This window comes from Microcaecilia unicolor, chromosome 8, assembly GCF_901765095.1.
Source record: "Microcaecilia unicolor chromosome 8, aMicUni1.1, whole genome shotgun sequence".
In the NCBI taxonomy this organism is placed as follows: Eukaryota; Metazoa; Chordata; class Amphibia; order Gymnophiona; family Siphonopidae; genus Microcaecilia; species Microcaecilia unicolor.
The window spans coordinates 35,304,588-35,376,676 of record NC_044038.1 but is presented as its reverse complement, the minus strand read 5'-3'; positions in this window follow the sequence as shown (position 1 = coordinate 35,376,676).

Sequence of the window (72,089 nt, the reverse complement as noted above, 5' to 3'; positions counted from 1 at the left end):
TATCATATCCCCTCTCTCCTGCCTTTCTTCTAACTTATACACATTGAGGTTCATAAGCCTGTCTCTAGGTTTTATGACAGAGACTGCTGACCAATTTAGTAGCCACCCTCTGGACAGACTCCATCCTGTTTATATCTTTCCATAGGTGTGGTCTCCAGAATTGCACACAGTATTCTAAATGGGGCCTCACCAGAGACTTGTACAAGGGCACTATCACCTCTTTTTTTTCCTGCTGGTCATCCCTCTCCTTATGCACCCGAGCATTCTTCTGGCTTGGAGCGTTGCCTTTTCTACCTGTTTGGCTACCTTATGTTCATCAGATACAATCATCCCCCAAGTCCTGCTCTTCTTTCGTACACAGAAAGGGAAATGGGACTTGATATACCGCCTTTCTGTGGTATTTTGCAACTATATTCAAAGCGGTTTACATATATACAGGTACTTATTTTGTACCTGGGGCAATGGAGGGTTAAGTGACTTGCCCACAGTCACAAGGAGCTGCAGTGGTAATCGAACCCAGTTCCCCATGATCAAAGTCCACTGCACTAACCATTAGGCTACTCCTCCACTCATTCCACCAATAAGAGCCAACCTCATCAGTGATGTCACAATGGCTTGATTGCCCAATACTTGGCTCACTTCTGATATTGTGATGTCATAAGGGAAAGGGGGAAAGGGAAATGGGACTTGATATACCACCTTTTCCATGGACAGGATCTTCTAGCCACACCCCTTGAATATACGCCACGATGACGTGCGTGACCCGGCCATCCAATAGCAACGCTTTAAAAAGAAAGCAAAGAATTAGCGGATTCCCGCCCATACATATGGTATAAATACCCTTGACAGCTCAGACCAGTCAGTTTTATTTTTTCCGCGATTGACAGCGACCCGGTTTTTACTATTTACTCAGTTAGTCAGTCAATTAATTTAAATTTATCACGTTATGTCTCAAAAGAAAACGGGGTTTAAGGCTTGCGCTACATGCCCCCGTAAATTATCTCTCACAGATACACATTTTAGATGTTTGAGGTGTTTAGGTGAACATCACGATACCAAGTCCTGTTTTGCTTGTAAAAATATGTCTCAGAAATCTTTGGACATTAGGGCGTTTAAATTACATCAGTATCTAACAGCGCCTCAGTCTGACACTCGATCTGTCAGCTCCTCTGACAAAGCTTCACCACATATGGCGGCCACAACAGCAGCAGCTTCAACGCTTCAGGATGTGGCCATTCTCCCTGCTCTCCCCCTTGCCTTAGTGCCCGGGGATCAGGAGGCGTCCATTCCTGCTCTCCCCCTTGCCTCAGTGCCCGGGGATCAGGTTGTTTCAATACAAAATGGACAGCAGACTTCGAGGAGAGAAGTCACTGACATCGAAGTCAGTTCTCGAGATCGACGTCGGCATCATAGATCTTCGAGATCAGCTGATGCTCGACGTCGTCATGACAACCCTCGACGTCGTAAAAGGTCAGCCAGCTCGACTTCGAGCAATGGATCCATGATCGATGCCAGGCAGGTTAGTGCACGGCACCATCGACATTCCTCAAGATATGAGTGTTTTCCTCGAGGCAGAAGCACTGTCCAATCCAGTTCTTCTTCTTCTTCATCTGCTTCTCCTCAGAAAAAGCAATGCAGAAGGCAGGCTCGATCACCCTCCCGCTCTGTTAGATGCAGGGGATCGACTCGGTCTATTTCTCATGCCTCCTCTAGAGGGCGTTCTTCCACTTCTTCCACTACACAATTGAAAATAGTGGATTTGCTAACGAAGTTGTTAGAAAACCAGCAAAAAATACAGCAGCCTGCAGTTCATTCTGACTCAATTTCTCTACCTCATTCACCTCAGAGACAGCAATTATGTGCCTTTTCTCCTTCACCTTTGGTGCAAGACGAATTGTCAGTGAAGTCATTAGTAAATTCACCACCTCCTTCAGTGGATTCTTCGCATCATTCACACAAGACTACCACAGGACAAGATTTACCTGTGCTTCCACCTATTCCTTCCACGTCTCAGGAAGAGACTCTTCCTGTTCAAGATGAGTCTTATACAAAATTTTTACACAAATTAGTGACTACTTTGCATATACCCCTTACATCTCAAGGGGAGATTTCTGAAGGTAAAAGATCTGTCACTAAATATTTAAATTTAGTCAAGCAATCAATAGCCTTGCCTATACCGCAGGTGCTTCAAGATCATCAAAAATTAGTTTGGTCCACACCTTATTCAATTAGACCTACACAAAGGTCGTTAGATAATAAATATAAGGTTCAGGATTCTCTGGGTCATGAAAAGTTGCAACTTCCTCATGCATCTTTGGTAGTCAAATCAGCCATGAGACGAAGTAAGTTACAGAAAGATATCACCAACCATCCACCACCAAAAGATTTGAAATTTATGGACATTCTAGCACGGAAAACTTTTCAGTCTTCCATGTTGTCAGCACGTATTGCGATTCACATGTTCCATCAGATTGAATACCTTTATACCATCATGGAAGACTTATCTAAATTACAATCATTGATTCAGCAACAGAACATGCCACTTTTTCAGCAAATTCTGCTGAATTTAGAAGACAGTTCTAAACAAATGATCCGAACTATTCATGATCAGTTTGACACTTCGGTCAGAACTGCGGCTACTTCTATTGCATCCAGACGTTTGTCATGGCTAAGAGCGTCGGCATTAGGAGAAGATGTTCATGACAAGGTAGCTGATGCTCCTTGTCTTGGGGATTCTTTGTTTGGAGATAAAGTAAAACAGTTAATTGAGGGTCTTAAAGAGGATTGTACAACGTTAGATACGTTAGAGCAGGATAAACAACAGCCTTCAAAATCAAACTATAAACGCTTGCCTTATTTTAATACTAAGAATAGATTTTTTCAAAGGAAATCTTTTCCTCCTCAACGGTCAACTTCTCATTTTAAATCTCAGTATCACCGATACAATTTTCATCCTAGACCGGTTAGAGAAAGGCGTTCTCAGAAGCCTATTCAACCACATCAGACGCAAAAGCTTACACCATCTTTTTGACCCTTCCCAGACCCAACATCCGGTGGGGGGCAGGATTCAACATTTTTTCCCTGCTTGGAGATCAATAACAACAGACAAGTGGATTCTGGAGATTGTTCAACATGGTTATTGTCTGGTATTTTCACAAACCCCACCTTTTCGATCATCTACACATCTCCATGTCCCCAGTTCTCAACTGTTTCAATTACGTCAAGAAGTATGCAGACTTCTTCAACTCAATGCTATAGAGATTGTACCTGCTCACGACATAAACAAGGGCTTTTACTCCCGATTTTTTCTCATTCCCAAAAAAGATGGAGGTCAAAGAGCGATACTAGATCTCTGGCATCTCAACAAGTTTCTCCCAAAACAACGATTTCGAATGACATCGTTACAAGTCATTCTCCCTCTATTGAATCAGGGAGCATGGTTTTCAGCCATAGACCTACAGGATGCTTACCTACATATTCCTGTTCATCCCTCTTCAAGACGATTTCTTCGGTTTGTCTGTCAAGGGCAACATTACCAGTACAAAGTTCTGCCCTTTGGTCTAACATCAGCTCCAAGGGTGTTCTCGAAGTGTGTCATAGCACCAGTGGCTCAATTACATCGACAAGGAATTGTCCTTTTCCCATATCTCGACGATTGGCTGAATTTAGCACAGTCTTCTCAGCAGAATCTTCAAGATTTACAAACTACCATTGTGCTTCTCGAAAAGTTAGGTTTAGTGATCAATTACAAAAAATCACATTTGATCCCAACACAAAGATTGACTTTCATCGGAGCGGATCTGGTGTCATACGAGTCTCTAGCGAAGTTACCGCTCCTTCGAGCTCAATTGCTTATCCAATTAGTTCACTATCTTCAATCACTGAAAATCATAATAGCTCGGGTTCTTCTCATTCTGTTAGGTCATATGGCATCAACAGTTGCAGTACTTCCACTAGCACGTCTGCACATGAGACCTTTACAGTGGTACTTAAAGAACAGGTGGATTCAGTACCAAGATCCACTTACTTCAAGGATTCTTCTATCCTCCCGAATCAAACGTCAGCTCTCTTGGTGGACACATCAACACAATCTCTTGGTAGGAGCGTCTTTCCAGTCACCTCTTCCAACAAAAGTTCTTACCACAGACGCATCCAAAGTGGGATGGTGAGCGCATATCGACCACTTCTCGACACAAGGCTGCTGGACCACTCAAGAGAAGAGTTATTCCATCAATCTTCTAGAATTGAGGGCGGTCAGATTAGCTATTCAAACTTTTCACCATCTTCTTCGATCCCAAGTGATACAAGTTCGTATAGACAATCAAGTAGCAATGTTTTACATCAACAAGCAAGGAGGTATGGGTTCTCTTCATCTATGTCAAGAAGCTGTCACACTCTGGAACCTAGTTCTCTCCCTCAATTCGGTGATTCAAGCAATTTATCTACCAGGTCGGGAGAATCAGATTGCAGATGTGTTAAGCAGGAGTCTTCAACCTCACGAATGGTCACTGAAGACCATAATTATTCACGATCTGTTCCAGATGTGGGGCTGGCCTCTAGTAGATCTTTTTGCCTCCCCACAGAACAACAAATGTCAGAGATTTTGTTCAAGGTGGCCTGCAAAGAACAGAATAGCAGAGGACGCATTTGCTATCAGTTGGACAAATTCTCTGTTTTATGCATTCCCTCCAATCCCTCTTATTCCAAGAGTGTTGCAGAAAGTTCTCCAAGACAAATCATCACTCATTCTAATAGCGCCGTATTGGCCGAGACAGGTGTGGTTTCCTGTGCTAACCCAGTTAACTATCCGACCACCACAATTTCTGCCTCTAGTTCCAGACCTTCTTTCACAGAACAATGGTCAGCTTCTACACCCAAATCTCAACCACCTCCAGCTCACTGCGTGGTATCTTCAAATCAATCATTAGTTTTTTCTCAACCAGTTCTTGCAGTCTTGTTGGCTTCCAGGAAGCACTCGACTCGAATGGTTTATGCCTCAAAATGGAGAAGATTTTGTCATTGGTGTACAGCACATCAACTTGACCCAGTGTCCTGTTCAATTTCTTCCTTATTGGAATATTTCCTTTCTTTATCTAATTCACAACTAGCTGCATCTTCAGTAAAGGTACATGTTGCGGCGATTTCTGTTTTTCATGATTCAATTGATGGTTGCACTGTCATGTCACATCCCATCACTAAACGATTTTTGAAAGGGTTATTTAACCTTAAACCTCCGATTCAATTACCTCCAGTAGTTTGGGATTTGAATTTAGTTTTAGAAAAACTTATGGAACCTCCTTTTGAACCTCTTCAAGAAACAACCCTTCAATATCTTACTTGGAAAACCCTGTTTCTTATAGCTATTACTTCAGCTCGAAGAATTGGGGAATTACATGCACTGGTATATTACAGTCCTTATACTCAAGTATTACATGATAAAGCGATACTACGTCCTCATCCGAAGTTTCTGCCAAAGGTAGTTTCTTCTTTTCATATAAATCAATCTATTGTTTTACCAGTGTTTTTTCCTCCTCCACATCAATCTGTTCAACACAGTAGGTTGCACACATTGGATTGTACCAGAGCATTATCCATTTATTTGCAACGTACATCAAATAGTCATAGACCTTCACAGCTTTTTTTATCATACAATAGTAAGGCTCAACAGCCAATATCAAAACGAACTTTATCATCATATGTGACTCAGTGTATAAATTTTTGTTATAAACAGCATTCATCACATCCTCATGTTACTGCTCATAAATTACGTTCAATGGCGGCCTCTACTGCATTTCTACATAGAGCACCTCTTATTGATATCTGTAAAGCAGCTACATGGTCCTCTCTGCATACGTTTTCAAAGCACTACTGTTTGGATGCAGATTCATTGTTTGGACTGTCAATACTGCGGGAGGCTATGTAACCGACAACTGTCCTCCTCCTCCTATCACAGGTAACAGATCTCCAACATGGGATTTACTTTATACTTCATGTTAATGATTGCATGTTTTGGTTACCTGTGTTGGCTTGGGAGTCTTCAAGGGGTGTGGCTAGAAGATCCTGTCCATGGAAAAATCTTAGTTTCTTACCTGTAACGGTAGTTTTCCGTGGACAAAGGATCTTCTAGCCACACCATCCCTCCCTACCCTCCCTGGTTGTCGTAGCTATATTATTAAACTGACTGGTCTGAGCTGTCAAGGGTATTTATACCATATGTATGGGCGGGAATCCGCTAATTCTTTGCTTTCTTTTTAAAGCGTTGCTATTGGATGGCCGGGTCACGCACGTCATCGTGGCGTATATTCAAGGGGTGTGGCTAGAAGATCCTTTGTCCACGGAAAACTACTGTTACAGGTAAGAAACTAAGATTTTCTGAGGTTTTTGCAACTACATTCAAAGCGGTTTACATATATTCAGGTACTTGTTTTGTACCTGGGGCAATGGAGGGTTAAGTGACTTGCCCACAGTCACACGGCGCTGCAGTGGTAATCGAACCCAGTTCCCCAGGATCAAAGTCCGCTGCACTAACCACTTGGCTACTCCTCCACTTCACCCCCTATGCTGTACCATTCCTTTGGGTTTTTGTGACCCAAGTGCATGACCCTGCATTCTTCAAACTCTTTCTATTACTTGCTAACCTGTATTAGTACGACTTTTCTGGCCAATGCTTGACTGATATTTGCTTTTAATTTTCAGACCTGGTGACACTGTTTACTACTAATTAGGTAAAATCATGGATGGAGCATTCTATAAAGCTTGTGCAACCGAGCTGGCCAATAATGATTGATTGGTTGGTATCATACATAAGTGAATTTTCTGTACAGGCTTCAGAATGTCATTCAAGGGAAATCATGTCATGGGAAATCATTCTTCCTGCATGTCACCTGTACCAGTGTGACCTTAAATTATATACTACATTTTTGCTATAAATCTATTTGAAGCCTAATGGGTATTTGGATCTATTGTTTATAGAATAAGAGGCAACAGGCTAAAAATAATCCCCCCCCCCCCCCCCCAATATTCCAAACACTTTAACTGGCCAGCAATACCTCCTGGCCGGTTAAATAGTGTTCAAGCGCCTAATTGAGGATATTCAGCAGGAGATAACCAGTTATCTCCCACTGAACATGCTGGTTAGCAGCTAGCCACTAACTGGTTATATCATGTAACATAGCCAGTTAGGCACCGATATTCAGCACCAAACCGGCTATGTGGAGCGGCCAAAATAGGCCACTTAAATAGCAGGGCTATCTTTGATCACTAAAACGTTAACCAGTTATAGCTGGTTCAATTTTTTAGTGCCCAAAATAAACCTGGATATTCAACGCAGGTGGCAGAAAACAAACGCACTGCCCACTGCTGGCTGGTATCCCCAGGGGTCACTGACCTCCTCCCACCCCCCCAAAGATGTAAGAGAAACAGTACATACCAGGTTCTATGATAGCAAATTTGCTATCATAGAGCCTGATATGTACTGTTTCTTTTACATCTTTGGGAGGTGGGAAGGGGTCAGTGACCACTGGGGGAGTAAGTGGGGTTATATCTTAATTCAGTGGTTCCCCAGCCTTCTCCTGGAGGCACCCCAGCCAGGAGGGGGTCAATGACCACTGGGGGAGTAAGTGGGGTTATACATTAATTCAGAGGTTCCCAAGCCTGATACTGGAGGCACCCCAGCCAGTCAAGTTTTCAGGATACCCACAGTGAACACTCATAAGATAGATTTGCATGCAGTGGAGGCAGTGCATGCAAATCTCTTTCATGAATATTCATTGTGGATATTCTGAAAACTAGACTGGCTAGAGTACCTCAAGGATCAGGCTTGGGAGCCACTGAATTAAGGTAGATTTGCCTTGAAACAGATCTAACCAAAAACATCTTCTTCTTGTCTCCAAAATTAGGAATAAACTTCCTGAGCCCCTACGTCTTGCCCCATCCTTGGCCACCTTTAAATCTAGACTGAAAGCCCACCTCTTTAACATTGCTTTTGACTCGTAACCACTCGCCTCCACCTACCCTCCTCTCCTCCTTCCTGTACACATTAATTGATTTGATTACTTTATTTTTTTGTCTATTAGATTGTAAGCTCTTTGAGCAGGGACTGTCTTTCTTCTATGTTTGTGCAGCGCTGCATACACCTTGTAGCACTATAGAAATGCTATATAGTAGTAGTCAGTGCAGTGTGCTATAGCAAAGGGAACCCAGGCCCATATACCAGTTCAACTGTTACACTTGTGGTGGAAAGTGTGAGCTCTCCAAACCCCACCAAAAACTTACTGTGCCTACTGTGATCTCAGAGTGGCCACAAGAGGAAGCCCTGCATACTTCTGTCCCAGGTCAACCATTCCCCCTTTTTGCAGACAGACACGAGACCTGTCAGGGAGAGGTCACTGCCTTTTTAAGAAAGGGGTGGAGGCCAGCGTACCTACAGGTGGGGAATTAAGTAGAGGGAATGGTTCAGATCCTGGAGACCTTTAAAAGCACTCCCTAGAATGAAGCAGACCAGAAGAAGGGGGTCCTGAAGTTCTATCAGTAACCACAGAGAATGGCTACAATGGACAGACAATTCCAGGAAGAAGACTCCTATGAAGAAGAAGTACTTAACTTAATGGATTACTGTGGTGAAACGTTGCAACTCTGGGTTGCACTCTAATTATGGAGCAATGACTTTGTCATGTGGGCCTAAGACTAACAGCTAGTGGTGGAGGACAGGAGTATAAGAAGATGGTGAAGTATTGTCTTGTCCAAGAGGTGGAGGCTGTCTGACTTCCTAGTACTCCAGAGGAAGGGCTCATTTTAACATTGGTATGTTAAAGAAAACTGTGTTGAAGGAGAATTACCTGCACAGATTGGTTGGAGCAGGCTACACCCAGGGTAGACTTGCATAAGGCTAGGTCAGGAAGAGAACCTAATTTGCATATTGTCAAAAGCCTGCCAACCAAGTATGGTTATATGGGAAGAGCCTGAATGCTTTGGGATGTACCAGAGTTAGTGCTTTCTCAAGGCATCCCCTTTTGCTGGAGTGGATGACAAGTCCCGCCATCCGAAGACATCTCCTGTACGGATCTTCAAATGATCTTCAAAGAGTAGGCACAATTTTACAATTACTTTTTACATGTGTAAAGCCATGCACAAATTTATAACAGCCAGTTTCCATCTGTAAAATATGCTTTACAGGCAAAAAATAGAATTACCTCCTTACTGAACCTGGTGATGCAGATTAATCCCTTCACTGATACTCATCCTACTTTATACAACACTGCCAACACCATTTAAAATAAAGGTTTAATGAAAATAATACAAACACCCAATTTTATTTCCTTAGCATTACAAGAAGTTGTCACTTTTGCAGGTTTGCAGTTTGGCTCTTATACTAATCTGTTTCATTTTTTTTAATATAGCTATTTCATGTACTACTGGAATAAGAATGGTCTACATTAAAAAAAATCTACTAGTTATTAAACTGAAATCAGTTGACAATAATTAAACTTGTTAGTTGATCTATTTTAATTGCATGACAAGATAAAGATTTCCATGCAAAGCTCAAAAGTTAATAAGCGTATTGCAATCATGGATATAGTCTAAAGCGTTATTTGATTTGACTTCTTGCCTGTAATATATAATAATTCTCACATAAGCTTGACATTTCCAGGCAAATTAGGAGACTTTTGAATCTCATATTTTTATATACACTACTATATTTGATTCAGTACCAAAATAGAATCTAGCACTGGTAATAACTGACTTGGGAAACAACTGCACTGCGAAGTTTGTGTCCAGTACGCTGTCTAAGTTGATCCCTCTTGCTAATTAGCACTGCCTATAATTTCAAACTTGCAAATGAAAAAAACGGAGAGAGAAAAAAAAAGTGAATATCAGAAATGTGTGTTCTTTTGCGAAGCTGAACAGGCTGTGTTAGGAATGCTGAAATGAAATGAGTTGTGCAAACAAATTGGAGAAACGTTTTCTTCACCCAACGCATAATTAAACTCTGGAATTCGTTGCCGGAGAACCTAGTGAAGGCGGTTAGCTTGGCAGAGTTTAAAAAGGGGTTGGACGGTTTCTTAAAGGACAAGTCCATAGACCACTACTAAATGGGCTTGGGAAAAATCCACAATTTTGGGAATAACATGTATAAAATGTTTGTACATTTGGGTAGCTTGCCAGGTGCCCTTGACCTGGATTGGCCGCTGTCGGGGACAGGATGCTGGGCTCGATGGACCTTTGGTCTTTTCCCAGTATGGCATTACTTATGTACTAAGGTTTATTAAAATCTTGGTGCATGCATGAACCAGCCTCCTAATGAATGTGATGGAGGGGCAAAAGTGACCCTGGAATTCAAAAAAGCAGGAGTCAGTCACAAAATGTGGTGATTTTAGAAGCTCTATTTGCAATCTGTGCATGCAGATACCAGCATTAACATGTATATGTTACGAACAAGTAGAAAACCTGGTTTTAGAAAGCTGGAATGGCAATGAGTTGAACTGGCAGCATCACAGAAGGAGTTAAGGCAGTATTGAGTCCCCTGAGGAAGCAGCACGGTGAAACGGGTTCCCGTAGGGACATTTCTTATACTGCCCTGCACTGCTACATAAAAGCTAAGTTTGACTTTTTTCATTATTTGTCACATTTTGAAAATGTTTTTGTTGCACTAATGAAAATAAATAATTGGGGTTTTTTTTTAACAACCAATGATAGAAGCCAGCACTGTGACTGAGACGCTGGTGTTGAATACCGTAACAGTGCAGGAGATGTCACAGGCGTCTGAGGTCTTGTCCCCCAATTTTTCTATATAGTGTTAGTCCCAGAGAACACATTTCTCACTTTATTTTTTTTTTATTGTGTTTATCATTTGTGAGTGAGTTTCCAGCGGGTTTTGATTCTTCCTACAGCAACAATAATTCATTTTTTGAATAGAAAACTTATTAATGATGATAAAGTATTATTCACGCACTTATCTTTTTAACAGGGCCTAAGCCGACATGGGCCATGTTTCGCATTCGCTGCATCAGGGCTTAGTCCTGAAAACTATTGCTGAAGCTTTTGTATTCCTGCTTCATTTCAAAGAATCATAAGTATTAGCATATGACAAGGGGGTGTGATCTAGTCATGTTTTAGATAGAACTAGCGAAGGACAAAAAAAAAATACAATAGGAATACATATCTATGAACACCATATAAACTCCCAGGCGTGTCTAAATTTAATAAAGGTGCTTGCTTAGGGCAATGCTCTACTGAAGGGAAAGGGAAATGGGACTTGATATACCGTCTTTCTGAGGTTTTTTGCAACTACAGCCAAAGTGGTTTACGTACATTCAAGTACTTATTTTGTACCAGGGGCAATGGAGGGTTAAGTGACTTGCCCAGAGTCACAAGGAGCTGCAGTGGGAATCAAACTCAGTTCCCCAGGATCAAAGTCCACTGCACTAACCACTAGGCTACTCCTCCACTCATTCCACCAATAAGAGCCAACCTCATCAGTGATGTCACAATGGCTTGATTGCCCGATACTTGGCTCACTTCTGATATTGTGATGTCATAAGGGAAAGGGGGAAAGGGAAATGGGACTTGATATACTGCCTTTCTGAGGTGTTTGCAACTACATTCAAAGCGGTTTACATATATGCAGGTACTTATTTTGTACTAGGGACAATGGAGGGTTAAGTGACTTGCCCAGAGTCACAAGGAGGTGCAGTGGGAATCGAGCCCAGTTCCCCAGAATCAGAGTCTGCTGCACTAACCATTAGGCTATTCCTCCTTTGCTAAAGTGAACAGCGTCCACCCCATACTGCAGGAACAACACAGAAAAATAGCCCTCCAATGCTCAAAACGAATGGCATTTAAATTATATTTGTGCTGTGAGATCAAAGATAAGGGGGAGGAACGTGCCTGGGGCATGGGCACAAGAGTTTTGCAGTGAGCACAGCTCTTGTGCACATTACCAGGCAAACCTTGAAGTGAAGCATCTTTAGTACATATAAGCTTTTAAAATGTTTTTCCACTTGGAAGGTTTATATTAAAGTGTAGAAAACAGTTACCAATGTGTGCTTTCACTTTCAGGTTTGCTTAGACTACCAATGCAAATGCAATTTGCACTAGCTTTGGCATTGTAACAGACTCCCTGCAAACTAAGAAAAAGGACTAATAGACACTCTCTGGATCATTCTCTCTTACCTATACCTACAAAGAAAGAGAGAGAGAGAAAAAATCTGCCCTGAAAACTGTAGCTAAAATTTTTTTTTTCTTTGCTCACACAGTCTAGCTTAGCAGTCCCCTTTTCCTTTAGGGTGAGTGGATCTCAGTCAATCCTTTGAACTCCTTTTCTCAACAGGGATAACAGGACAATTGCCTTGTTAATTGTTTCTTTCCTTTTGCCTTGTTAATTGTTCCTTTCCTTTTTATTCTTGGAGAAGGAAGAGCAACTGTCTCAATGTCCATGAAAGAGGAAAGCTGTATGCAAATTAGTTCCAAATGAATCAATGACTTCTAAACCTTCCTCTTCCCTTCCCCCACCGGGCTCAGCCCTAATTTATGACAGCTGGTTCCAAGCAGTATTAGCAAAGTCCTTCAGCAGTTCATCAAAGAAAACTCTTATGATGGTTTATCTTTCTCTTCAACACAGTCATGCATTTCAGGAAACCAAAAGAAAACACTTCAACAAAATGCTTTCCCTCTCCCTTTTAGATTTGATCCCACTTTCTCAGCAAGCCTAGGGCTCAATAGCTAGCAGACCCAACCCTTCTCTCACACTACAGAAGGTTTAGACTGTAATGTGACCCACCCCACTTCTGCCAGTAACAGGGACTTCACACAAGAAGAAAGGTATCCTATTTCTGCATAGGTTTTTTTATTTGTTTGTTACATTTGTACCCTGTGCTTTCCCACTCATGGCAGGCTCAATGCGGCTTACACGGGGCAATGGAGGGTTAAGTGACTTGCCCAGAGTCACAAGGAGCTGCCTGTGCCTGAAGTGGGAATCAAACTCAGTTCCTCAGGACCACAGTCCACCACCCTAACCACTAGGCCACTCCTCCACAAGTTAATCATTGTCTTCCTATTTAGAGACACTGTTGACTGCTACCTTTCACCAGTTGTTAAAGGTACTGAACCTCCATCTCTTCCCCGAGATTTCTAGGGATGGATACCTCTTCGTCTTAAGCTCTGGTTTCCTTAGTCCAGGGATACTTCTCCACCTCCATGGGATCCTCTAAGTCTAATTTACTGAGAGATTTTAATACCATCTAGCAACTCCCTTGGGAACCTCTCTATTTTGAACCAGTCCCAGACAGTTCTCTCTATATCTCCCCTCCTCCTCCTCCTGTAATCTACATCCTCCCTCATCTTAAGTGCATCCCAGTGCCCTCTACTGGGAAAGTCCTTCATTACATTGAATTTCTCCCTTTTGTTTTTCTGCCTTGAAATAAATGGGAAAACTGGTGGCGCTATGGGGATTTCTTCTTTAGTTCCAGGTCCCTTCTTACAACGTAGATGCTGTTTGCTGCGCTAAAGCCCTTTGAGCATTCTGCACAGATTAACGCCAGTGCTAGTCCAGTGCTAATTGGCTCTACTACCGGCGTCACATTCTGAGCATCAGCCCCTGGGTTTGTACAGACATGTAGGTTTCCAAAATGATAGATATACATGATTCTGTCAGCATTTACATGTCTATATTCTGAAATACCAGCATATGTGTGATAGTGTTGTCATTTAGACTTGAATGTTGATGCATTGATGCAGACCTGCCAAGTCTCCCGCATTCAGCGGGAGACTCCCGCTTTGGCGGGTCATCTCCTGCACTCCCGCCAAAGCGGGAAAGTCTCCCGCTGAAACATGCAGTACTAGCTCCCTCTTCCATTTTTGGCCACTGCTGCTTCTCCTGTTGGGCAGTAGCGGCTGCTACAAAAAAAAAAAGAGCTAACAAAAACATTTTTTAAAAAGCAAGTGCGGCACCTCAGGCAGCCTTCAGGCATTGGCTTTCGAATCTGCAGCTGCTCCTCTCTCCTCTCACATCACTGCCCCTGGAGCAGGAAGTTGAGATCGACTTTCTGCTATGCTGCGCTCCTCCGGGCACAGAGAGGGGAGCAGCTGCAGAGCCGACAGCCAATGCCTGAAGACTGCCTGCAGTGCCGCGCTTGCTTTTTAAAAAAGTTTTTTGTTTGTTAGCTCTTTTTTTTTTGTCGCGGCTGCTGCTGCTCAACAGGAGAAGCAGCAGTGGCCAGGAAATGAAGATCGGGTGGAAGGAGGAGCGGGAGGCAGGAGGTAAAATAGAGAGAGTGGGGAGAGAAGGAGGGGAGATGGAGAAGGGCTGGAGAAAGAGAGAAGCTGATGATGATAAGGATGGCGAGAAAGGGGGAGATCCTGGCAGAGATCAGAAAGAGGGAAGACACTGGAAGGAAGGGTAGAGAGAGAAACAGAAGAGACATTGAAGGATGAGGGGAAAGAGGGGGAAATGATGAATGTAAAAGGGTAGAGAGAGAGAGAGACACTGGATGGATCAGGAGAGGGGTAGATGGATGGAAGGATGGGGAGAGAAAGAGGGAAGATGGATGGAAGGATGGGGAGAGAAAGAGGGAAAACGGATGGAAGGATGGGGAGAGAAAGAGGGAAAACGGATGGAAGGATGGGGAGAGAAAGAGGGAAAACGGATGGAAGGATGGGGAGAGAAAGGCGCTTAGAGTGAGGCTTGGAGAACAGGGAAACAGGCAGCAGAGGCATCAGTGTAGGAGGAACGTAGTGCCAGGGAGGCAGTCTGGAGAAGCCACAGACCCCAACCAACAGAAGGAAAGGTAAGTCGGGATGCAGGAGCACGGCCACAGCCGTGACACCCTTAATCATTTTGATCACCCTTCTTTGAACCTTTTCAAATTCTGCTATATCTTTTTAAAAATATGGTGACCAGAATTGCACACAATACTCAAGGTGTGGTCACACTATGGAGCGATACAGAGGCATTATAATATTATTTGTCTTATTTTCTATCCATTTCCTAATAATTCCTAGTATTCTGTTTGCTTTTTTGGCCATTGCCACATACTGGGCAGAAGATTTCAGCATATTGTCCGCAATGACACCTAAATCTTTTTCTTGGGTGCTGACTCCTGGGGTAGAACTTAGCATCAAATAACTATGATTTGGATTATTCTTCCCAATGTGCATCACTTTGTATTTGTCCACATTAAATCTCATCTGCCATTTGGATGCCCAGTCTTCCAATTTCCCCAATGTCTTCCTGCAATTTTTCACAATCTGCATGCGTTTTAACTACTTTGAATAGCTTGTGTTGTTTGCAAATGTAATCCCTCTGTTTTCTATCCATCAACCATTTCCTAATCCACAACAGAATATTGCCTTCTATCCCATGGGTTTTTAATTTTCTCAGAAGTCTATCATGAGGGACTTTGTCAAATGCTTTCTGAAGATCTTAATACAGTACATCAAGTGGCTCACCTTTATCCACATGTTTATTCACACATTCAAAGAAATGAAGCAAATTGATGAGGCAAGATTTCCCTTGGCTGATTCCATGTTGACTCTGTCCCATTAAAAAAACATGTTTGTCTATATGTTCTGTGATTTTATTCTTTATAATAGTTTCCACTAGGGCTGTACCAAATATTCATATTCAATTTGATTTGGCTTTGAATACATTATTCATATTTGGCTGATTTAAATTCGAATATGAATAATCCCGAGCTGTATTGTGCTACATCCTTCTGAAATAAACACTTGATCTCTGATTTCATGTTGCTTCTTTTATTTGTTATGTTAAAGCTCAATGCCCATTTTTTGAATTTGGTATACAGTTGGCTGAATAATAATTTTTTATTATTTGTATTTGAACAAATAGTAAACTATGCTATTCAGTACAGTCCTATTTTCCCCTATTTTGCCAGCACTGACATCAGGCTTACTGGTCTGTAAATTCCCAAATCAACCCTGGATCCCTTTTTAAAAGTAGTCGTTACATTGGCCACCCTCTAATTTTCAAGTACTATGGATAATTTTAATAACAGGTGTTAAGATGAGGCTTTTGCTCCCACTCTCCAGCAGACCTCCCTGGCCTGTGGCCTCTGAACAGGACTCCAAACAGTCTCTTCCCAGCATCCTGAGCAATCCAACCTCAAGCTCCTAGGCCCCTTTCTCACTCAGGGTGAGCTGGTTCTCAGTATGCAAATTGTATGCAGATTAGCATGTTATCCTTTCACGCTCAGGGTGACCTGGTTCTCCAGAGGCAAAATTAAACAGGTCTTACCAACAGCATATTCAGGCAATTCTTTATTCCAGACCCTGGGCACAGTTCTTCTAGCTTAAATCATTTATACATTTACATATCTTCACACTGAGCCTCCCCACACAGATTCCTGGGCTCAGTATTAACCTCAATACTTTGGGGACTTCTAACCCCAGGCTTTGCAGCCTGCTTCTCAGTACTGGGACACACAGCCCTACTTCTTCTTTGGACACCCAGTCCTTCCTTCCTTGGACACCCAGTCCTTTCTTTCTTTAGACTCACAGTCCTTTCTTTGAACACACAGTTCCTCTAAGTACTGAGGCTACACAGTCCAACACTAATGCTTTAGGGACTTCTTGCCCCAGCCTGTTTTTCTTCCTTGAGCACACAGTCCACCACAAGTCCATAGGGTTTAGCCAGTTCTTTCCAGGGGGATTCTCTTTCTTCAGCTACCAGCTCTCTTCTCTTTCTTTCAGCTCTCAGGTGGGGTATAAAGTGGTTAATTAGCTACACAGGACCCAGCCCATAACCTCCTACACCTGTGGACCTCCCAGGGCTCTCCCCGGTCCTAGCAACCTCCACCTATTCTCCTAGCACCCTATAGTGGCCTACCCCGGACATCCTGGACATTTTTAGGGGAACAGCACCATCTAGGGGCCTGCCCCAGCTAGGACAGCCTCTTATTTATCATACAGGTCACAGATCACTAACAGCAGATCTGCAATTTCATATTTGAGTTCTTTCTAGGGTTACCATACGTCCGGATTTACCCGGACATGTCATCTTTTTGAGGACATGTCTGGGCGTCCGGACGGGTTTTGGTCAGCCTGCCCATTTGTCTGGATTTCTGGACAAATGGGCGGGCGGGTGCTGGACCTTCCCTCCCCTTACTCACGATCTTCCTTGGTGGTCTAGTGACTTCGGGGCAGGAAAGAGCCCCCTCTTTCCTGCCCTGTGCGCTGCTCTGCATCCTATGGGCGGGCTGAAGCTGACGTGTGGGGGGCGGCGGACCTCCCCTCCCCTTACTCACGATCTTCCCTGGTGGTCTAGTGACTTTGAGGCAGGAAAGAGGCCCCTCTTTCCTGCCCTGCGTGCTGCTCTGCATCCTGCACGCTGCCTGTGATGGTCTCAGCGAGATTCAAAATGGCCGCCGAGAATTGAAGTCTTGCGAGGCCGCTTCAATTCTCGGCGGCCATTTTGAATCTCGCCGAGACCGTCACAGGCAGCATGCCAGCATACAGGATGCAGAGCAGCATGCAGGGCAGGAAAGAGGGGACTCTTTCCTCCCCCAAAGAAGTCACTAGACCACCAGGGAAGATAGTGAGTAAGGGGAGAGGTGGTGACGGGGCCGGGGGGAGGGGAGGTGAGGTGAGGGGGTGACCAGGGGGAGGAAAAATGCGACAGGGGGGCGGCGCGAGGTGCGACAAGGGGCGGGGTGAGGTGTGACAAGGGGCAGGGAGAGGGTGTGAAATGGGCGGGGCGAGGGCGTGAAATGGGGCGGTGCATGGGCGGGGCAAGTGTCCTGTTTTTTTAAGGACAAAAGTGGCAACCCTAGTTCTTTCAGAACCCTGGGATGTATACCATCTAGTCCAGGTTTCTACTACTCTTTAATTTGTCGATTTGGCTCAGTACATTTTCCAGGCTCACTGAGATTAATTCAATTCCTCTGCATCGTCACCCTTGAAAACCTTCTCTGGTACAGGAAGATCTCTTATATCTTCTTCAGTAAAGACTGAGGAAAAGAATTCATTCAGCCTCTCTGCTAAGGTCCTGTCTTTCCATAATGCTCCTTTTGGAACAGGAAGAGAAGTTGGCTGATGGGGACAAGCTGAGAGTGAAGCTGTAGGGAGAAGAATAGGAAGGGGTAAGTGAATTGCCTATGAGAGACCATTCTGATGTGAAAGGCTGGAAGAAATAGAACGGAACTGTAAGGGGGAGAGGGGCTAGGTGATTGGGACAAGCAGTGGCAGTGGAGCTGTGGGGAGAGGAATAGAGGCGGCTAGGAAGGTGTAAAGGGAATTGAAAGGGGTTACTGGTAGGGAGAAAGAATTCTGCTGTGAAGAGCTGGAAGACGTAGAAAGTAGTTGTAAGGGGAAGAGAGGCTGGGTAATAGGGACAGAGGGTGATAATGAAGTTGTGGAAAGGAATAGAGGGGGATTAAACAGAATTGAAAGTGGTTATTGCTGTAGTGAGCTGGAAGCATCTGTAAGCTCTAAATGGAAGAGAGGCTGAATGATGAGGACAGCAGCTGGGAGTGGATCTGTGTGAGTGGAAAAGAAAACAGGCTGAGCATGGGCTGTGTTGGGAGAAGGGTGCTGGTAGAAGGAGACATGATTTGGAAGAGAAGAAGAAGAGCAGGCAGAGGGGACACAAGATGAAAAGGAAAGAAGAGCTGAAAGAGATGGACTGTATATGTGTGGGATTGGGAAAAGAGGGACTGAGAGAAAGGTGAGAGGAAAGGTAGGTCATGATGGAGGGAAGAGACATGAAGGTAAGAACAGGGGTGAGAAATGGCATGGGGGGTGACACTAGAAGGAAGTGAGATGAGAAGAGAGATGAGAAGAGGTAGAGAAAGAAACATATTGTGTAAAGAGAAATTAAAGAAATGAGATGAAGACAGGAAAAAAATTAATAAAAGAAAAAAACACATGAAGGTAGAGAGGAAGCATAAGAGAAGACCAAGAATAAGCTGAGACAGAGGATAAAAGACAAACCATAGACACAAAGGTCTGAATATTGTTTGTGTAGTAAAGATCTCCATGCTAGCTGGGCTGGGCCAAGGGTGGGGAATAGTTGGTATTTTGCCATTCTCCTCCAGCCCTATGGTCACCAGAATAAATATGTTATTTTACTGAAGGGACATGGGGGGACAGAGGGAAATTAGGCATGATCTGAAAAAGTTCTGTAATGGAGAGGACCTACAGCCATGAATCAAACTGAAAAAGAAATGGAGAGGAACATCATTTTCCTTTTTCACGTAAATAATGTAATCATCTTGCCTGAGTGTGAGTGGTATGGATAAACCAGGTTAGACTGGAAGGGATATGACTGTGAAATAGTGAAGAGGAGTAAATTGGTGGTGATGAGTTGAGATTGGGGAGGAAGAGAGACTGATGGGACATTCAGTGCTTCCCCAGCTCCTGTTTTAGCCACAAGTCCTTCTAGTGTGTACACTACCTGCTATGCTCTACATCGTGGTCTCCAACCCTTTTCATGTAAAGGACCGTAAAGTGGACACGAAAAAGCTCCAGTGCCCACCAAAAGATTTTAGGCTTACAAATGTAATTATAAATACTAATTTTGATTCTACAAGGATATATTTTGTTTAAAAATCACTTTACTTTGACTTGTTAACAGTTACAATAGCCACAAGGAGGGTCTTTGGCTGCCTGCAGGTCTGAGTTGCCTTCACATGCTCTGCCTTTGACCTGAAGGACAGAAGGGGAGTCCTGGAATTGAGAGACCCATTGGTTGCAAGAGGCAGGTTGGGGGCTCCATAAAGTGGCAACCAGGAATTTGTATGCTACAGGTGGGTAGGAAGAAGGGGAAGTCTGGGAGCAGGGGACCAGAGCTAGGGAGAGCTCAAATCTAGGACCAGCGTGGATTAAGAGAGTGGTCACCGCTGGTGAAGAGTAAGACCGAGGAGGGGTCTGAACCTGCACAGGTGGTTTAATACAGAAGAGAGGAGTACAGCCTTTGGGAATAAACTCGACAGGACAGGACAGTACCCTTGTGTATATGAACATAGCCCATGTTCAAAAGTGCTCTGTAAATAACCTGAGAGGGAGAGTGGTAAGGGAGCTCTAAAGCAGAACAACAGAAGTTTTTATAAAGCCCTCGGAGTATTGTGTGGTTCCTATGAGTAGACGCTGGGAACAGAGTAAGATTCTCTCCCAATCACCAGATCGCTACTGTAGACCATTGACCCACTCCCAAGCTCGACTGCAAACAAACTGGAACTGAGGAGTGTGGTAATAATGGCCCGAGAGAAAGGAACTGTATGTATGTTTTGTTTGTGGCCTGGGACCAGACCTAGTGGATGGACGGATGAGACCCGGGTTACGCTATGTTATATGTTACTATTAATCCTCCCCATCCCATATGAGCTCAAAGGAAAGAAATTATTTTTATCCGTAATAGCCCTCTAGAAATGAAAGAAAAAGAATGTATGGGGGAGTGGACTTTCAAATTAAATATCTTGCATTTGGGGTGGAAAAATCCAATATAATAGTTAAGGACAAGAAAGCAATTTTTGCTCATCTGTTTTCAAAATGAATTATGTGGGTAAAGCTTTCAAATCGGGGCTGAGCTGGAGCAGAGGTGCACCATTAGAAGGCTTTTCCACTACTGCGAGTAGAGAAAAGGCCCCAGGAAGCTCTGCTGGGTCAAGTGTGCCTGCATGGCCACACACACATGGGGAGGGGCGAGTTGACTATATTGTACTGTTTGGGGATTTTGCCAGGTACTTGTGACCTGGATTGGCCACTGTTGGAAACAGGATGCTGGGCGTAATGCACCTTCAGTCTGTCCCAGTATGAAAATACTTATATACTCATGACTGGCATTTGTGTGCATGCATGCATGCACATGCCATCAATGTGACCACTGTAATCCACAGGGTACAGGGAGGGTTGTAATCCCAAATGTTCTGTAATTCATCTCAAATCCCTTGCGCTTGGCAGTCTTCTCACGAGGCAAGACCAGGGTGGTTAAATATGCCTTCTCTCCTTCCTTGGCTTTAGCTTCAATCAAACATCCAGCTCCAACCTAGGCAGCCGCCTAGAGCTGCTGCCAAGGCATTGGTCTCCCTCTGGGGCCTTCCCCAGCTGCTCTCAACTAGTCTTTGCCCACTGCCTGTGACAATAGTCCACAGCGGGACCAGTCTCTCAGGGTTTCACAGAGTCCACAATAAATTCCAAACTATACCCAACTTTTAGACTGAGGCAGTCCCTTTTCCCAGTCTTTCTTTCTTTTCCTTCTTCCTCCCCCCCGAAAGGGGAACAGAGTAGCTGTGCTCTCCCACCTCCAGGTCCCTTCACCTTAGTCCTGTTAAAGAGCACGCTTGTAACATAAATTAAACAGTTCTCTGGTTTCCTCTTTCTTTTCCTTTACCACAGTCCCAATTTATACAGCACAGCCTGTTAGGCTTCAGCCCTTGTTTCACTCTCCTCCCACCCTTTCTTTGTCAGCACCAACTCCTGACAACCTCCCACCAGTGGCGTACCAAGGGGGGGGGGTGGTGGGGGCGGTCCGCCCCGGGTGCACACCGCTGGGGGGGTGCCACGGCGCGCCTGCTCAGCGTTGGCTGAGTTCGCGCGTTCGCTGCAGCCTGCAGCTCCCTCTCTGCCCCGGAACAGGTTACTTCCTGTTCCGGGTCAGAGGGAGCTGCAGGCTGCAGCGAACGCGCCAACTCAGCCAATGCTGAGCAGGCGCGCGCTGCGGTACCCCCCACAGCGGTGTGCACCCGGGGGGGAGGGTTCCTTTCCTCGGGGGGGTGCTTTGGCGGGGGGGGGGGGCGTCCGCGCTGCATCGGGGGGGGGGGGGTGGTGCTGCACCCGGGGGGGCGGGGCGCCGCCCCGGGTGTCCGCCCCCCTAGGAACGCCACTGCCTCCCACCTTACCCAGGTTGAAACCTTCATTTATTAATTCCCTGCTGACCTAGCCTCCTTGGTCATCCCCGTGACAGGAAGCAGTTGGGGACGCCCAAAATCAGCTTTCGATTATGCCAATTTGGGCGACCCTGAGAGAAGGATGTCCATCTCCCGATTTATGTCGAAAGATGGGCGCCCTTCTCTTTCAAAAATAAGCCTGACAGTGTCTAGCATTATATCCATCTACAAAGAAATTGTTGGGGGCTCATTGTTCACCCACTTTACTAATACCCACTTCATGCTCATCAGCAAGGATATCTGTATTAAATTCTTTTGCCCTTTTTTCACCCCAATCCTGATAGGTCTCAAAGAAATGGAACCCATCTTCTAGTGGAATGGAGGTCCCCAAACTCCTCCTAATCTCCCCCCCTTACTGTAGCCCAGGAAATTATGCACCAGGGTTCCCTGCTCAGCTTCACAGCTGCCACATACCCCCAAGGTCACCAGGCCCATTTTCCAGCCTTTGGTGTCTATGATGTACTTATTATTTCTATTATGCTACTATATATTAATATGTATAATTTGGAAGAAAGGCGGCAGAAGGGAGATATGGTAGAGACATTTAAACACTTCTGTGGCATAAACGCACAGGAAGCAAGTCTCTTTCAACTGAAAGGAAGCTCTGGAATAAGGGGGCATAGGACGAAGGTCAAAGGGGACAGACTCAGGAGTTATCTAAAGAAATTCTTTATAGAAATGGCAGAGGAGGCATGGAATGATCTGCCAATGGAGGTGGTAGAAATTAAGTCTGTATCAGATGGGACAAGTGTATATAGGATCTTCTAAGGGATAGTAGATGGGCAGACTGGATAGGCCATATGGTCTTTATCTGCTGTCATTTTCTATCTGTAAGTCCCTGCTCAGGGGAACATGCAATCCAGTCAGAACACACAAACAAAATAGAATGCAATTGCAGATAAGGACCTCAAGGTCTATCTAGTTTACCCACCACCACCACGCCTACAGCAGCACCAGAACCCCCCAGCTGATCTTTGACTTTCCCCAGGAATCCCTGTGCTTGTTCCATGCTTTCTTGATTCCTGCCACTGTTTTTGTCTCTACCACCTCCCCTGAGAAACTACTCCATGCATCCACCAACCTTTCCAAGATCATTGTTTCAAGAGGTTTAAAAAAAAGTGCCTTGTATAACTGCCCTGTAATACATCATTTAAAGTAAACTGCCTGACAGTCTAAAAGCCTGATTTTCTAAGGTTCTCCACCTCATTCTGTCTCTCTCTTATAAACACTTATCAACCCCTTAATGATGAGAAAGAACTCTAAAGAGTAAAACTGTGTAATGGAACTCAATTTTTGTTTTATGAGTGAAAAGGTGTGTGGGAGAAATGTAAAAAAAAAACCCCAAAACAAAACAGAGCAACGCTTTGAGGAAGCCAAGATCTTTCCAACCAATTTAGCTCTAAATAGACTGTTGAAATTAAACTATACAGTATATAACAGCAGAAAAAAAAAGATTATCTGGAAAAGCACAGTTGGCGATCATAAAACCTCATCCCAATGTTCTCAGCAGTATTGTACCATTGCTTTTACTTAATGAGACATGGGACTATGGTTGACTTTATTAGACATTTTGGAATTTCTTTTACATCTGCTCCTTAGTTTGTTTTTCCAGAATGATACCTATAATATGAAGCTTGTGCACACATAGCACAAATGTATTCATGATAGAAATGCCACCATTCCAGTCCAACAGGTTTGATTCTTTTTTTTTTTTGGTTGTATTTGTTATTTAGCTTTGATGAGTAATATACTGGAGATAATCCCATCTTTGTTGGCCGCTGAGAAAAGAAATGGACCATTGTACTGACCTGTGTCCTGGCCTGACCATCACAGAACCGAGAAACCTGAGCATAAAAACTCAGGTTAAAACTAAGCACTAAAACTCATGCTAAGAAATGTTTAGTGTGTGCAGATGCTAAGAAAAAAATGTAATCTGCATATGAAAATGGCACTTTACAGAAGGTGTACTAAAAAAATAGCCTTATTTATTTATTTATCTGTTGCATTTGTATCCCACATTTTCCCACCAATTTGCAGGCTCAATGTGGCTTACATTACACTGTAATGGCGATCGCCATTTCCAGATAAAGAAATTACAGGTTGTATTACATTACAGCAGATGAATGGTACAATAGAACACAGAGAGGTATTGCACTGAAGTTCCTGAATGAGTTATAGAATAAGTTAGATAGTCAAATATAGAGAGTTCACTTCCGGCATGAGAGACACAGTTCGATCCGGCCTAATAGCTAAAGTGGTAGTGTATATTGTGTAACTTTATGAGAGGCAGCGAAGGTTATAATCTTATGTAAAGAGTTCGTTTTCATCTAGTTCATGTGGTGACTAATTATCTCTTGTTTAGGATTGGTCGTTTTGGTATGCCTTCTTGAACAGGTTGGTTTTCAGTAGTTTTCGGAAGGTTGTTAGGTCTTGCATTGTTTTTATGGCCTTTGGTAGCGTGTTCCATATTTGTGTGCTTATATAGGAGAAGCTGGCTGCATATGTGGATTTGTATTTAAGTCCTTTGCAGCTGGGGTAGTGAAGATTCAAGAATGTGCGTGCTGATCTTTTTGTGTTTCTAGTTGGCAGGTCTATGAGGTCTGACATCATATAGGCCGGGGTTTCACCATGCACGATTTTGTGGACTAGGGTGCAAACTTTGAACGCAATTCATTCTTTTAGTGTGAGCCAGTGTAGTTTTTTCTCAAGGGTTTGGCGCTTTCGTATTTAGGTTTTCCAAGGCTGCTGTGTTTTGGGCAGTTTGGCGTTTCTTGATGATTTGTTCTTTACATCCGGCATAGATGGCATTACAGTAGCCTAGGTCATTAGAAAATGAGCATTATAAACATGCATCCATGCAAACCCATGAAACCACGCAAGCAGGTTTTCAATGGAAGTTGAGCAGCTGACCTAAATACCTTAGTTTTGGGTAATAAAGTTTTGATGAAATTTCAGCTGAAATTGGATTCCTCTGTTATAGGATGAAAATGTATTTATTTATTTATCGCACTTGTATCCCACATTTTCCCACCTATTTGCAGGCTCACTGTGGCTTACAAAATGTTATAGCAACATGTACACATTATAGGATAAGAATTTCAGAATATAGATACAGATGGGTACATAGAATATCATAGCAATCATATTAACGGAATAATAATTTTACAATTATTACAAATAAGAGTGCATAAGTAAATCATAATGGATTGGAAGTGGATTGAAAGATCAACATAACATAATATAACATAATGATATCAGGACAAGATATAATATTCAGGCTTGAGGATGCAATTAGGATGAACAGATAGAAGGGTTCCTTAATACTTGTGATTGGAATAATTAGGAAGTCAGATCGTTATGGGGAATCTTTATTGTACACCTTTATGAATAAGTAGATCTTTAATAACTTTCGGAAGATTGTCAGGTCGTGTGTTGTTTTTATGGCGATCGGTAATTCATTCCTTAGTTGTGTGCAGGTGTATTTATATTACTCAAGTGCCTAAAATGGAAGCAACTAATTTTAAGCCTGCTATTTGTACATCTAAAGCTAAGTGGGCAAGGGTCCCTTTTCCTAAGGTGCTCTAATGGATTTAGTGTGCACTAAATGCTACACAGTCAATTGAATACCTATAGGCTGCTTGGCACTTAACGTACGCGAACCCATTAGCGTGCCTTAGTAAAAGGAACCCTATATTTGGTTCCTAGCTCCAAATTTCAGCACCAAGCACCTAATTTACTTTTCCATTTATAGCCACACCCATATCCCTGCTTATTTTTTAGGAATGTCAATTTAGGAGCCTAGTGAGCATAGGCACAGACATTTATGAGCTCAGCCCTAGTCAATTTTCAATAAGTAGCTCAGGGACCCTTCTTCTAAGCTGTGTTAAGCAGCTAATGCAAGACAACTACTAGGGAGTCAGGCACCAACCCAGGTGGCAGCAGAGAGGGAACACTGCCATCCTGGATGACAGAATAACCCTGTGGACCTCCAATTAGGGCAAGGGGGTGGGAGTGGAGAGAGGGTAGGGAAGGGGCCTGAATGGAAGGGAGTGGGTTTGTGAGTTGCAGGAAATGGGATTTGTGTGCAGAGGGGGGTAGGGTTGGGACATTGTTTTTTGAAGATGAATTGGTATATCAATTTGACCAGGCTGTTAATATAAAGTCGGTTATCAAATCAGTTCCTAGGAACCCCATATGCTAAACCCATACAAGTGGCTCTTCAATTGTTTCTTAAAAGAAAAGCTGTCTCTCTGCACATGGGCGGAGTTTAGGAGGCACCTCTCCAGCTCTCCCTCGCGTGAGTCTAGCAAGTCTCCAGCACGCCTGATGCAAGGCAGTTGCCGGTAGAGGCAGCTCTGAAAACTAGCTGCCTGCAGGCCAGGGTTGCCAGGTGGAAAATTTTTTTCCCACCCAAAGGAGCCCAAATCCAGCCCAATACCCGCCCAAACTCAAACCCCGCCCCTGACACCCCCACCCCCGCGTCATCACCCCCGCCCCGCCGTCATCAACCCCGCCCCCGCCGTCATCAACATCGCCCCCGCCGTCATCGGCCCTGCCTCCCCCGTCATCGGCACCGCCTCCCCTGTCATCGGCCCCGCCCAGAACATCACTAACCCCACCCAAAACGTCACTAACCCCGCCCCCCGCGGCCGAAAAAAACACCTAAAAACCGCCCAAAAGACACAAAAGAAGCCCAAAAAACCGCAACCCGCCACGGGCAAAAATTTCCCGCGGCGGGTCGCGGAAAACCGCCCAATTGATTGGTAAAACCGCTCACCTGGCAACACTGCTGCAGGCTGGCCTTACCAGGGCTTTTTCTATGCTGTGTCCTGCCTTTCTGATGTAACTTCCTGTGGGTGGGCCACAGCACAGGGAAGGTCCTGGGGGGGCCAGACTGTAGGCAGCCTGTTTTCAGATCTGCCTTTGCCAGTGACCACTGCATGTATGGAGGACCGGTGGGGGGAGAGAGGGAGGAAAGGGCTGGAGAGCTGCCAAACCTGCATACAGGGAGGGGTGCAGAGGAAGGGAGAGATGCCTGACGTGTGTTGAGGGGGAAGAGTAAGGGAGGGATGCAGTTGCAGGTGGCCCTGTGCATTTTGTCAGATTCACACAATGGTAGCTAGGTCCCTGAATATAAACAGTATGTCAGGAAAAGGAAACATCTTGCAATTCAAATAATTCCAGCAAAAGACTTTGGATGTTCAAAGGCTAGCTCTGAACAAAAGGAAGACTGGTAGGGGTTTGCACACTGGGTGTTTTTTTTTTTGTTTCTCTTCGTTTTGTGTGGAGGTTGTCTTTTCAGCTGGACAATAACAAGACTGAAGCCACAGGTAACCAGCCTAGAGGCATGGCAGAAATACTCAAGCCTACCCCAAGGGGAAAAAAAGCTAAGATTACCAGATCTACAAGACACAGCTAGGTACCCTCAACAGATAGCTTAGCTCCATTGGGAATTCCTACCTGAAGATCACAGGTTGAAGAAAGGCTTGTGCAGGATGCCTATTAACACTGGAAAAACCAATGCTGTAATTTAAGAACACTAGAAAGCAAGCTATCTTTTTGGAGGGGTTTCCCTGTCCTTTTGGGATTAGACTCAAATTTAGCTGAGTTCTTTTATCAACTTTTTGTATTTACATGTATATTGAGGAAACATCATCCTTAACTATTTCAGTATTCAACCTGCTCTCAAAAACTAGTAACAGATTAAGTTAAACCGATAAAAAAAGGTGTCACCTACAGCTTTTTTGTTAATTTATTTTGTTTAAAATGCATTCATAGGAAGCATTTCAAAACTCTGGTGCTGTTCTGAACAGTGCCAAAAAAAATACAGCCAGATCAATGTGCGAAGGAACTCCCTAATGCTCAAGCTAATGAGATGCTAATTTAGGCGTGCTCGTAGCGTTAAGCATTAGGGAGTTCAGTGGGAGGTTAATGTCTGGTATATGTGCTGAAGAGTTATGTGTTAAGCACAGTTCTTCAGCACATGCCCAGAACGCCAAAGGGGGAGGAGGGAAGGAGGAGGAAGAGGTCCCAACTCCGGTAAGCTAAGCCTGCAATGAAGAAAGGAGAGGGCTTTGCCCTGCTTCCCTAGAGTCGAGGGTCTGGCTTCTGCTGATTTTGAATCCTGAGCTCCGACCCGATAGAGGCTGACACTCCTGCAACTGCTTTCAAACAACGGGATTTTTTTAATGCATTTCCTTTCGCCTTTTTTGTTCCTTGATTTGGCAGATGTGCAGGCTGATAGGAGAACCTTGACTCGGAGGAGGGAAGAATATCTAGCAATTTATTTTCCCAATATTACCGTTTATGATTCCACCCCTGAAGGACGCTGCTCCGGTACCTGTACTGGTGGGGAGGGCCTCCTGTGCCTTTTGCTGTCTTCCCCATTCCTCACACCGAGCAGAACTCTAGCCAACTCTGAGCTGGCATAGGGTTTTCAGCGGCAGGGGTGCCCCTTGTTTGGTGCGCTGTCCTCTGAGCATTGGGAAGGAATAGCCTGGTTGCATACCGTTTGCTTTCTCATTGCATTGGGAGATGAAAAAGGTAATGGAATTCAAACATGCGTGGGATAAACACAAAGGAATCCTGTTTAGAAGGAATGGTTCTGTGGAATCTTAGCGGAGATTAGGTGGCGACGCCGGTAATTGGGAAACAAAACGGGAGCTGGGCAGACGTCTACGGTATACGCCCTGATCGTGACTGAATTGATAGGGATGGGCTGGAGTGTAAATTTTAAGGGGCTTCGATGTTAGCTTCAGAACTTAGTACAAGAACAGTGCTGGGCAGACTTCTATGGTCTGTGCCCTGAGAAACGCAAAGACAAATCGAACTCAGGTATACATATAAAGTATCACATACCATGTAAAATGAGTTTATCTTGTTGGGCAGACTGGATGGATCGTACAGGTCTTTATAACATAGTAACATAGAGGGCCATAATCGAACGGGGCCGGCCATCTCTAAGGCTGGCCCCGTAAAGCGGCATACCCGGCCGTATTATCGAAACAAGATGGCCGGCCATCTTTTGTTTCGATAATACGGTCGAGGCTGGCCAAATCTCAACATTTGGGCCGGCCTTAGAGATCGCTGCCATTGTTTTTCGCCAATAATGGAAACTAATGGCGGCCATCTCAAACCCGGCCAAATCCAAGCCATTTGGTCGTGGGAGGAGCCAGCATTTGTAGTGCACTGGTCCCCCTCACATGCCAGGACACCAACCGGGCACCCTAGGGGGCAGTGCAGTAGACTTCACAAATTGATCCCAAGTGCATAGCTTGTGTGCTGAGCCCCCCAAAACCCACTACCCACAACTGTGCATCACTACCATAGCCCTTAAAGGGTAACGGGGGGCACCTACATGTGGGTACAGTGGGTTTGTGGTGGCTTTTGCAGGGCTCCCATTTACCACCACAAGTGTAACAGGTAGGGAGGGGGGATGGGGGGCCTGGGTCCGCCTGCCTGAAGTGCACTGTAGTACCCACTAAAACTGCTCCAGGGACCTGCATAGTGCTGTGATGGAGCTGGGTATGACATTTGAGGCTGGCATAGAGGCTGCCAAAAAAATGTATTTAATTTTTTTTTTTTGGGTGAGAGGGGGTTGGTGACCACTTGGGGGAGTAAGGGGAGATCATCCCCGATTCCCTCCGATGGTCATCCGGTCAGTTTGGGCACCTTTTCAAAGCTTGGACGTGAACAAAAAAGGACCAAGTAAAGTCGGCCAAATGCTCGTCAGAGCCAGCCTTCTTTTTTCCATTATCGACTGAGGCCGGCCATCTCTTAACCATGCCCCAGTCCCGCCTTCGGTAAACTGCAGACACGCCCCCTTGAACTTTGGCCGGCCCTGCAACGGAAAGCAGTTGAAGCCGGCCAAAATTGGCTTTCGATTATACTGATTTGGCCAGCCATAGGAGAAGGCCGGCCATCTCCCGATTTGTGTTGGAAGATAGACTTCTCCTTTGAAATAAGCAGGATAGTAACATAGTAGATTACGGCAGAGAAAGACCTGTACGATCCATCCAGTCTGCCCAACAAGATAAACTCATATGTGCTACTTTATGTGTATACCTGACCTTGATTTGTATCTGCCATTTTCAGGGCACAGACCGTAGAAGTCTGCCCAGCATTAGCCCCGCCTCCCAACCATTAGATCCGCCTCCCACCACCGGCTCTGCCGTCATTTACTATGTAACTATATATGAGCCAGCGAGCTTGTTGGTTCATGTGCTCGTCGGCTCTCAGCATTGTGCTTTAGCAAATGCGGGTGCGAGGCCAATGCTAATAACCTCTAGCACCTGTATTTGCTTCTGAGCATTTGGGCCTCAGCTATAGCTGATATGTTTGGATATTATAGGAAAGCTTATATTTGCTGTTACCATAACAATAGAGTCTAGTAGAGGACAGTTTCTAAATAGGTATGTTTTCCTAGGGAAATCCCATACTTTAATGTTGGCACAGATACACCAGGGAGATGTGCACATTCCTATCCCCTCATCTCCCCCTCCCCAAAGATTCTCTGTCCACACTTTCTTGAGTTGCATGCTTTTACACAGGGCCGTCGAGACACTGAGCCAGGCCCAGGGCAGGGCTGCTGCCGCCGGGCAGGGCCGCCGAGAGGGGGGGGGGGCAGGGGGGACAAAATTCCCCAGGCCCGGGCCTCCAAGGGGTCAGGCCGCCGGCGCTGCATTTCCCGGTCTCACCTGCCTGCCTCCTCGGCTCCGGGCCCCCTGCATTCTAAGCGGCAGTCACATATCGCCTCCTTTCCCCTCCCTGTGTCTCGCCGTTGCGGAAACCGGAATTTACATCAGATGAGGGCGGGACACAGGGAGGGAAGGCCAGAAAAGAGGCGATCGGCGACTGCCGTCTTGAATGCAGGGGGCCCGGAGCCGTGGAAGCAGGCAGGTGAGACCGCAGACTGCAGCGGCGGGGGCAGCAGCGGCAGGGGGAGCGATGAGGGGGGCGGCGGAGGCGGGGCGGCCTTGCCCTGGGCCCAGCCTAGTCTCTTGGCGGCCCTGCCACTGGGCCCGGGGCAGGGCCGCTGCTGCCCCTCCCCGATCACCCCCTTCAATTGCCACCGGCCCCCTGGAATGCTGCCACTCCCGCCCCCTCCCCCCAGGATCGCCGCTGCTGCAATTGAGGTATCTTGGGGTTGGCGGGGATCCCGAGGCCCTGCAAGCAGAAGAATCCAGTGCTGCTCTTCACTGCCCTGCCCCTGCGGCTGCTTTTTCTCTCAACACACATGCTCGGTTTCAAAATCGAGCTTGCACCTAAAGGTGAAAAGCAGCCACTCGGCACGGCGGTAGAAGCGAGTGAAGAGCATCGCTGGAGGGGGGGCCCAGCGCTGGAGTTTTCTCTCTACTGCTCCTGTTGGGACCCGATCACTTGGGGCCCATCAGGAGCAGGAGGGAGAGGGAGAGAGACCCCAACATCAAGCCCCCCCTTGGAGGCCGGGCCCGGGAAATTTTGCCTCCCTGCCCCCCCCCCCCCTCTCGGCGGCCCTGCTTTCACCTACAGAATAAGGAAGGCAATTTTCAGCAGGACTTGTTTTACACGAGGAAACACCTGTTTACCGATGTAAAAAAAACATTGAAACTTACCCTCCCTATACTTACTGATTACCTAATACAATTTCTTGTTCCGGTCTGAGTTGCGTCCCAGAACAACTCTTGTGAAAACACATCTACTAAAGTAGAATGCTACTGAAATGTGCACCAGCAGTAAACTGCTATTGATCCTTTTAAAGATCATTATGCCTAATGTAATTATTTCATTCAACCTTTTCATCTAGATAATGTTTACGCTTTCACAGGCTTAAACTCTTAGACGAAATTGTTCTAGGTTAATGAATTGTAATTCTTCAAGGAAATGCATTTCTGAACAAGTACGTGAACAGACTGATATGGAAATCAGGGAATAAAGCCAAATTTTCCATAATGTTTTTTCTGTGCATATCCGTAATTGGGTCGATTCTATAAAGGTCGCCAAAAGTTAGGTGCCAAGATGCAACACACTAATCTCCTAATTCTGAAACAGTCACCAAAAATTGTGCATGCAAATTTGGGCGCCCGCCCACACCCAATTTGCACAAATAATTTAATTAAACAAGCCAATTAGCACCAATAATTGGCTTAACAAGCAATTATTGGCACTAATTAATTTTAATTGAACATTACGTGTGTAAATTTAGCTGCGGGATCCACAACTAAATTTTATACGCGATAAAAAAAAGGGGACACGGAAATGGGAGGGTCATGGGTGGAATGGAGGCGTTCCTAAAATTAATGCACATTGTCATAGAATAACAAGGGTATGATTCTAACGTAGGCGTGTACATTTCCACCACATTTCAATTGATTCAAATGGCTGTTCCCTCTAGCGTACTTAGGGTGGGCGGTGACAGCAGTGAGGTGGTGCACGGAGCAGGCGCGTGCTATCGGCTCTGCCGGTCCCCTGCCCCCTCAGATGTCAACTTCCTGTTCTGGGGCAGGAGACCGGCAGAGCCGACAGTGTGGGCCTGCTCTGTGCACCCCCTTTTTGGAGGAGGGGCATGTGCGCTGCCCAGAGGGTGTGCGCACACTCCACCCAGGGGGATGTACTCCACCCCACCCCAGGTGCTATATAAGTTAGGTAAGCTGCTGGCCTAAAGTTAGAAAAAAGGAAAAACAAAAGAGCAGATCGATAAGAGAGAAATATCAATTTATTATATGACAAAAAACGAAATAATGACATGTTTTTTATGTGGGATATCTATATTTCATTGTTTTTTTAGGCGATATTTTATATTTTAGTTTTGGTAGCCTTACGTATTATTAAGATTCTATACAAATTTTATATAAAAATTGTATATAAAAATTTCTACATTAATTTATATATGTCGCTTTTAGAATATATATATCATTTTTATTGGTTGTTATTGAGTATATAAATCATTGATTTTTATAGACATTAATAAATTTCTATATGTTTTTAATTTTGTATATCTAGACACATCTTGTTTGTGATTATACAAGTTTTTAAATGTCATGTCATTTGTTTTGTAGCCCCTGATGCAGCCCTGCTGGGCGAAACACGGCCAGTGTCGGGCTGATTCTGAATATTTTTGTCATATAATAAATTGATATTTTTCTCTTATCGATCTTCTCTTTTGTTTTTCCATTTTGGAGTTTTCTTGGACCATGCCTAAAGTTAAGTACAACTTGTGGGCGTAAATGCTATTCTATAAACTGCAAGCATGGCTTCTAGAATAACACTTTCTTTGTGCTGATTTTTTTTGGTACCATATATAGAATGTGGCCTAAGTGCTAAATCTATTACAGCATCTGGATGCTCTGAGTCCATTATAGAATACCAGAGTAAGTTGGCATTTGTGTGCCAGCACTTGCATACTCACTTATGCCATGTCAATAGTACGTATGAAAGCACGTGCCTAAAAGCGGCGCTTTAGCGTGTTCTGTAAGTTATGTGCATAAATGTGGGGCCTTTCCATGCCCCCCATGCACCTCCCCCTAAATGATCCCTTATATTTACTCTCTAAGGGATCCTTTTACAAAGTTGCTGTAAAAATTGGCTTTACCGCATCCTTATGCCGGTCTTTCCCACACGCTGATTTTCTTTTTTTTTTTTTGGTATTAATGGTTATGCGCTAACGTTGCAAGGCCTTTTAAGGCATATTACCACCTGAGCACCTACCACCGCTCATTGTGTAGGAGGTAAGGGCTTGCGTGGAAATCCTGCACTAATCAGTGTGCATGCAAGTAGACGTGCTGATTGATCAGTGCAGAAATGCCTACTCTCTGCTCCCACACAAGCCCCCTCAACCCAAAAATTAAAAATAATTGTTATCATACTGTTAGTATGCACAGATTCAGGAAGTACCACAGGATGCCTGAACACATCTTGCAGTAAGCCTTTTTATGCTGCAGTAAGCATGCACTAGCGTCTACTGCAACTTGTTTTCCTTTAAGTGCAACTATAATACAACTAAGACATTTCTGCTCCTCTTCATAAATGCCTCCTCTGGGGTTGTCTATCATCCATTGGACACTCTCTGACTGCCCTCTCATTTATTTATTTATTTAGATGTTACTCACACCTTTTTCAGCAGTAGCTCAAGGTGAGTTACATTCAGGTACTCTGGATATTTCTCTGTCCCAGGAGGGCTCACAGTCTAAGTTTGTACCTGAGGCAATGGAGGGTTAAGTGACTTGCCCAAGATCACAAGGAGCAGCAGTAGGATTTGAACCGGCCGCCTCTGGAATGCAAGACCAGTGCTCTAACCACTAGGCCACTCCTCCATTCCATTTACCTGTGCCAAACTCCAAAATGGTACCTCTGGTCAGAAAGCACCATTTCAGAACCAGTGGAGCAGGAGCAACTGGGCATCACTCCTGCCCCCATTTCAATCAGGTAAGTGGGAGAATTGGAATAGGTGGGAAATGGGAGGCAACCCCAGAGAGTGGGGGGGGGGGGGGGAGGAGAGATAAAAAAAAAACCCCAAACAAACTAAGGAATATTACAATTAAAAAAAAGGAAACAAAAAAAAAAATTTTGTTTTGCGTTATTTCATTTTAGAAATGACACAAGAAATATTATTGACCATGATGCATCAAGGATTTGCCACATTTTTATAACCGCTCTTGCCACCTGCCCAGCATTACAGGTAATAATCCTGGGTCAGAGCCCATAGAGGGTGGCTCCTCCCAAAACTCAGTACATGTGAACCTCAAGTCCTTCCTCTCATCGTTGAGACTCCCTGTCTCTGACTACACATACCATTGCTTGCACCTTTTCTGGTGGAATCAGATATGTATGTTTGTGTTACTTAGGAACTGTCAGCATAGAAAAAGCGTGAAAAATGAGTGGAGGATAGAAGCCAGGGGAAGGGGAAGAGTATTTTAGGGGAAGTGATGTTTTTCTGGTGCTTATCCAATAAAAGAGTAATTCAACAGGGTGTGTAAAAATTTATGCGCTTAATTTAAGTGGCCAGATACCAAGATATGCTTCTATTCCTTAACAGAAACTAGGCACTTCAAAAGGCGGAATATTAAAATTAATAAACCACAACCCATTACAAAATACAGACACCAACCACATGGTCTTGGGGTGCCTAAATGGAGGTGCCTGGTTATAGAATTGCCTCCATAGTGTCACTAAAAATCCACGAATAGGGCATTTATCCAAATAGTGTCGCAGAATATCAGGTTCTGAGAATTTATGGTGAGTGAATTGTTCCTTGAAACTGGTGGTGATATTGTTTTAATCCTTATGCCAGAAAACGCTAAAGGAAATTTACAGGAAGTGACAAATTATAGGCCAATTGCCTCGATACAGTTATTAGTAAAAATTATGGAGGGTTGGGCTATGGAACAAGGGAAAGCTACTTAAGTAAATTTGATCTGTTGTATGGTTTCCAGTCAGGGTTCCGTAAAGGTCATAGTACCAAAACTACCTTGGGGGTCCTAGTAGCTCATGGGAAATATCTGTTGAGTCAAGATCAGTGCTGTATTGTTATTCAATTCGATTTGTCAAGTGTCCAATTTTGTAGATCATGAATTATTATTATTCATACTAGACAGTTTTGGCATGTGAGTGCTGTGTTGACACGGTGTTTGGCATGTGAGGTGCTGTTTTTTTAACAGGACGTGGTTCTAGGGTAAAAATGCAAGGAGCTCTGACTGATGTCTAGATACCTTTTGTGGGGTACTGCAGTGCTAGTCTCTTTCACCAATTCTGTCAAATTTTTTGTTACAGCCCCTGGGTAAGGCTCTTGATAGATTGAAGTTATATTAATTTATCGATACAGATGGGCTGTGTCGGCGCAGCAATGCCAACACAGCCCATTCAAAATGAATGGATTGGGTCGGCATTAGCTCACGGCAGTCTTTAGCACAGCTTAGTAAATTGGGGGGGGGGGGGGGGGGTTAACAGTTTTAACCAAACTTAGTAAACAGGGGGTAACAATATTATAATAATCTATCTTTGAGAGTAGCATGATTGCACTACAAATCAAAAAGATGATAACTCAAAGTATCTTTGAACTTATCTCAATTTTTTCAGCAACAGAAAGGAGCTTTATACTATTTTATTTACTTCGTTTATCGTAGTAAATTGATTATCCATCTCTACTCCTAGAATATGTGAGGAAAATTCAAATTTAAAATTTAGGCCTCTGTTTACAAAGCCACGCTAGAGGTTGGCGGTGTAGTACTGCCGACACAGCCCATTCACTTTGAATGGGCTGTTTTGCCAATGCCGCAAAGCTTTGTAAACAGGGAGGGGCTAGCATTTCCAATTGAAAATATTTCTTTATCCGTAATATCCTTAGTTGGCCCTAACCATAAGAATTTTGATTTTTTTTTTTCCTGATTGAATGGGCTGTGTCGGCATTAGCGCATGGCAGCCACTAGCGCGGCTTAGTAAACAGGGCGGGGGAGGGGGGTAGACTGTTATCTTCATCTTTGCCCTAACAAGGAATTATCTTCCTACATCAGTTTGTTCTTTAATGGATTATTTAATATATAGTAAAGAACTTAAAACATTTTTGTTTGGGATTGAGTTATAGTATGGGAAGTGGTGCTGCATTTTGTAATTCCTAGATGAATTGTTTTGGTTATTGTTATTGTGATTCGCATCTGACATGCAATATAATGTAATGTTTTCATAAAAAAAACATCTTAATTGGACATGTGAGAATATATGAAAGGAAATGTTTCAGGGATATAATTCACAAGAAGGAACATATTAGCTTTGGCAAGATTTTATTTTTGTTTTCAATTAAGTGTCTGTTTAATTCAGCTTTCACCATCATAATCTCTTCCCACCCCCCTCTGTTATTGGTTTATGCAGTTTTTTTCTGAAAAAAATCTTAGCCTGATAGCATTTTCACTAGTTTATTAACTTTATCATAGAGTTGCTTTTTTTTCTCAACACGAAATCAGTTTTGCTAGGAATGAAATGGCTTGAGCCATCCTCTTTATGAAAGTGACCCAGTTGTTAAAAATTTAATAAAGGTCCCAAAGCCTAAATGAAGAGGGTTTTTCTTTTTTTAATAGCTGTAACATTCAATTCTTCACCTCATAAATACTAATTTCAAATGCTCACTTGCTATTTTCCAGAGGAAAGCCTACTGAAGTACATTATATGGAAACTGCATTCCAATGTACCATGTGCCCATCTCTCTATATAAAAGGCAAAACCAACGTTCTATGAAGCCTCCAGCCGGAAGTGTGAAGGGGGCGAGCTATCCGGTTTCCCTATGAGTGTCTGCCCCGCCCTCTCTGTAACACAGTCAGTGAAGGAAAACAGCAGAGCACGAAATCAAATCGCTGGCTCTGTAACAGTGAAGGACTCGGAGGGGAGAGAGGCCAGAGGGCAGGGACACACACACTCCCACATACACACAAAAGAAAACATTGCTAGCCCCTGTTTCATTTGCATCAGAAACGGGGCTTTTTTACTAGTATTTTCTTACAAACAAACATTCCAATCAATTGAAAGCCGACGTGGTTATGAACCTAGTTGCTGAGGGTAATAGGATGCTTAGAGGGAGACCCTCCTACCTTTCCCTGAGGTCTGTGCTTCTCCTTCTCTGGGGGTGGATGTTTATGGTTGGTAATAAACACGGATACTGGTGGGGATCAGGATTGTTGTGGGGCTTGCGTTCAAGTGTTTGAATATATCTAGAGATGGTGGGTGATTGCTATGATGTTGCATGGAGCCATGGGATCTGAGGGAGGAGGTCTTACTGGATAGAGATAAGGCAATTGTTAGATTGCTTCCTTTGCCATGTCCAAGCAACAGGTACAGTAGATGTTAAGGTGGTAGTTGTCCATTTTATTAATCTTGCCTTATCTTGTTGGGCAGGTCTTACCTGAGTGATGCAGACAGGAAGCAGTATCATCCTCTCAGTGAAGTGGGAGGCGGTAATAGGGGACGCTACTACTTAGCATTTCTATAGCTCTACTAGACGTAATGCTGCACTGTACACTAAATATCTATGAGACAGTCCCTGCTCGACAGAGCTTACAATCTAATCATGACAGACAAACAGGACAAATAAGGGATAAAGGAATTACTTAAGGTGGGAATGATAAACAGACATATGTACTGAACAAGTGCAAAGAGTTAGGAGTTAAAAGCAGCCTCAAAAATGTGGGCTTCTAACCTAGATTTGAAGATGGCCAGAGCTGGATCTTGACATACTGACTCAGGAAGTCTTTTCCAGGTGTATGGTGTAGCAAGATAAAAGGAACGGAGTCTGGAGTACTTCTTACCCAAAATGTTGCATATTTTGTGTGTTTTATCAGAGGAAGGGCAGGAGGGTCAGTTCCAGATACTTATGTTAATGATCAATAAATAAGTACCTGTGCTACCTCCATTCCTTATTAATGTCTGTCCAGTTCTTCTAATAAATCTAAAATGAGGTGAGTGACCAAAGCTTTATTTTACTCTTTTGGGATCTTGGCAGGTGACCTGGATTGGCCACTGTTGGAAACAGGATTCTGGCCTTGTTGGACCTTCAGTCTGTCCGAGTATGACAATGTTTATGCACTTATGTTTACTTTTCATAGAGTTTTAGGGAATTTCTTTATGGTAATAGGATTATGAATGCTTGTTATAGGTACACTGGCTTTGAATTGAATTGTTAGTGCTTTATGTAGGATACGTTTAGTGAACTGCTTCTCTGGTGTTTGTACGACAAGATTCAATGTTTCAGAATGATTGGGCATGCTAAACCCATTGTAAGTTACCCCTCCTTTGTTCAACAAAAGCCTTCTCGGACCTATCTCAATCTCCACTATCCTAACTGTAGGAATCTGAGCTACAAATTACTCTTCGCCTCCTCCTTTTGCTTTGTGAGTCCTCGTTACTGGAATGCTCTTCCATCAACATTAAAGGAGACTACCGATCACAATATGTTCAAGAAGTCCCTTAAGACTGTTTTAATATGAGGGTTCAGAGACCCCCAAGAAGGCTGGAGTGACCTTAAATCTGACTCCATCTCTAAATAGCACTAGTACTGGGGTAATCAAGGAGTTGTGAAGTTCTAAAAGGAATTGCCACTAAGAGAGACGTTAGGTCTAAGGAAAAGATACCAGCCTTATGACAAACTGGATTTAGATTACAAGTTATACAATGCAGCGAAAGATAGCCTGATACAGCAAAAGCATTTATACTTACAGCCTTTCATCATTAAGTGAAGCCCACAGATCATCATTTGGGATGAGGAGTTTATTTGCCAAGATACAAGTCAAATCAGTGATTGACAACAGGCACGTACAATCAATTAATTATAGGAATATAATAATCCAGCTGCAAACAGGTGTTAATTAGTTCCTAATCTTTTATAATTTCTCTTACCAATTACAGGTTTTACAAGGGAAAGCAATTAGGTAATTTGTCAATTCTGCTGGTCACATTGGTTTCCCTTGGAGAGAGAGAGTGGCAACCCTTCTCTCTAACTTAAACCAGGAAATACCCTGATTTTTATAGGTGCCCTCAGGATATGGATAATATGACAATAGATATACCTGATTGGATCTATGCTAATGTCATGGTTGTCACTGATTGGCTCATGCTAATGAGTAGCTTCTATCTTGCTAACATGGTTTTGTCTTTAGCTCGCTTGACCACAAATCTTAAGCAAGACCCTGCATCCAGCTACACCTTTTCCTTTCTCACACCATGGCTGACCACAATCCTGCTCACAGGAAAGTCTCCCTCCCCTCTTGGACAGCTAGTTCCCTATTTTCTTTGCACCTGGCATGACTCACTCATTTCTCAACTTGTTTTTCTAACTTACATTAGAGAAAATTCCACTTTGTAACAGATACGGCTTCCATCTTGTGCTGAAATCCTCCATTTTGTTTCCATATCTATTGACCTAACTTTTCCTAATTTAGCTTATTTAGGCCTCAATCTGGGCTACAAACTAGGCCATACTTTTCCAGTAAGCTCCCAGTTACGTTAGCCATCAGATTTCTGACTCAGCCAAGGTCTGTAATGGCCTGAGCTCTATGACTGGGCCCGCCACCATTCCAGTGGGGGGGGTCTCTGGCTGTACCATAATTATACAAGACTTATCTAGGTGGTAGAACATACTCCTCTGTTACTTAACTTCCCACAGTTCTTTTTTGTACCCCCTGTTGTTTGCCCCCACCTAAGATGTCCCTTATTCTCTGTTCTGACTTCGAATTAGTTTGATGTTCATTTCCTATTATTATTATTAGCATTTGTATAGCGCTACCAGACACACGCAGCGCTGAACACCTGACACAAAGAGACAGTCCCTGCTCAAAAGAGCTTACAATCTAAGTAATACAGACAAACAAGACAGTTACGGGTGAGGGAAGTAATGGGTGAGAAGGGAGGAAGGGACAAGGGGAGGGCAATTGTGGCTAGGAGCTAAAAGCAGCAGTGAAAAGGTGGGTTTTCAGCATAGATTTGAAAACAGGTAGAGATGGAGCTAGACGTATAGGTCCAGGAAGTCTATTCCAGGCATAAGGTGCCGCGAGAGAAAAGGAGCGAAGCCTGGAGTTAGCAGTGGAGGAGAAGGAGGACGACAAGAGAGATTTGTCAAGCGAGCGGAGTTCACAGGGAGGAAAGTAGGGAGAGATGAGAGCGGAGAGGTAATGGGGGGCCGCAGAGTGGATGCATTTAAAGGTCAGTACGAGAAGTTTAAACTGAATGCGGAAGCGGACAGGGAGCCAGTGAAGTGACTTGAGGAGTGGGCTAGTATGGGTATAACGATTCTGGCGGAAAACAAGTCGTGCCGCAGAATTTTGGACAGATTGGAGAGGAGAGAGATGGCTGAGTGGAAGACCAGTGAGAAGTAAATTGCAATAGTCCAAGCGAGAGGCAACAAGGGTGTGGATAAGGGTTCTGGCAGCGTATTCAGAAAGGAAGGGGCGGATTTTGCTAATATTGTAGATAAAGAAGCGACAGGTTTTAGCGATCTGTTGAATATGGGCAGAGAAGGAGAGAGAGGAATGAAAGATGACTCCAACGTTACGAGCCTGCCATGGTGGGAATCTGTGGGATATAAATGTTCTAAATAAATAAATAAATAAATACTGGAGGAGATATCACCTATGATAATAACACTGTACAAAAGTTCCAGTATGGCTAGAATGGTTACCTTCCAGTATGCAGTGATGGTTACCTTGTTTAATAGCAAGCTAGAATCAGTTTAGGAGGACCTATGACATCTCAAACTAATATGCAATTTATGTCTTAAAGAAGCACTTTCTCCAAGAAGTCTGAAATAACTGTGTAATTGCTACCCTATATTTATTCTTGTAACAGGTCTCGTTACTCTTGCAATTTACCTTTCACTGCATAGGAGGTGATGATCCTTTAGTCTGCTGAAATTTTTTTTAAAGCAGGTATTCATTTCAGAGAAGTCCTTTGTATTACTATGCAGTTTTCGTTTTATTATGCAAAAAGTCTGCCCTTTTAACAGGTTCAGTTTCAACAGTACAGTACTTAAATAGCTGTGCTCCACCAATGACAAAGAAAATGCATCCAAGTGGTAATATATCTAGCAATACTCTGAAATCATAATATAATTTCAAAAATTGGAATTGTAGTTCTTAATTAGTATTTCATTTTGATCTAATAATGATATAGCTGAACAATATTTTTACTAGAAATCATATAATTTAAGGAACTATAGTTGGAATTAGATTACAGGGTAAATGCAGTGCTTGCGGTGTATTTTCACAAAGTGCACGATTTCGAAACTACCTCTAACATATGACATGCTACCATACAAACTACATTCTTCATGAGTTAAATAATAGCTTGAAAGGAAACCAGTGCCAGGTGCTATATAGCTCAGAAAAGAATTCCCAACAGGAAAGGCTGAAGCGTCTAGGGGTCTTCAGCTTGGAGAAGAGATGGCTGAGGGGAGATATGATAGAGGTCTATAAAATAATGAGTGGAGTGGAACAGGTAGACGTGGATCGTTTGTTTACTCTTTCCCAAAATACTAGGACTAGGGGGCATGCAATGAATCTACAAAGTAGTAAATTTAAAACGAATTGGAGAAAATATTTTTCACTTACTACTACTACTACTTAACATTTCTAGAGCGCTACTAGGGTTACGCAGCGCTGTACAATTTAACAAAGAGAGACAGTCCCTGCTCAAAGAGCTTACAATCTAATAGACAAGTAAACTCTGGAATTCGTTGCCAGAGAATGTGGTAAAGGCGTTTAGCTTAGCGGGGTTTAAAAAGGGCCTGGACGGCTTCCTAAAGGAAAAGTCCATAGACCATTATTAAATTGACTTGGGAAAATCCACTGCTTATTTCTGGGATAAGCATCATAAAATGTATTGAGCTTTTCTTGGATCTTGCCAGGTATTTGTGACCTGGATTAGCCACCGTTGGAAACAGGATACTGGGCTTGATGGACCTTTGGTCTGTCCCAGTGTGGCAATACTTATGTACTTATGATCAGGCAGGCCAGCTTTAACAATATAGGCTCTGATGGATTACTTCAAGTAGACAATAGAGCACATTGTCAAAAGAGAAAAATGTCTCTAAAATGACATATGGTGACATTTGGACATTTTTTTCTGAGAAAAATATGCCAATTGCGATTTTGAAACTTGGATTTCAGATTTTTTCTCTGCAGTGCATCCAAATCACAAGGGGGCATGTTGAGGGTGGGATTTGGCATTCCCAGAACTTGGACGATTTTCTGCCATAAAGGAACAAAACAAAAACATCCAGGGCTAAAAGTTAGATGTTTTGGTCTAAACATGTTTCAGTCATGACTGAAAATCACAAAAAGGTGCCCTAAAGGACAAGATGACCACTGGAGGGACTAAGATATAACAAAAGAGAGGGAACGAAGTACAAACTAAAGTCCAAACAGAAAAAACAGCACCACGGGTCTTTAAAAATGGAACACAGTTCTTTAATGAATGAGTCACCGAAACATGGCCCGTGTCGGGTCTTTTTGTCAAGGCTCATTCATTAAAGAACTGTGTTCCATTTTTAAAGGCCCGTGGTGCTGTTTTTTCTGTTTGCACTGGAGGGACTAAGGCATGACCCCCCTTACTTCCACCATAGTCACTGACCACCCTCCTACCATCCAAAGATGTGAAAGTAACAGTACATATCAGCTTCTATGACAGCTTCAGATGCTATGGCCAGTCCTATTAAAGCAGCAAGTAGCTCCCTGGAGTAGCTTAGTGGTCAGTGCAGTGCACTGCAGAGAAGGGGACCCAGGCCCATATCCCACTCTAATGGTTACACTTGTGATGGAAACTGTGGGTCCCCCCCCCAACCTACCAAAAACCTATTGTTCCTACATATTGGTGTCACCTGCAGGCATAAGGGTTACTGTAGTGGTGTACAGTTGGCTACAGTAGGTTTTAGGTAGGTTTTGGAGGGCTCGCCATACAGTATAAGGGGGTAATAGTACCTGGGACCTTTGGAGTGGAGGAGTAGCCTAGCGGTTAGTGCAGCGGACTTTGATCCTAGGAAACTGGGTTCAATTTCCACTGCAGCTCCTTGTGACTCTGGGCAAGTCACTTAACCCTCCATTGCCCAGGCAGTGGCGTTCCTAGGGCGGCTGACACCCGGGGCGGATCGCTGATGCTCCCCCCCCCCCCCCCGGGGTGCATTGCCCCCTCCCTGGTGAAACGACACCTCCCCCTTGCGAAATGATACCCCCCCGGGTGCATTTTTACCTGCTGCGGGGGGAGGGGGGGTGCTGCGCGCCTGGCGGCTTCGCTCGTTCCATGCTGTCTCTGGCCCAGAACAGGAAGTAACCTGTTCTGGGGCAGAGGGAGCACGGAACGAGTGGAGCTGACAGGCGTGCGGCACCCCCCCCAGCGGCGGGCACCCGGGGCGGACCGCACCCCCCCCCCCCCCAGGAATGCCACTGGCCCAGGCACAAATAAGTACCTGTATATACTATGTAAACCGCTTTGAATGTAGTTGCCAAAACCACAGAACTGCAGTATATCAAGTCCCGTTCCCTGTCCCCTTATGGGAATTTCACTACAGTGCCCCTAGGATGCCCCACTGCTCTGCTGGGATGTCTTTGTGGCCAGTCTACTAAGAGGTGGTGGTAAGTGTTCTCACAGAAACCTGGTGGGAATCAGGCAGTGCACGGCAATGCCCAATTACCACTGGGTTAGCACCACACTAGACAAAAAAAAAAAAAAAAGGGGAGCACCGGAAATGGCGCACGCTCAACCCAGAACTACCGCCGGTGGCCGTGTTGGTCTGGTGGTAGTTCAGCTTTAGTGTGCAGTAAGCCTGCGTTGGCCTTACCGCCGCTTTGTAAAAGGGTCCCTGAATGTTGAGTGCATGTTGTTGCTAAATTTTCCAGTTCTGTCGCTGATGGCATCCATAAAGGGCCAAATTCAGTAAATGGTGCTGGTAAAAAAAATCAGCTCTCAGTGCTATTCTATAAAGGACGCTCCAGGATGAATGCTCTTTATAGAATAGCGCCTAGTGGGGGATTCTTGTGCCCAGGTTTGGGTGTGAGGACTTACACTACCTGAAACATGGCGTAAATCCTGGTGCACAACTTGGGCGTGCATCCCTCAAATTCTATAGCACTTCTTTGGAATTCCCCTGACCCACCCATGCCCCTCCCATGGCCACACCCCCTTTTGGGTTACACATGAGAAGATTTGGGCACAGATTGCTATAGAATCACATTCAGCCAGGTCTGTGCACAAATCCAAAGTATTGCCAATTAACGTCAATAATTGATTGTTAGTGGCTAATTTATTTGTGTGCAGATCTCAGGATCATGCACAAATTTGTGCTCCATTTATAGAATCCGGCCCAGCACTTTTTGCCTGCAGTATATTTGAGAAAGATATGATAGGGCTGGCCTGGTGCTTTTATAGGAAAGACCTGGGTTTGATTTCTGGGGTAGGCTTCTGCTATCTGACCTGATTAATAACATGCATTAAAGGGTCTTTATACTAAAATATAAGCGTAGTGTGTTTTTCCTTATATGGGAATATGACCCCTAGTGGTAGACACGTGAGACTACTGCTAGGGCGCCATTTGGAAGGTGGAGCAGCATAGGACAGGTGCAATTGGGCATTGCTCCTGCCGAAGACCGTCTGGACCCCCCTCCCAACCCCCCCCCCCAAACCCCCTGGCCCACCAATAAATTTGAAAGGTCACCCCTGTAGGAGGGGGGCGAGCCAAGTGTGGGGAGGTGGGCTGAAATCGAGAGGATTACCAGGAACCTGGGGGAACCAGCTTTTTAGGCCTGAGAGGGTTGGGCTCTGGCTTTGCGGCCCTATACTCCCAGGCTGTGGGTGTAGGAATAATGCTGTTAGCGAGGTGGCTCACAAGGAGCGTTATTCCACTAAAACAGAATTCAGCAACCTGCAGTACTGGGTTCCCACAAGTTGCTGAATCCTAAAATGTGTTAAAAGGTGAAATTTTACCGCACCTTCATGAATCACCCCCCTAAATGCTAAGAAGTCCATTTTACACTTGTTGGCTTCTTAGCATGTAGCACATGCTAAGCTTTAGTAAAAGGATCCCTAAAGTGAGTTGGGAGAGGATCTGAAATAGGAGAAAAATCTCAGGATAGCTGGGAATGAAGGCTTATGGTTTCAATTATACTAGGAGATCAAGGGATCATGAGGAAACTGGCAGATCAGGGGGAAAAAAAAAACAGAAGTAAACATGATTCATTATGTTGTGATTTTGCATAGCCTTGCCTGGCAATTCATGTCTACCCTGGAACCTGTTCATGCTAATTGTACAATCTACATTTTTTTCCATCTTTATTTTCTGGGAATAAATGGGTATCTAGGAAAAGAGAAAGGTAACATAGCACAGTAGAGAAATCCATTACTAAGAGTGGGAATACAATTTCATGGCAGAACAATGGGAGCAGTGCATTATTGGCAGCTCTAAAATTTATTGCATGGTTAATAATGTCTCAGGTAGCTGTACATTCTGTCCTGTCACAGCAGTTACACAGGGATGGAACAGACATGTCAACCATGATCTAGCTTTAATTTCATCCTTGGATGGGTTTGCCCTAGTTTTTTGGCCAGACTGTCAAGTTAAATTGAAATCCACATTTTTATGGTTATCTTGAAGTTGCCCAAATCAGTTTGGTTTCAGTAGTGTAAGGAAGTCAACTCACATTTTACTGAGAGCCATTGCATAATTTCTATGTGAACTAACTGAGATTTACCAAGCTGCTATGTGAGGGCAACCAAGAAGAATTATCCTGATCTACACAGCCCCTACTCCTTAACATTTGGCTTTTGAAAGTCATTTTACAGCTAATACATCTCATATGAGAATTCAAATCAGAGCTGCCCTTGTGCACACTGGTTGAGTTAGACCATACTACCAACCTGAGTAGCACGCTAAGTTTTACATGAATGAATATAACAAACCAAGGGCTCGATAATCAACCCCTTGCAGTAAGCGGCTTATAAGCCACTTCCGGCCAAAGGCTGAACTAACCCTGGACCAGTGGCGTAGATATGTGGGGCCACGGGGGCCTGGGCCCCCATAGATTTGGCCCTGAACCAGCTGAAAACTCCCAACGGGTCCCTCCTGCATACCTTGTAAGTAGCAGATCTTCGCCTGCAGTGAGCAGTGACATACATACTGCTTGCACCGGCCTCACAGCCTTCCCTCTGATGTATTTCTGCCTAGGCGGAAACAGGAAGTTGCATCAGAGGGAAGGATGTGGGACCAACATGAGCAGTGTGTATTAGTTGCTGCTCGCTGCTGTTGAAAATCTGCTATTTAAAAGGTATACAGGAGAGGGGGGATGTTTGAGAGACCATGAGGCTCATTTTCAAAGCACTTAGCCTCCCAAAGTTCCATAGAAACCTATGGAACTTAGCCTCCCAAAGTGCTTTGAAAATATGCCTCCATATAGCATGCAGGTGAGACAAGGAGAGACCAAATCACCTGTGGGATGGGGCGAGGTTCTTCTGCCCACCCATCTTGAGCCCAGGCCCACCCAAAATTGGGTGTCTGGCTACGCCCCTGCCCTGAACCCCCCCTGCCGACGACCCTCTCGACCCTCCCCTGCCGTCGCCTACCTTTGCTGGCGGGGGACCCCAACCCCCGCCAGCCGAGGTCCTCTTCTTCCAGCGCAAGGCTTCGTTCTGTTTCTGTGAGTCTGACAGGATGTCAGACTCACAGAAACAGAACAAAGCCTTGCAGATCAGCCAGCGGCCGCGTTGCTGGCTGATCTGCAAGGCTTCGTTCTGTTTCTGTGGGGTCAGTGATCATTGGGGAATAAGGGAGGGGCAGGATTTAGGCGCTCTCATAATTTGGCTATAATGGAACAAAACAAAAATGTGCAGGGCTATAATTTAGATGTTTTGGTCTAGACCTGTTTCAATCAAGCCTAAGTAACAAATACAGTGCCCTAAATGATGAGATAACCACGGAAGGGATTAAGGCATGACCCCCCCCAAAGATGTGAAAGGAACAGTACATACCAGCCTCTATGACAGCTTCAGATGTTATGACCAGTCCTATTACAGCAGCAAGCAGGTCCGTAGAGTAGCCTAGTGGCCGGTGCAATGTACTGTAGAGAATAGAGCCCAGGCTCATATCCCTCTCTAACTGGTACACTTATGATGGAAAGTGTGAACCCTCCAAAACCCACTAAAACCCTACTGTACCTACAGGTGACACCTGCAGGTATAACAGCTATTGTAGTAATGTACAGTTGGGTACAATAGGTTTTTAGAGGGTTTTGGAGGACTCACCATATGGGGTCAAACAGATTACTATATCTCAGCAAGTATTGCATAGGCAAATGTAAAACTTTACCAATGTTCATTGGGGACATGTATGAATGTTCACAGAAAATTTCATCGAAATCCGTGATGGTCGAGCAGGGCACTTCTCCGAAATCAGACCACTTGACATGGAATGACCCCATACAGTATAAGGGGGTAATGGTGAGATTTGTACCTGGGACCTTTTATGTGAAGTCCACTGCAGTGCCCCCTAGGATGCCCCACTGCTCTGCTGGGATGTCTGTGTGGCCAGTCTAGTAAGAATGTTGCCCCCCCCCCCCCCCCCCCCCAATATGTCCCAATGGCATGTTTTTGTGCATTTTTCCTTTGGACATTTTTTTTTCTCGAAAACTGCACTAAAAGATAGATGCCCTGAGCACAAAAACATCTAGCAAACAGCTATTTTTGAAACAAAAAGTTGAATGTTTATCTGGTTTGAAAATGGCTGTGTTTGCTACTGGATTTTTGGAAATTTGTCGCGAAACATCCAAAATAAGATTTAGATGTCATATCGAAAATATCCCTCCAACACGTCTCCCTTTAGAATTGATATACCCCTAAAAGCAGGCGTGGTTGATGCCAAAGCTAATTTTGTGAGGTACATGATTACAACAGAATGGAATTAGTCATAGTGGGGAAATTCAATATCGTAGTCACTCGCATTGACATACCCAGGACGTGCATAAATATTTGAAATAATGGAATTTACAGTTAGAGATCTGGCTGCCTGTAGTCCTGTCACGATGCATTTTTTTTTTTTTTTTGGATAACCATAGGCTCCATTTGGTTGTTGAAGTCTTCAAAAGTACTACATAAACATCTCAATCTCAAACATAGTGAAAATGGTAAAGTCTAATGTGAAAGCTTTCAAAATGTAAAAATGAGTGTCAGTGGGCTTCTTGTATATTGTAATTTCAAAAACAATATCCTGTTTTAATAATCAGGCTTGGACTCTTTGACCCATTGCTGGGATGTTGATGATATGACTGGATGATATGGTGGTGTATTTTATGTTTCTATTTTACGTGTTTGGCAATTTATTTGACTTACCTGAATTGGTTTTATTAACGTATATATTTTTTATTATGTTCTACTTCACTTTGAGCAATTAAGGTTGGGAGGATTATTAAAAAGTAGTGATAAATCACTATTTTTCCTAAATTAATCTCTTGAATGAAAACAGATTTCAAGCAAGGACAAAAGGGCTTCATCAAGGTATGGTTATAAGTTACAGCAGCTAAGGTTGAGTTATAATCAGTCATTGACTCAAAGGTTCATTTTTTGCTTTCATTTTTTATTTATAATTTTAGAGCTGTTCTGTAAGAAATTCTAAATGTTACCAAATTTCATACTAGAAGGAACAGTTTGGCATTTCATCTATAGACATGATCAAATCCAAAGTGGACCATGTTTTGAAATCTGCATCAGGGAAGACAATCTTCTTCTGTAGAAAAAAATTCAAAGGAGTTTGTCAGATTCAATTCACTTTTGCTTGTAATAAATGTCTAACAATGTTAGAGATAAAAAGAGGCTGTTATCAGCTTTCTCATAGTTATCCCTGTTGGTTTAGTTTTGTGATAGAGATTGTTTCCAAGACTAGATTTTTGGGGGGAGGGGCCCTTTTACTAAAGCTTAGTGTGCACTAATGGACATTAGTGTATGCTAAATGACACATGTCCTATTTTAGGGCCATGTTTACTAGCGTGTGCTAGCATTTTTAACGCACCTACAATTAGCGTGCGTGAACCGTGTAGGCGCCAATAGGGATATGGATCATTTTCTACCATGGGCCACTTACCCGGCAGTAAACAGTGGTTGGTGTGCACTGCATGTAGTGCGTGAAACCATACTGCTGGGTCAGTGGGTGGGGGGTAAGGTCTCAGGCCGAAAATGGACGTGTGCTAGTTTCAATTTTAGCGCACGTCCATTTTCTGGCCCCTTACAAAAGGTTCTTTTTCCTAGATGCGGTAAAAAAAATGGCCCAGTGTATGCTTGCACTACCGCAGGCCACTTTTTACCACAGTTTAGTACAAGGACCCCTAAGGCAGCTAATATACTGTATGTAAGTCAACCAATCAGGCGACAATGTAAAGTTCAACAAGTTGGAAAGAGTTATGCATTATTCAACATAAGAATATTTGAGGTTTAAGTGGTTTTAAAATTGAACTGATTTGAATCAAACTTGGCATTCTACTACAGATTTCAGTGGGCAACTAGCATACTGATCTGCATACAAATCAATACAGTTGTTTGCTGTTGCAACATGTGTACGGACAGATGAACCAATCATTAATAGATGATTTGCTTTGACAAACATGCCTAAGGGAAATGCAGTGGTGTAGCAAGGGCAGGGCGGGAGGGGCGGTCCGCCCCGGGTGTCAGCTCGGGGGGGGGGGGTGCTCCCTGCCAGCTCCCCCCCTCAGTGCATCGACACCCCCCCCCCCCCGACCAGCTTCCACACCCTACCTTTAAAAAGAATATCGGAATCCGAGGCGAGGCACAGCGCCTCGCGCCCGCCCTGCACGTAAAAGAAATGTGGACCATCGGGTCTTCCCTCGCTCTATCTGTCCCGCCCTCCGCTGACGCAACTTCCTATTTCCACAAGGGCGGGACAGACAGAGCAAGAGAAGGCCCGACGGTCCACATTTCTTTTACATGCAGGGCAGGCGCAAGGGGCTGCGCCTCGCCTCGGATTCCGACATTCTTTTTAAAGATAGGGTGCAAGAGCTGGTCGGGGGGAGGGGGGTGTCAATGCGCCGAGGGGAGGGTATGTCATCATGCTGCACCCGGGGGGGGGGGGGTGCAACGGCGAACCGCTCCGCCTCGGGTGGCAGCCCCCCCTGCTACGCCACTGGGGAAATGGGACTTGATATACCGCCTTTCTGAGGTTTTTGCAACTACATTCAAAGCGGTTTACGTGTATTCAGGTACTTATTTTGTACCAGGGGCAATGGAGGGTTAAGTGACTTGCCCACAGTCACAAGGAGCTGCAGTGGGAATTGAACTCAGTTCCCCAGGATCAAAGTCCACTGCACTAACCACTGGGCTACTCCTCCACTGGCAGCATTCCTGTAGAAGCCTGCCCTTGCAGATCAGCAATGCAGCCGTGCAGGCTTCTGTTTCTGTGAGTCTGACGACCTGCACAACAGAAGCCTGAGCGGCTGCATTGCTGAACTGCGAGGGCAGGCTTCTACATGGAATGTTGCTAGTGGAATAGCAACATTCCATGTGGAATCTACAAATAGTTTCAACATTCCATGTAGAATCTCAAATAGGGAAAGGGAAATGGGACTTGATATATCGCCTTTCTGAGGTTTTTGCAAATACATTCAAAGTGGTTTACATATATTGAGGTACTTATTTTGTATCAGGGGCAAGGAGCTGCAGTGGGAATCGAACTCAGTTCCACAGGATCAAAGTCCACTGCACTAACCACTAGGCTACTCCTCCACTCCAATGGATGTTTCCAGTGCAAACACAGGGGGTGTGCAAGTAGAGTCACCACCATGGGCAACACACTGCTTTTTGAGTCAGTCTGTGAGCATACAAGTCTACAGAGAAAATAAGCATTAAAGCCAATCCATGCCCTGGACACCATTTTGTCTAGTGACTGTTCTAAAGTATCCAATTGTTTTCAATTGACTTGAGAAATTTAATCAAGCCAACCCTCCCTAATTCAGAAGGGAATTAATAATCAGAACTTGCTCGCCTATCACCAATGGCAGTGATATGGTTTTCTAAAAATGCTACACAGACCAGTGGATAAATAGTGCTGGGTGCTTTTGTAATTATGAGCAGTTTATACATACCAACAATCTGTCATTTTTGGCATAGAACATCAGAATCTCACAATACATCCTGACACACGGTCCACATGTTGACCATGACACCCCTTTGTAGGGCCTGATACTAACCTGTACTATGTACAATTTTCATTTTTCTGCACATACCCTGAACTGTTCAATTTATTCTTTAGTTGTACCTTTACTTTTCTGACCAGACATGTCCCTTCTTAAGATGCTCCAACTCTGCAATTTTAGACTTGGATGACCTGTGAAAAGATAAGAATAAAGGCTGAAGGCTGCTCTATCTCAAGCAAAACATGAGACAGATGGAAGGTTTTGAGGCTTTGCATGACAGCGTCAAAAATTACCTGCTGTCAGTGGTGTGCTCAGCCCTTGAAAACTGCAGCCATACTTTGAGTCTGCAAACAATTCCTAACCAAAAAAAAAATCAAACATGGAAGTATATGCCATTTTCAATGATGGTCTTCACATTTGAGGTCAGCTTTGAGCCTTTTTATCAGTGCTGCTGGCTGAGATTCTTCTTTCATGCAAATTGTAACTTTTCCTGGGAGCAACTGATAAGCTATTTCAAAAGACATTGCAAGCTGAGAAAAAAATGTGTCTTTCTGCATAAAGGAAGGATTTGCCTTTGAGTGCTTCTCAAAATGACCTTAATTTTCAAGCAAGATATAGTTCTTTAATTATTTAACTGTAGCGTAGACCACTAAAAAAAAGGCTACGAGAGAGGATGTGCAAACTAGCACATTGGTTTCATTTGAAATAAATGCTATTAAAGGTTAAAATATTCAGACATAAAACACAAATTCAATTATCTTCTCACAGATTTAAAAAAAACCCCAGTTGCTCTGTCATGAAACACTTGACTTCCAAATTAATAAATGAGCCCTGCGCTACTTCCAGGAACCATATGAAAATGAAATAAATCATGAAAACTGTTTTCTCAGTAACGTAAAGTGAGGACTATAATGCAATGTGAGATTTGTAGTCAGTCAGAAATGGACAGAACGGAGGAGGAAGAGGGACTAGAATGAAATTGCTTGTGGCAGCAGTGGCCATGCGAGTCTCTAGTTATCTACTTTTTTTTACTGAGTACTGTAAGGTCAAATTAGAATAGTGAGTTTCAAAGTGATATATTTTATTCATACTTGCATCCCACAATTATCCAAAAACGAGTTTCGGTTCAATGTGGCTTACATTTAACAGTTGTTAGAGATTACATTGATTCAATTACATTTAGAAGGTTGTATGATGCTGTGTTTTATGGTGGTTGGCAAGATAACTGTTAGTGTGTATGGAACAGTCATTGGGTTTCTTGAGAAGGTATGTCTTAGTTCATTTCTTAAATGAAAAGATGTGTTACAGTTCGAAGTAGCGTTGTGTATTGTTGTTCCAGAATGACTAGTGCATGTTTTACTCATAGAATTTCCTGAAGAGGTAGGTCTTTAGGTCTTTTCCGAACTGGAGGTAGTTCGTGATGCTTCTTATGACTATGAGAATTGAGTTCCACTATTTTGAGCCCAGGTAGCTAAATCCCACCGTGTAGGTGGACTTATATAGTACATTTTTGCAATTGGGAAGGTGATGCAGTATTTATTTATTTATTTATTTTACAGTTGCTCACAGGGATGAGCAGCCAGAAAAGTTTTGCTTTGTATCATTTCCTGTGATATTTACAGGAATTGTTACTTTTGTCCATTTTTTATAACTGTGCACTATGTGGAAAGAGGGCACGCTACTTCAGAAAGAAGGTAAACTCTTTTCTGAGTTTGCACATATGTAATGGCTCATGCATGCATGGTGGTTCCACTATCGGGAGACAGCATGCACTCTTTCTGAAACAGCGTGCCCTCTTTCCATATAGGTGTGAATTCTTTATATGATGCCTAAAAAAACGCTGTTCTATAAACTGTGCTTAAAGTTAGGCACGGTTTATAGAATAGTGCTTATGCCCGGGAATTGCACCTAACTTTAGGCACAGCCATCTGCACCAACGGAAACATGGTGCAAATCTTCATGCCTAACCACCCCCTCCCCCCCCCCCCCCCCGCTTACTAAACTGCGCTAGCGGCAGTCATGTGCTAATGCCGACACAAATTTGCACACTCAATTTTTAGCGACTTTTATAGAATTTGGAGAATAGTGCACATTATTATGGGTAAATAACAATACACTTAATGTCGTTTTTTTCTCTGCTCATTTTCATTTTATAACAACATGCAAGGGCATAGTTTATGTGGTTGACCTTTCTTATGTCATTGCAAATGACAGCCCTTCCCTAAAGGATATCAAATTTTATGAAAGCCCAGAAAACAAATTACATATCATTCAATAATTTGTTAACCTGAAATGTTTTTCATGGCTATTAATTCTAGTCCTTTATTAACTGAATTACATTTGTCAGAAGTTTGTATGGAACACAGGCACTGCACGTTGGAACCTAGCTAAATTAGTAGACCAACTAGGCATTTAAGAAAATACAAAAGCACCAAGGGCCATTCAAGCATGGGATAGTCAAGAGTCCTTTATTAGCAGACATAACACAGGCCCTGTTTCGGCATCACCGCCTTGAGTGAATTCCTTCAAAAAGGCGGTAAATAAATCCTAATAAATAAATAAAAAAATCAAGCATCTGCGTCAAGGGTCTGATCAAAAAAACAGAACAAAAATACACATAAAAATCACTTATTAATCACAATGCAACAGAATAACAAGTACAGGAGTTATGCATAGCCCAATATAGCTAAGTAGACTAGTGAAACTTGATCAACTATGAGCCATAATTCATACAGGATATATAAAACCTAAAAAAAACTTGCATAGTGGGCCAAATGTGTTTTCGTTGTTGTGTGTACTTTGACCCTCTCTTCTGCTACTGCGGCTTAGGCATTTAATGCATTTTCGAAGAAGAGAATTCAGCATCTTTGACAACTGGAATCTCAGAGTCAACTTCAGGATGCCAAAACCATCAATCCTGCCCACTTAAACCCCTTTGAATATCAGGACCAATATGACTAACTCATGTATTAACTCATATTAATTATACCTAACATAAAAGCCTCTAAAACCCACAGACCCTCAGCTATTAGCTTGGGCAAATAAACATGCCTTAACCTGCTTTAGAAATGTTTTGCAAGACAAACAGCCCTCTTCATCTAGTAATGAATTCCAGATAAGTAGAACAAATACTGTCCCTGTTCTACGTCGTGGGGATGTGAGAAAATATTTGAGACAGAGAGAACAACGTTGGATTTATCAGCTACTTACTGTGCCCCATTTGTTCTTACATAGTAACATAGTAAATGACGGCAAAAGACCTGAACGGTCCATCCAGTCTGCCCAACAAGATAAACTCATTTTACATGATATTTAATACTTTATATGTATATCCAAGTTTGATTTGTCCCTGCCATTCTCAGGGCACAGACCGTAGAAGTCCACCCTGCACCGGTTTTATTCTCCAAATACCGGCGTCGCCACCCAATGTCCGCTAAGATTCCAGAGGTCCATTTCTTCTAAACAGGATTCCTTTGTGTTTATTCCTTGCATGTTTGAATTCCATTACCGTTTTCATCTCCACCACCTCCCGCAGGAGGGCATTCCAAGTATCCACCACCCTCTCTGTGAAAAAATACTTACTGACATTAATCTTCCTGAGTCTGCCCCCCCTTCAACCTCAGTTCATGTCCTCTAGTTCTACCACCTTCCTGTCTCCAGAAAAGGTTTGTATGCAGATTAATACCTTTCAAATATTTGAACGTCTGTATCATGTCACCCCTGTTTCTCCTTTCCTCCAAGGTATACATGTTCAGGTCGGCAAGTCTCTCCTCGTACGGTTTGTAACGCAAATCCCATACCATTTTCATAGCTTTTCTTTGCACCGCTTCCAGTCTTTTTACATCTTTAGCCAGATACGGCCTCCATACTAGAATGGAAAGCTTTTTTTCGATATGAGATGCCAGTATTTGAGCTTGGGAACTATTTATGTATTATTTTTTTGCCATTTTTGTTAACTTTTCATTTTTTTGGTCAATTTTGTTATTGATTAGCTGAATTTAACTCTGCACCAGTCTCCACAGCGGGTTTTGTGATTCACTGTGGTTCAGCTAGAGTTAAAGGCTTTTTCCTTTCAGTGCTTAGAAACATAGAAACATGACAGCAGATAAGGGCCAAATGGCCCATCCAGTCTGCCCCTCCTCAGTAACCAATAATTCCTCCTTTTCCTAAGGGATCCCACGTGCCTGTCCCACGCTTTCTTAAATTCTGACCCAGTCTTTGTCTCCACAACCTCCACTGGGAGGCCATTCCATGCATCCACCACCCTTTCTGTGAAAGAGCATTTCCTTAGATTCCTCCTGAGCCTATAACCTCTTAACTTCATCCTATGCCCTCTCATTCCAGAGTTTTCCTTCATTTGAAAAAGGTTCGCCTCCTGTACATTAACGCCACTGAGGTATTTAAACATCTATCATATCCCCTCTCTCCCGCCTCTCTTCCAGCATGGATATGTTGAGGCTCAGGAGCCTGTGCCTATATGTTTTATGACCGAGACTGCTTACCAATTTTGTAGCAGCCCTCTGGACCAACTCCACCCTGTGTATATCTTTCTGTAGGTGTGGTCTCCAGATTTGCACACAGTAGTCTAAATGGGGCCTCACGGAGATTTATACAAGACCACTATTGTCTGCAGACTTTGTGCTTAGTAGGGGACTTTCAACTGGTTTTTGGTCAGCACATTGAGAGAAGATAATTGGATACTGCAATAGATGTTAGATCAACAAGAAATTGTGAAGGAACTCTAAGGGGGCATGGGTGAGAATCCAAAGCAAAATGAACAATGTCCAAAGCTTCCTCCTGAGATATACAGGTATACAATAAGTACAAGGTACAAGGTAACCAACAAAATTGATTCAGAATTAATCTCAATGGCTTGAAGTAATTGCAAAAAAAATGTGTGATATCACGTATATGAGAAGAAGCTACTTGTTGCATCAAAGGCTGAAGAAATATATCCACGTATTTACATATCTTCTCTAGTAGGGAGTTTTAGGCTGACACTATAGGTCCCTGGAGGTTTCAACATGTTCTTATGTACCTTAGGCAAAGTGTAAAATATAGGTAATTTACGATGAGGATGGTTAAGAAATTTAGGGCCCTTTTACCAAGTGGAGGTAAAAGGTGGCCCGCAGTTGCCTCAGCGCATGGGATTGCCACACACTGAAGCCACTTTTTACCATGGCGGGTAAAAGGGTATTTTCTGAGTCGAGGCAGTAAATGGCTGTGCACTACTTTAAAAAAACTGGCGCATGGCCAATTACTGCTGGAGCCCTTACTGGCTTATTTAGGGTGGTGAGGGCTCCGGCGGTGATTGGGCAGCACGTGGCATTGCCCAATTACTTCCTGCCCACTAGGGCTAGAAACTAAAAACTATTTTCTAGCACCAGAAATGGCGCATGGTGGAACCAGCACTACCACTAAGCTCCTAGGCAAGCCTGGCAGTAGGGCCAGTTTGCCATGTGCTACCCTGGCAGTAGTCCTACCGCCTGTTGATAAACGGGCTCCTTAAACTCCTGAAAAGTCAGGAATCCACTCTTGGTACCTAATAAATTCAGCTGTCTAATCATATCTTGCAACCTCTCAGTGGGAATTATCTTGTGATTGTCTCCAAATCTCAGCTACATAATCCTCTTTGTTCTGTATCACTATCACCCATAATTCTACTATTCTCCTTAAGATGTTGGAGCGCCTCCCACTGGTCTCTATTCAAATTCTTTGAGAACTTCCAATCATGATTAGATTCTCTTTCCTGTATATCTTTGAGAACCTACTTCTTATAAGTATTCAATATAGTGTATACCGGGCCTGGGGAGGGGGGTCCAAACAGCGCCAAACCAGCTATGTGAAGCGGTCAAGGAAAAAGCTTTTAACTCCAGCCGAGCCATAGCGAGTCACAAATCTCAATGTGGAGTTTTGTGCAGAGTCAAATTCAGCTAATCAATAACAAAAATTGACACACAAAATTTAAAAAGTAACAAAAAACTGACAAAAAATAACACAAAACACTTATTTATTATAAGTTTTATGTTAAACTGTATCTGCTGTACACCACCTTGGGTGAATCTCTTCATAAAGGTGGTTAATAAATCGCAATAAGCAAGGGGTCCTTTTACTAAGCTGCAAGAAAAAAGGGCGTAGCGGCAGGGGCTGTTTTCCCCATGCGCCAGTGTTCTTTTTACTGCAGCGGGTAAAATGCCCCCCCCCAAAAAAAATGGTCATGTAGTAAGAAAACCCTTACCGCGTGACCATGCAGCAGGGACAGGGAGCATTTGCCACCACCCACTGAACTGGCGGTAAGAGCTCCCGTGGTAACCTGGCGGTAAAAGGGCAGCGCACGGCAACATCTGATTACTGCTGGGTTAGCACCGCACTACAGAAAAAAAAAAATTCTGGAGCGCCGGAAATGGCACACGCTCCAGTCGGAACTACTGCTGGTGTCTGCTTTGGCCTGCAGTAGTTCTGGATTGGGCTTACCACTGCTTTGTACAAGACCCCTTCAGTAAATAAATAAATAAATAAATAAAAATAAGGTAACCTATAAGTGTGTTCACTCTGCTGCTCCCCAGTACCTCTTCACTCTTGTCTCTCCCTACACCCCTCCTCGAACACTCCGTTCTGTTGACAAATCTCTCTTGTCTGCCCCCTTCTCCTCTACTGCTAATTCCAGACTCCGTTCCTTCCATCTCGCTGCACCACGCGCCTGGAATAGACTTCCCGAGCATGTACGTTTAGCCCCATCTTTGGACGTTTTAAAGTCCAAGCTAAAAGCCTACCTCAGACGATGCTTTTGATTCCTATCCACTGCTCACTTGCCTGTACCTTTATCCCCTCCTCTTTAATTCCCCTGCCTCTTAGTTGTTCTGTCTGTTACCTGTCTTATTTAGATCGTAAGCTCTTTGAGCAGGGACTGTCTTTATGTGTATGGTGTACAGCGCTGTGTATGCCTTGTAGCGCTATAAAAGCGATTAGTAGTAGTGGTAGTAGTAGTAACCAATTATCTAGTTTTCTTCTATATAAGCCTTAGAAAGAACAACAACTGTGATTCTTTGTTGTGAAGAATATTTTCCGGTATTATCACATTGTCAGTTCAATCTATTTATGCAGTTAATTTTTACTGCCTGCAAGCCTGAAAGCTATTGAAGCAGCGTGCATTCCCGTACAGTAGGTTGTACTGAGGTGATGGGATGGTGGGCAGAGAGAGGCACATTTGGAATGGACTGTGCGGTTTGAGAAGGATACCAATACAAGCCTGCCAGCAATTTCAAATATGTGCAATTCTTCACCGAGTCTACTAAAAAAAAAAAAATCTCATTCTTAGAAAAATTGGATACTGCATTGTTCCTTATAATGACAAATCCAACTGCATTATATTTTAAGAGATAAGAAACAGCACAAGCTCTCCCTGAAAATTTCTCTTCTCTGGGCAAGCACAAGCAATAATTCCTATTTATAGGACTCATATTGAATGGAGGGTTGAATCTGTCTCCCAATTAGGATAAATCCCAGCAGGAGATCCGTCTCACATTGGAACAGACATTATAGCCTTCCCTAGAGCCTATTTAACTCTCTAAGCATCCAGAGCCATTTCAAGTCAGGCCAGAAACACAACTCTCCGGAACTGAACAGAGTTTGTTTTTACTTAGTCAAGGTTCATATAATTATAAATAAGCCAATATTTTATTTTGCAAACTAATGACACCTTCCAGTTCTAGCCTTGTATTGTAGTCTCATGTTTTGACTGATATATTTTATTTAGTTACATTTGTACCCCGCACTTTCCCACTCATGGCAGGTTCAGTGCGGCTTACATGGGGCAATGGAGGGTTAAGTGACTTGCCCAGAGTCACAAGGAGCTGCCTGTGCCTGAAGTGGGAATTGAACTCAGTTCCTCAGGACCAAAGTCCACCACCCTAACCACTAGGCCACTCCTCCACTGTTGCTACTATTTGAGATTCTACATGGAATGTTGCTATTCCATGTAGAAGTCGGCCCTTGCAGATCACCAATGTGGCTTCTGTGAGTCTGACGTCCTGCACACGTGCAGGACGTCAGACTCACAGAAACAGAAGCCTGCGCAGCCTTCTACATGGAATGTTGCTAGTGGAATAGCAACATTCCATGTAGAATCTCCAATAGTATCTATTTTATTTTTGTTACATTTGTACCCTGCGCTTTCCCACTCATGGCAGGCTCAATGCAGCTTACATGGGGTAATGGAGGGTTAAGTAACTTGCCCAGAGTCACAAGGAGCTGCCTGTGCCTGAAGTGGGAATCGAACTCAGTTCCTCAGGACCAAAGTCCACCACCCTAACCACTAGGCCACTCCTCCATTGTATAAACTATAAAATATTTCATTGTTTAGCAGTTGTTTTTAAGCAAAATTTAGCAGTGGATGCAACTAGCTCATCTGCATCTGTAGCAAAATGTTATCAGGATTTTTTCATACATTGCCATGACCAGGACTCTGCATATTCTGGATCCTAGCAAGGTATCAACATTGTTTTTTAAATGCCTCTTTAGCTACTCTCCCGACCCTCAGCCCTTATCCAGGGTATTTAATGCTAGGGGTCAAGCACCATTTTCAAAATGGTGGCACCAGAGCAAAAATGAATTAGGATTACTCCTGCTCTACGCAGGATTTGAAATGTTGGGGATAAGCATAGGAAGGGAAGGGTGATCCCATATCTAGAACTTTTTTTTTAAAGGGGGTGGAGCTTTCTAAAGTAATGCACAGCTTAGGGAGCCATTTTGTTTTTCAATTTATTTATTTATTTTCATATTTATATCCCACTTTTGAACCTAGATCAGGACTGGAGAAGGAGAGGTTAATAGACCATGGGCTTACCATGCATCTGAGGCTCTGCCAGGAGCCCTCTGACACAGGGCCACTATAGCATGAAAGGAGATCCAGGGAAAAGCCTTTTTTGCTTATGATATTTATAATGAAAGTTGGTTTTAGTTTTGAGATATTTACTTTATATATTTTTTTTCTAGTTTTCGTAGGTATGTAGTGTGTTAAGATTATTTTATTAGATGATTCTAGTGTTTCTCATATTTTTCTGTAATCCATCTAAAACATTGTAGATCTATATAATATCACTGTAAAATAAAATAAAATAACTGACTATAGCAGTGTTTCCCAGCCTTGTCTGATTTAGAAAATATCCATAATTAATGTGCATGATATAGATGTACCTATATTGGTGATCTAATGATATCTGTCTAACGCATAGTTATTGAGACAATACTGTATTTAAAACCTTACTGGCTAAATGAACCTCCAGGACAGAATTAGGAAAGCTAATATATAGTGATACCCAGGTCATCATTACTTCCAACGGGCACCTCCTTATCAGGAAAGCTGACATTATACAGTATGGTACTGTAGATCAGAGAATCTCATTCACAAGCATATTGCTGGAGTTCCTTCTGGCTGTATTGCTTTTAATGCAGCTGTCTTTAGATACACGTAGGAGTGGGGGGTATCAATGTGGGATACTGTTGAGATGTGTTATTGTACCACTAACTCCTGCTTTTTTAACACAGGTCCCATTTTATGCAATGAGAACAATAGTTACTAATAACTGGGGTTAACATTAAAATAACACATCTTAATGGTATCTCATATTAATAACTCCCCCCCCCCCCCCACCCCTTAAAGAGAAAAGAAATACCTCTAGAAATTAAAGTCACTGCTATGTGTAATAAAAGTGAGCCAAATATAGGACAATCAAGCCATTGTGGCATCACGGAGTTGAGGTTGGTTCTTAGGCAATGGTAGAAGGAGGCATTATGACATCACAATATCAGCTCTGGTTACCAGAGACTGAAACTCTTCACACTAAATGGGGGAGGTATCAATGGGGCTAATGTTCACATATTATTTTACTACTAATCTGTGCTATTTTATGGTCTCATTTATGCAATGAGACCTAGTTACTAATAAATGAGATTAACAGTAAAATAACATGTCTTAATGATGGCCCACATTGATAATTCCTTCTCCCCCCCCCCCCCCCTTAATTAAAGAAAAAATAAATGACTAGACACTCAAAATCACTCCTATATGTAATAAAAGTGAGCCACGTATAGGGCAATCCAGTCATTGTGACATCACTGATGAGGCTGGCTCTTAGGTATTGGTGGAATGAGGCATTATGACATCACAATATCAGCTTTGGTTACCAGAGACTGAAACTCTTCACACTGTAGAAAATATTTTCTGTCTTCTACCGCATGGTGCTTACCCAGCGCTAAACGGCAGTGGACGCGCACTGCATGCCTACTGCCCGGGTAGCACATGAGACCTTACCGCTAAGTCAGCTCTCAGGTCAAAAATATTTTGCTGCACGTCCATTTCCAGCTCCTTAAAAAAGGACCTTTTTCCAGGTTGTGGCAAAAACTGGCCCGGCGCACATCCAAAAGACATGCTTGCACTGCTGTAGGCCACTTTTCCCCATGGCTTAATAAAAGGGCCCCTTACATTATTTTTGAGAGTGATGCAGACCGGAGTTAACATTATAAACTAATGCAAGCTTTATTCATCTTGAGTAGAGAGGTGTGGTAGCCGTGTTAGTCCACTTTTAAAGGTAATCAATAGAAATCAAACAAAATAAAACATGGAAAAGAAAATAAGATGATACCTTTTTTATTGGACATAACTTAATACATTTCTTCATTAGCTTTCAAAGGTTGCCCTTCTTAGCCAGATCGGAAATAAACAAATATTGGTAGATGACAGTATATATAAGTGAAACATCAAAGCATTTCAGTGACAGTCTAACAGGATGGGGGTGGATAGGTGAGATATGCATGGAGACAGGAGGGTGACAAACAGAGCAATACAACTTTATGGTTTATAATGGACTAGAAAACCCAGATCTTAGTTAAGTCCTGTCTGGTGGGTGTCAAAATATTTAATCATTCTGACTTCAAAGGTCTTACGTTCCTGTATTGTTTTAAAGTTACCTTTCAGGATTCTTACTATGAAATCACTGGTACAGTGTTCTGGTTTTGTAAAATGCTGCCCCACAGGTGTGGCATCCTGGCTGGCACTGGCATTTTTCATGTGATGTCTATGTAAATTAAATCTTGTCTTTAGCATCTGGCTTGTTTCTCCAATATAGCATCCTTTGTCACATTTTTTACACTGAATGATGAATACCACATTGGAAGATGAGCATGTAAAGGATTCCTTTATGCTGAATATTTTTCCTTTGTGAATGACTGTGGGGTCCTGTGAAATGTTTTTGCATAGCTTGCAGCTGGATATATTGCAAGGATATGTGCCATTCTCTTCTTTTTGAGTCTGTGTTGGGAGCTTACTTCTGATTAGCTTGTGTTTTAAGTTGGGTGGCTGTCGGAAAGCCAGCACTGGTGGGGATGGGAATATCTCTTTCAGTAATTCATCCTCCTGGAGTAGAGGCTGAAGATCTTTTATGATTTTTCTTAATTTTTCCAGCACTGGGTTGGATGTCACTATAAGGGGGATTCTGTCTGTGGCTTTTTTTCTTTGTACTGTAACAGATTTTCCCTGAGTGTTTTGAGGGAGGAGGCAATATTCTTGGAGATTATTTTGGGGTTGTAGCCTTTCTGTTCAAAGGATGCAGTCAGGATTTCAAGGTGTCTGTCTCTGTCCCTTGGGTCAGAGCAGATACGGTGGTATCTTGTGGCTTGGCTGTAAATAATGGATCTTTTTGTATGTGAAGGGTGGAAGCTGGAGTTGTGGAGGTAGCTGAATCTGTCTGTGGGTTTCTTGTATATAGATGTTTGTATATAGCCATCGCTGATTCAGACATCACATGAAAAATGCCATTGGCAGCCTGGATGCCACCCCCGTGGGGCAGCACTTTACAAAACCAGAACACTGTACCAATGATTTCATAGTAAGAATCCTGAAAGGTAACTTACAGGAAAGTAAGACCTTTGAAGTCAGAATGATTAAATATTTTGACACCCACCAGACAGGACTTAACAAAGATCTGGATTTTCTAGCCCATTATAAACCATAAAGTTGTATTGCTCTGTTTGTCACCCTCCTGTCTCCATGCATATCTCACTATCCACCCCCATCCTGTTAGACTGTCACTGAAATGCTTTGATGTTCCCATGCATATCTCCTGGTCTCTCACCTATCCACCCCCATCCTCTTAGACTGTCACTGAAATGCTTTGATGTTTCACTTATATATACTGTCATCCACCAACATTTGCTTATTTCCGATCTGACGAAGGGCAACCTTCGAAAGCTAATCAAGAAATGTATTAAGTTATGTCCAATAAAAAAAGGTATCATCTTATTTTCTTTTCCATGTTTTATTTTGTTTTATTTCTATTGATAAGCTTTATCCACAAATCCACAGCATGTCTGCAATTCTAATTTATGTGCCTGTGTGTTTACCCTGAGTTAGAAGGGTACCAAGAATGAGGACCTTGCAGGAAATGAAGATGCTCTACTTATTCCAAAGTGTTAAAACTAATGAGATTTAATGACAGGAGCCAGCATGCTATCAAAGAGCTGAAGCGATTAATCCTGCATTGCTGCTGTATTGGCCAAAACAAGACAATTGTTAGCACTTTTGAAAATAATAGTCAACCCATGAAGTTTTATTAACCCCCTCGGTTTTATATTCCTTCTGTTAGGAGGGGATGGATTGGAGGGGGTTTGGGGAGTTTTTGAGGGATCTGTAAAGGGGGGGAAGGGTTATATTAGAAATGTATTTGTCAGTTGTCCAGAGCTTACTTTGTTATTTGCAATGCTGTATGGTGGATTTCAGTGCTGCGCTATATGCCTTTATGTTTTCTTAAGATGGCAATAACGATTTCTATATAAAAGAAAACAAAAGCATATACAGCACTGCATATAAAAAAGCAAGCTCTGGAGCACTGATAAATACATTTTGAATATAATTCTTCCCCTCTTCACAGACCCCTCAAACCTTCTAACTCCCCTCACGTTCCCCTTCAATCCCCTCCTAACAGAGGGAATGCAAAACCTGGGAGGTTTAATAAAACCTCACACGTTTGCTATTCTTTTCAATAGCAATATTAATTATTTTGTTCTAGCCAATATGGCAGCAAGCTCCGCCTACTGCACTCAGCCCAGATAATGGGCAAGATAGGCTCATGCCGTCTCCTGGTAACCTAGTGGTTAGTGCAGTGGACTTTGATCCTGGGGAACTGAGTTTGATTCCCACTGCAGCTCCTTGTGACTCTGTGCAAGTCACTTAACCCTCCATTGCCCCTGGTACAAAACAAGTACCTGAATATATGTAAACCGCTTTGAATGTAGTTGCAAAAACCTCAGAAAGGCGCTTTGAATGTAGTTGCAAAAACCTCAGAAAGGCGGTATATCAAGTCCCATTTCCCTTTCCTGTCATTCAATCTCTGTGGTTGAAGCAGCTCTGGGAAGTATTACATGGACCCTTCCTGTAAATAGATGACCCCCCTCAGCCTGCTACCGTGTAGAAACAAAAATCAGTGTATATGTGAATATATATAAAATGTATTCTTCCCCCCCCCCCCCCCGACACACAAACACTTATTCTCTATCCCAGAAAAATTGGAATTATATATCACGAGTAAAAAAGGCCCGTTTCTGACACAAATGAAACGGGCGCTAGCAAGGTTTTCCTCGGAGTGTGTGTGTTTGGGAGAGTGTATGTGAGAGTGAGTGTTTGAGAGTCAGAGTGAAAGTGTGAGTCCAATCCATGCTCCTCTGTCACCTGGCCCCTCCATTCATCCCTATCCAGCAATTCCGCTGTCTCCCTGAGGCCTGCCCTGCAATCCATATGCATCCATGGCCATCTGTCCCCTCCATTCATCCCTATCCAGCAATTCCCCTCTCCCTGAGTCCTGCCCTTCCAATCCATGCCCATCCATGCTCCTTTGTCACCTGGCCCCTCCATTTTCCCTATCCAGCATTTCCCCTCTCTGCCTGAGGCCTGCCCTGCAATCCATATCCATCCATGGCCATCTGTCCCCTCCATTCATCCCTATCCAGCAATTCCCCTCTCCCTGAGTCCTGCCCTTCCAATCCATGCTCCTCTTTCACCTGGCCCCTCCATTCATCCCTATCCAGCAATTCCCCTCTCTGCCTGAGGCCTGCCCTGCAATCCATATGCATCCATGCCCATCTGTGCCCTCCATTCATCCCTATCCAGCAATTCCCCTCTCCCTGAGTCCTGCCCTTCCAATCCATGCCCATCCATGCTCATCTGTCACCTGGCCCCTCCATTTTTCCCTATCCAGCATTTCCCCTCTCTGCCTGAGGCCTGCCCTGCAATCCATATCCATCCATGCCCATCTGTCCCCTCCATTCATCCCTATTCAGCAATTCCCGTCTCCCTGAGTCCTGCCCTTCCAATCCATGCCCATCCATGCTCATCTGTCACCTGGCCTCTCCATTTTTCCCTATCCAGCAATTGCCCTGTCTCCCTGAGGCCTGCCCTGCAATCCATATCCATCCATGCCCATCTGTCCCCTCTATTCATCCCTATCCAGCAATTTCCCTCTCTCCCTGAGTCCTGCCCTCCCAATCCATGGCCATCCATGCTCCTCTGTCCCTGCCACCTCCATTCATCCCTTTCCAGCAATTGCCCTCTCTCCCTGAGCCCTGCCCTCCCAATCCATGCCCATCCATGCTCCTCTGTCCCCTGCCGCCTCCATTCATCCTTTTCCAGCAAGTCCCCTGTCTCCCTTCCATGACCCCCCCTTGCATCCATGCTCCTCTCTCTCCCATGTCCCACTCCCAGCCTGGGCCGCCCTCTTCTCCCCCCCCCCCCCCCTTCGCATCCATGGTGTCGTTTCTCCCCTGCCCTCCTGCTCCCATTGTTTTTCTTTTGTGGCCACCCTCTTCGCTCCCCCCAACATGGTTTTTTTTTTTTTTAATTGTTTTTAAATGTACCTCCGTGGCGGTTCCGGCAGCGAAGCGTCAGGGAAGGAGGCGGTGCTCCCGACGTCTAGGTTTCCCTTCGCTGTGTTCCGCCTTCTTTTGACGTCATCCTTGACGTCAGAAGAAGGCGGAACACAGTGAAGGGAAGGCTAGACATTGAGAGCGCCGCCTCCTTCTCTGACGCTTCGCTGCCGAGCGTTGCGATTGGTTGAGTGTCATTGCTCCGCCCTCGACGTCATCACGTTTGACGCGTGGGCGGGGCAGACACAATGCGATCTCACCCCCTTCACTTTTGGCTAACAGAGGCTTCATTCGAACGTTGGAGGTGCGTTTTATATAGAGAGATATGTACACACTGGGCAAGGTTACATAAAACCAGGGCTTTTTTTGTGGGGGTACTGAGTACCGGCACCTTTTCCATTGTCTGCTAAAATTGACCCGAAGACCCCAAGTTTTAATGAAAGAGCTCAGGCTCTACACACCAATTCTGCCTTGTCATAGGTTCTGTGACTGGTTGCAGGGGGCCTGGCTATTGTGGGGTGGATCCCTCAGTGATCACCCCACCCTTGAAGGGTAGCCTAGCATTTGAGTACTGGCACCTTTTTTGCTAGAAAAGATGCACTGCATAAAACACTGTTCTACACATTCAAGTACAGCTGGCTCAACCATTAGGCAAGACTAGGTGGTTGCCTAGGGCAGCAGCTTTGTGGTGGCCACAAAAAGCAGCTGCAAGCAAAGGAAAACTATAAAATAATATGTGGAGTGGAACAGGTAGACATGAATTGCTTGTTTACTCTTTCCAAAAATACTAGGACTAGGGGCACACAAAGAAGCTAGAAAGTAGTACATTTAAAATGAATCAGAGAAAATATTTCTTCACTCAACATGTAATTAAACTCTGGAATTCGTTGCCAGAGAATGTAGTAAAAGCGGTTAGCTTAACAGGGTTTAAAAAAGGTTTGGATGGCTACCTAAAGGAAAAGCCTATAGACCATTATTAAAATGGACTTGTGGAAAATCCACTGCTTATTTCCAGAATAATCAGCATAAAATGTATTGTACCGTTTGGGGATCTTGCCAGGTACTTGTGACCTGGATTGGCACTGTTGGAAATAGGATGCTGGGCTTGATGGACCTTTGGTCTTTCCCAGTATGCCAATACTTATGTACTTATGAAAACAATAAATCTTGATAGCCACACAAACTCAAACAACCAACAGCACATGTTTTCACCTTCATTTTTATAGTATGTTTGTATGGTGATCATGATTGTTGAGCTTAATTATCAAAATCTTGGGGGGGGGAGGGGGGAGGAGGAGTCTACAGGTTAGGGTCCTGCATGTTACTTGAGGGGTAGTGTAAGGCCTTGCACTACTACTACTACTACTTAACATTTCTAAAGCACTACTAGGGTTATGCAGTGCTGTACAGTTTAACAAAGAAGGATAGTCCCTGCTCGAAGGAGCTTACAATCTAAAGGACGAAATGTAAAGTTGGGGCAGTCTAGATTTCCTGAATGGAGGTATAATGGTTATGTGCCGAAGGCGACACTGAAGAGGTGGGCTTTGAGTAAGGATTTGAAGATGGGCAGCGAGGGGGCTTGGCGTATGGGCTCAGGGAGTTTATTCCACGCATAGGGTGAGGTAAGGCAGAAAGGGCAGAGCCTGGAGTTGGCGGTGGTGGAGAAGGGTACTGAGAGGAGGGATTTGACCTGTGAGCAGAGGTTTCGGGTAGGAACGTAAGGGGAGATGAGGGTAGAGAGGTAATGAGGGGCTGCAGATCGAGTGCATTTGTAGGTAAGTAGGAGAAGCTTGAACTGTATGCGGTACCTGATCGGAAGTCAGTGAAGTGACTTGAGGAGAGGGGTGATATGGGCATATCGGTCCTGACGGAAGATAAGACGTGCAGCTGAGTTCTGAACGGATTGAAGGGGGGATAGATGGCTAAGTGGGAGGCCAGTGAGGAGTAGATTGCAGTAGTCAATGCGAGAGGTAATGAGAGGCACTGGCTTATAAAATTATTCCTTAAGTATAATATTGCTAGCTGTATGTTTCTGGGTCTTCCCACAAACTGTTTCTTTCCACTTAGGTAATTTCTTTTGTAAGTCTGTCTCAAGGACCTTTTAGACAAAAGCCAAGCAGACGCGATGATGTGCTTGAACACCTCACAGGCTTGAGCCAAGGTTATGTTTTCCCTGCATAGCAAAGAGTCAATCCACTCTGTCCAAGAATGATTTGTTAATAGGTATCACTGCACTAGCATAAAGGTATATTTGCCTGCTATATTGCAATGGTGAATCTCTGGTGATTCAATATAATTTAGAAACATAGAAAAGCGAAACGGATCTAGATAAAGCTGTATGCAAAATAGCACACTTTGTGCTGGCTACCCATTATATATTCACTCTGCAGGCTGTGTAAATGTTAAATGCCTGTCCGTGAAATGATAAGCATTATGAATACATACACAAACTCTTCAGTATTGTAGCCTTCTGAAGGTTAATATGAAAACATTCTTTTCTGCAAGCTTATGTAGCCACTCAAGCTTCCTATTCTTTATCCAGGACTTTTATAGACTTTCGACAGCTCCTCTATCTTTATTTTAACGTGGTAAATTTTTAATTACTTCCTTGAAGCCTGCATGCTTTTTTTTTTCTTCTGCAGTATAAAATAGATGGCAGAGACTGACCGGCAAAAAAGCAAAACAGCGAAGATGACTAACAAAAACAAAAATAATCCAACATTTAAAAAAAGATCAAATTTGTATTTACAAATACATAAAAGAATTCAAAAATGAAAAAGACGACACTTGTTTATAAAAGAAATTAAAACACTTTATTAACTAAAGGATAGCAGGGAGAAAGGGACTCGACACAGCTGTGTTTCGGCCGTGCAGGCCTGCGTCAGGAATCTTCTCACCGTGTGTTGATTTTTAATTCTATCCAATTATAAAGAAAATATGTGTGTCCCTTTTTAAAGCTGTAGCGTTAAATGATCCTTGTAACAAAGTGAGGCAAAAAGCATCAGAGCAACGTCTCTCTCTGTGAAATCCCTTTCTCCCTGCCATCCTTTAATTAATAAAGTGTTTTAATTTCTTTTATAAACAAGTGTCGTCTTTTTCATTTTTTAATTCTTTTATGTATTTGTATTTTTAAATACAAATTTGATATTTTTTTAAATTTTGGATTATTTTTGTTTTCGTTAGTCATCTTCGCTGTTTTGCTTTTTTGGTGTTTTTTGCGAAGACTGGTTTCTTCTGTTTTTTGTACTAGAGACTGACCGGCTCCATATTAGTATCATTCTGTCCCAGTAAAGTTCAAGGAGGCTGTTGCCATTTGCATGTGTGTGTGGTGGTATTTATCTGGCAAGGTGATAGTAAAAAAAAAAAGAAGTAAAGATGGAATCCGGCCTACAACGACAACAGCTCTGCCGGGATTCAGGTGCTTATTCTCTGCTCATGTTTTCTTTGGTTTTAATAAAATCTAAATTAGGACACTAGAGGGTCCTTTTACTAGGCTGCGGCTAAACACGGTCTTAGTGCGCTCTTACGCAGGTCTTTTCCAAGCATTAAGGCCACTTTTTGCTGTGGCTGGAAAATGGATGATTTTCCAATTTAACGGACATGCGCTAATGTTGCTATTAGCATGCAGTCATTAACAAAACTTGGCATGCAAGTCCTTACCACCACCTATTTTGCAGGCGGTAAGGGCTCGCGCGCTAATCATGAGCTAATCAACACACGGTAATGATTAGTACAGACACGCCCACTCTTCGCCCTTAGTTATGCCCCCTCGGCGAAAAAAATAAATTTTATTTTTTAGCATGCCAGTAGCGTGTACACATGTCAAAAGTACTGTGGTATTCCATTTTAAGCTATGGTTATCACGCATTAGTGCTTACCGCAGCTTGGTAAAAGGGCCCCTTGATTTGCAAATGAGAATTGTGAAGAGGAGGGGAGAAGGTGAGAACACCTGGAGGGGGGTAGTTTTTAAAATAGTAAAGTACAAAGGTCCTTTTAGAGTGCAAGGGATTTTCTGAAAGCTAGTTCAATACATGTTTGCTAAAAAGCTGCTGTCTACTTTTATATCGTACAGCACTTTGATTTATGCGTTACAAAAAGTGATTCATCAAATTTTAATAAATATATTTTACACCTGCACCATATCACACAATATGGTTTGATACAAGAGCTAAGCACAGTTCAGGAGAGAGACCTTGGGGTAATAGTATCTGATGATCTCAAAGTGGTGAAAAATCGGGGTAATTCTATAACATGGTATAGATATGCCCAGCGGCGTACCAAGGGCGGGGCAGTGGGGGCGGTCCGCCCCGGGTGCACGCCGCTGGAGGGGTGCAGAGAGCAGCCACGCGCCTGTTGGCTCTGCTGGTTCTCTGCTCCCTCTGCCCCGGAACAGGTTACTTCCTGTTCCGGGGCAGGGGGAGCAGGGAGCCAGCGGAGCCGAGAGCGGGGGGGGGGGGGGGGGTTGATGCGCCGGGGGAGGGGGTGTACCCTGCGTGTCCTCTGCACTTACTCCACTGAAAACTGCTCTAGCGCACGTAAACCTGGTTGCAGTAAGCATGGATATGCTTAGCAGGGATTCTATATAAGGCACCTAAAAAATCCGCATGGAAAACAATGCTAAGCGTAGTCTATAAACGGAGCCTAGGTTTAGGTGCGGTATATAGAATATGCTTAGCTGATATCTTAGCAGCTAAAACTGTGCACCTCCATTTACACCAATGAAAATGTAGTGCAAATCCCAGTACATAGATTTACGCGCACTGGGCCATGTTCTAGAACTACACATGTGGAATGCCCACGAAATCCCATTTCCCCGCCTATAACCACACCCTTTTTGAATGTGCACATTAAAATTTAGGCGCAGTGCATTATAGAATACACTTAGGGAGTTGTGTGTGTAAATTCTAATTATTGTATTTATTTATAACATTTATATTCCGCATTAGCCCGAGTAGAACTCAGGTTCAGTGTGGCTTACATGACAATTAGAAAAGCATGAACATGTTCAACATATTTTAACAGAAAGTAAAATACATCATACAATGTTAGACCAGTAAAACTTGAGTTAGGAGCAGATGTAATTAAATACTCAAAGTGAATGGCCTGTGTCAGCACTAGCACATGGACAGCCGCTAGTGCGGCTTAGTAAACCAGAGAGTTAGTGATTTAAGCTAGATAATTGAAATATGGAGGAAAAAGGTAAGGGCTAGGATTAACTGGGATAGACAGGAGTAGTGGGAAGTGGGATGAGGAAAAATTAATGTTGTGAGTTTATTTGAAATGGGTGCTTATTTCCTTAAAGGATAGACTGAAGAAGTGAGTTTTCAATAGACCTCGGAATAACAAATAATCATCAGTGCATTTGATGGTTTTACGTTAAGGAGTTCCAAATTTTAGTGCCTTGATATGAAAAGTTAACAGTATGGATTGTTTTGTAGGTTACTTTCTTACAATTTGGGAAATTTAGGATAAGATATTCTCTAGATGATTTAGAGGCATTACATGAGGGTAATTCATTGAGGTTTTTCATATATATTGGGGCCAAACCATACAATGTTGTGAATGAAGGTATGTAGCTTGAATGATATTCTATCTTTTATGATTGCTTGTTTTATTTATTATTTATTATTTCTCATTATTGCTTGTTAAC